At 39.4% G+C, this 70,461-nt stretch overlaps 3 protein-coding genes, 2 long non-coding RNA genes and 2 pseudogenes across 16 annotated transcripts; 4 read left to right on the top strand and 3 right to left on the bottom strand.

Moving 5' to 3' along the window:
• Positions 1–12,484: 12,484 nt before the first annotated feature.
• On the top strand, positions 12,485–13,879 carry LOC110228249 (uncharacterized protein At3g60930, chloroplastic-like). Its single transcript, XM_021025004.1, has 2 exons — positions 12,485–13,058; positions 13,140–13,879. The coding sequence occupies exons 1-2, from the start codon at positions 12,485–12,487 to the stop codon at positions 13,877–13,879; spliced, it is 1,314 nt and encodes a 437-aa protein (XP_020880663.1).
• An 8,490-nt stretch (positions 13,880–22,369) lies between these two features.
• LOC110228659 lies at positions 22,370–23,398 on the bottom strand. Its single transcript, XR_002332131.1, has 3 exons — positions 23,087–23,398; positions 22,889–22,963; positions 22,370–22,428 (listed from the first exon to the last, which is right to left on the bottom strand). It is a non-coding gene; the product is annotated as an uncharacterized LOC110228659 (long non-coding RNA).
• A 943-nt stretch (positions 23,399–24,341) lies between these two features.
• On the top strand, positions 24,342–27,628 carry LOC9311223 (inosine triphosphate pyrophosphatase). 12 transcript variants are annotated; one of them, XM_021026642.1, is made up of 12 exons: positions 24,347–24,538; positions 24,614–24,678; positions 24,904–24,967; positions 25,075–25,084; positions 25,584–25,615; positions 25,708–25,820; positions 25,954–26,030; positions 26,138–26,182; positions 26,538–26,601; positions 26,691–26,729; positions 26,825–27,052; positions 27,142–27,628. In XM_021026642.1, exons 1-12 carry the CDS (start codon positions 24,349–24,351, stop codon positions 27,286–27,288), a joined length of 1,074 nt encoding a protein of 357 aa, XP_020882301.1. In that variant the 5' UTR covers positions 24,347–24,348; the 3' UTR covers positions 27,289–27,628. The 12 variants fall into 12 exon arrangements, 9 of the variants coding, with proteins under 9 accessions (XP_020882307.1, XP_020882305.1, XP_020882309.1 ...); XM_021026644.1 differs by lacking the exon at positions 24,347–24,538 and having other exon boundaries at positions 24,647–24,678; positions 25,075–25,200; XR_002332139.1 differs by lacking the exons at positions 26,691–26,729; positions 26,825–27,052; positions 27,142–27,628 and adding an exon at positions 26,392–26,459 and having other exon boundaries at positions 24,342–24,538; positions 26,138–26,250; positions 26,538–26,590.
• Positions 27,629–28,953: 1,325 nt separating this feature from the next.
• On the top strand, positions 28,954–40,144 carry LOC9311226 (annotated as a pseudogene).
• Positions 40,145–45,793: 5,649 nt separating this feature from the next.
• LOC110228466 lies at positions 45,794–47,342 on the bottom strand. The gene is made up of 6 exons (XR_002332026.1): positions 46,903–47,342; positions 46,731–46,762; positions 46,521–46,608; positions 46,288–46,430; positions 46,125–46,167; positions 45,794–46,033 (listed from the first exon to the last, which is right to left on the bottom strand). It is a non-coding gene; the product is annotated as an uncharacterized LOC110228466 (long non-coding RNA).
• A 1,792-nt stretch (positions 47,343–49,134) lies between these two features.
• LOC110228690 lies at positions 49,135–50,325 on the bottom strand (annotated as a pseudogene).
• An 8,509-nt stretch (positions 50,326–58,834) lies between these two features.
• LOC9311228 (protein NEN4) lies at positions 58,835–60,653 on the top strand. The gene is made up of 4 exons (XM_002875114.2): positions 58,835–59,049; positions 59,156–59,221; positions 59,346–59,989; positions 60,088–60,653. The coding sequence occupies exons 3-4, from the start codon at positions 59,557–59,559 to the stop codon at positions 60,453–60,455; spliced, it is 801 nt and encodes a 266-aa protein (XP_002875160.1). The 5' UTR covers positions 58,835–59,049; positions 59,156–59,221; positions 59,346–59,556; the 3' UTR covers positions 60,456–60,653.
• The last annotated feature ends 9,808 nt before the right edge of the window (positions 60,654–70,461 follow it).

The following is a 70,461-nucleotide window of genomic DNA, read 5'->3' on the forward strand; positions in this document are numbered from 1 at the left end:
AAAATCTTTGGGAGTGCATCAACCAGTGCTTGTCCCGCATCTATATAAACGGGACTCTTCCATTGTTGAGTTTCATCCAATGTTTTTTGTTATTTCTTAGAGAGGACCATTTTCTTTTTCGTTCGTTAGAGAGTTTGAGTTTTGGTTTTTCTTTTAATAAGATTCTACAATCGCTATGGGTTCAGAGAGTGATGTGAATGAAATCAACCAAGTCGTTGAACCAGTTGGTGATGAAAATTGTGTGGTTTGCCTCGAGCCTTCCATTGTTGAGTTTCATCCAATGTTTTTTGTTATTTCTTAGAGAGGACCATTTTCTTTTTCGTTCGTTTTTGTTTTTGTTTGTGAAAGAGCACCAAATATATATTTTTAAATGGAACTTCGTTATGAGAAAAATAGATCCTTATTTGTTGATTTGAATAAATGTTAAACCACCTCCGTTTTAGATTTTTTTGCAAGTTTTTAGTTTCGAAAGTCTTGTATATATTATATTTGTTTTGGTTTGTAGTATTTTCTTGTGATATATATTTTCTACTTTATTATTTGTTGGAATCATTGTCATATGATTGTATTTTCTTTATGAATATCATAGATAATTCGCTAGTAAGTGCCAATAACAAAAGATTGATCGAATAGTTTTGGTTTTTTTTATGTGCTATGTTCTGACATATCTATGAATTTTTTGTTTCCTACAGATTGCATTGGTTCGGCTTTCAATTGTAAGAACAAGATGATGTGTCCAAGCTGTAGGAAAGTCGAAAAAGGTGAATGGAAGTATGCAGCACATCCAGACCATCCAACTTTCAATCTGGAACATGTGCTTAATGATCACTTACCTATCAGCTGGGTAAACAAATATTCTACACCTTAGTTTTGTCCAAATGTCTGATATAATATTAGGTTTGGAATTGATTTTATTCGACCATTTTTAGGAGAATGGGCCAATCCTGGCCTTACCAGCTTCATCAGCGTGGAGAGGCAGACATGTACATGTGTTGCCAGATGATGAGACTCATAATATCCAAAACATATCAAACATATTAAGTCTAGAACATAGAGACCAACGAATTTATAAAAATCTTTGCTTCGGAAAATGGAACACCATGTCTTCAAAACATATTGGAACTTTAGAAGATTTTACGGGCAATCTATTGAGAATCTCCACCGTTAAATGAAGAGGGATCTCGTCCTTGTTATGTTCTTGATCCTTGCTTTTCAAGGTAGCGAAGAAGTTGAGTATAAATTTCCACGTAAGGACCGTTTTCTTTTTGGAATAATTTGCTACTATACCTTGTATGTTTAGAGAAATTTGAAATATATACTATATCTTTCCCTTAAATCAATATTTAATTAATCTGAAAATAAATATTATTTACTTAATTAGTTCGGCGGAGTTCTCGCTTGATCGGACCTGTTGAACGCTGATCGTACCATCCTTCTGCCAATCCGAGGTTGAGAAGAATTTCGGTAGGATGTGCTTCGTCCGATCTCCTTTGATATAACCTTCCTTGAGTTGAGCGATACATGCCGCATTGTCTTCATACATCACCGTAGGCTCCTTGTCTTCGTCCATACCACAATCTGACCGGATGTGCTGAGTCATGGATCGTAGCCAAACACATTCTCTGCTGGCTTCGTGAATGGCCAAAAGTTCTGCATGGTTTGATGAAGTGGTAGTGATTGTCTGCTTCATCGATCTCCAAGAGATAGGAATGCGTAGACTTAGAGATCTACAGTGATGCTCTAATCAGAGGGAGTAATGCGTGTTGTACTCTTTTTCCTTCACCATGGTTTTTTCCACTGGGTTTTCCTGGTAAGGTTTTAATGAGGCAACATTCCCCAGCGCATTATCGAGATCCCGACTGACCATCAGGTCCGGTTACTCCGTCCAAGGGGGAGTGTTATAATACATCATATTGGACTTATAAACGGGCCCAATAAGCCCATCATGGTTATTCATTATGTATTCTAAAACCCTAGATTTATATATATTCCTATATATATGTATCATTATTCATGGAATAAGATAATAAGACTTGCAAAATTACATGGGTGGTTTTGAAATTTAATTAGTGGTGTGGGTTCTTTGTGGGATGGGGTGTGTTGTTTTAATATCTTAAACTTTGCTACGTATGATAACTACCATATGGACCTCCTACAATGTCTTACTCAGCGGAGGAGTTCTTTCGCCTATTTGTCTAACCTTATTTTTTCTCATCCTCTCTATTTGGGCTACTGTTGAACAGATTACAAGTGTCAAGTTACTTAGTGATATTGGTTTTAAGACCAAAGTTTGCCTCGATGATGCTCTGGAAATCCTGGAAGCTTGGGTACATTGTGGAGACTCTTTCAAATCAAGGTATGGTTTTGAAGCAATCTCATCTTTGCGCTTTTGTTTTTCAGCAGCACCTCTTATTTTTCTAGATGAATTTTGTGATTTTAATTACATTCCTTGAGCTTCTTTAAGTGGTGTCATTTTAACTTGTTTTCTTTCGACATCATTACGAATAACGAAGTTCTTAAACTAGTGTTCACTGTCGTGGATTGATGGATTATTTACTGCTGATATGTAATATTATGCTGTTGATTTGGTTCTTTTTTAGCACTAAAATATAAGGTCTGATGACATGATAGCTGAGTTCTAAACTTTTCTTTTAAATGCCTTCTATGTGTAAGTACGAACAGAGTCCATGGACTTCAGATAAATTGTCCATATATTTTATTTTAAAATGAGCTGTTTTTCTTTCTAGTCAAGTGTTCGTTTTTCCCTCTTTTTTCACTCCAAAAACTCTTGATGATGATACGAGACTGTCAGTTCTTTGCTGATGCATTCTAACAGCCTACAACGTTGTCTTTAATTTTGCAGCATATCTCAGATTACCAGATTTTACAAATATTTGTGGAATGAAATGGCTGATTCAAAGCAGAAAATTACTGAAAAGCTCCGTACTCTACCATCTGTATTTGTACCACACAAAATTGGAAGTAGGCAGAATGATCTGATAACTGGAATATTCTTGTCACTTGATGATGTATACTGGAATGATTCCGCTGGCGTTTTAGACGAGATAAAAGAGATCAGTTCGAAGATCAGCAGTGTTGTGGAATCATTGCATAGGAAAACATTGTGCAATATTTATCCAGGTCTCCGTGACTTTTTTGTGAATGGGTGTGGAGTACCTGAGACGCCTTCTTTTCAAGAGTACCTTAAAATTCTAGGACAGTTTGCACATTATGTGTCACCTTCATGTGCTGCCAAGGCTGTAAGTTATTTACTTAACTAAATCAGTCTCGTCCTATTTATCTTCAATCTATTTCTTCTTTGCTAAAGTGTTAAGTTTGTGTCTAGGTCTTCAAAATTTTCCTGAAGTGGAGTGATGACTTGAACTCTGGCAAATCTTCGGAAGATGTTGTTCATTTTAAAGAGAGACTTTCAGAACTTGAGTACACTGTGCTTCCTACTGAAAATGATAAGTGGGTTTCCTTACACGATGATGAGAAGTTAAAAAAGAGATTTAAAAAGAAGGATAATAGAAGAGATACGATGAAGAGATTTAAAAAGAAGAGATACGCCTTTCTAAAATTGCATTCTCAAAAACAAGAAAACACTAGAACTATGCACAATTTCCATACACTCAAAGCCAATTCAAAGAAAACTCAACAAATCAGAATACATTGCATTACTAAAAAGCACATTAACATTGATGATCCCTTACCTATTCCCCTAAAGAACAACATCCAACATATTCGTCTCATTTTCTAATTTCTAATAATCAAAACGAAGCAGCTTGACTTGGAATATGTGAATGGCGTTACCTTCCAGACAAGGGAGCGAATTCCAGCATCATCAGGTAAACCTTGGGAAGCTATTTTCCTCAATTCCTTTAAGTCAATCACCTTCTTCGATAACTGGCAATATCCAAATGTAAGTAAATCACAAGAACAATCAATCAAAATGCACAGAGCATGAGCCTTGTTTTGAGAGTCTCTTTCTTTTACTCGGAGACGGAGAGGTTAAAGTTAAACCAAATGTTCAATCTTGCCCCGGTATAGCTGGGTCACGCTCAAAGCGTCGTTTTTCATTTGCCAAATTTGCAGAAAAAATGTTTTTGGCCCAAAAAAAAAAAAAAAAGGAAAGCAAATGTTTTATCAAAATTATATAAAAAAAAGTGATAAGAGAAATTTCTAATAATTATTCTAAATTAAATTATGAAATGATATATTTTTAGAGAAGTATTTTATAATAGAAAAATAAATTTTCAATTACTTGTGGATATTAAAAATACCATAAAATGTCGCTTCGATCTGTTATCAAGAACTCAGAATAACTCTCCTTCAACAACATTTCTGTCCACTTGGTTTGATGTGAGCTCATTAAATCCTCCTATTGTTTTTTTTTGTTTCACCTGGTGAGTTTGTATCATAGTTAGGAGTTAGGACTTCCGTTTGCTTATCTTATTTGGTGATCGAAAATCTATGTAATGTTATCTATCGATTACTAGAATAATTGACACGATGTGAATATTTGAGACCAACAAACCAACGTACCTCCCGGAACACTTTGAAACTAGAGAATGACATGTCTCTAAGGATTTTTAGATGATATGACATTTTATCATTTATTTTTTTTTTGGTAAGAAAGTAAATACTATTTCTTTTTTTTTTTTTTTTTTTTTTTTTTTTTTTTTTGTAAATACTATTTCATTAAAAATGAAAACAGGATAGGTTTATAATCATGGATTACAAACTTATAAGTCATGGTTCCATGAAAAAAAAAAAACTAAAAATATGGAAGCATAATGCAAATTAATACAATAACTTAGTCCATCCGTTCAACTTTAGAAGCCTCGTACTCTCTTTATTTTTGGGTATTGCTCTTGAATTCTGATACTTCACTATCCACTTCTAACGTGCCGAACGTCCACACACGGACTCGGCTAAGTATTCGTGAGCAAATGCGACGAAACATAGACTACTATTCGTCTGTGACAGTCACATTTTCCTTGTGAGTTGTGACATATGTAAAGCACCGAAGGAACTACTTAACCCAAATTAAAGCTATTGACAGGTCACACTTGCCAAAACTATTCGTCTCTGACAAATCACACTTGCCAAAACATCTTTTATCTTATTAATACTCTAAAAATACATTTCAAATACACATTTTAGATAGTCTAGCTTGTATCCCATCCATACCCTCTCTTATACGTCCTTGTATCCAATTCATTTACCTAATTTAACTAGATGTTAACCCGCGGTACACCGCGGGCCTATATTTTTGTTAGAATAATTTTATTTGATGTGATCATTTTCAGTCAAGGTTTAGACCCGTAGATTAATACTTTTTTAAAAATATAGTATGGTTATATTGAAGGATAATGATTGTGTTAATTTATAGTAGGCTAATGATTGTGTTAATTTATTGAGGGAGATTCTGTGTAGGGGGTGCTACATAAGTTCTCTAGAAGAACATGACTTCCAGTTTATCAGACTCATTGGTTTTTACTCGGTTAGTTTGAGAGTTTGTTGTAATGCTTTCATATTAGTCTTTTTTGTAGGGTTCAATTCTCAGATCTTATATGTATGCTATATCATCTGTGTTTTTGAAATAATAATAAAAGAAAGGAATTGTCCGGAAAAAAAAACATCTCCACATAAGAGATATATCAAAAAGGGAGTGGAGCAGGTGACGGAAGGCAAGAACCCGAGGAACCAGGACATGGCGAAGGGTACAGCGGGTGGTGGCAAATCACCAAAACACAAGATTGATAAATGAAGGTTTTGAGTTGGAATTGTCAAGGACTTGGGAACAAGGCAACTATCGGTTATCTTCGGGACATATGGAAACAACACCGGCCAGATTTTTTATTTCTTTCGGAAACAAAACAATCTTCTTCGTTTATGGAAAAATTTATCGGTCATTTTGGTTACAAAAATTTAAAAATGGTTGATCCGATCGGTTGTAGTGGTGGTTTAGCTCTTTATTACAATAATGATTTTAATGTATCTATTATTTTTGAAAGTAATCGTTTAATTGATGTTGAGGCTGTGGTAAAAGGGAAAACAATACACCTTACTTTTGTTTATGGTGATCCGGTCCCGAAAAATAGAGACCAAGTTTGGGAACGGTTAACACGGATCGGTTTGACTAGGGACACACCCTGGTTTTTAATAGGTGATTTTAATGAGTTACCCGGAAACCATGAGAAAAGAGGTGGTAATTTAAGACATGCGTCGTCTTTTATCCCTTTTAATTTAATAATTCAAAATTGCGGTCTTTTGGAGTTCCCATACATCGGAGATTGGTTATCTTGGCGGGGTTGGCGGGATAAGAAACCAATACGGTGTCGTTTGGATAGAGCTTTAGCTAACGAAGATTGGCATGAATTATTCTGCAATTCTTTCGTTGAATATTTACCAATGGTAGCTTCCGACCACTCGCCGGTGGTAGCTACACTCATGGATAAGGTCCCACGTGGGAAAAGAAATTTTAGGTTTGATAAAAGATGGATTGGGAAGGAAGGATTACTCGAGGCAATTTCAAATGGGTGGAATTCGGACTCTGAATTAGGTGAGGGAAAATTTGTTGAAAAATTGACTAATTGTAGGCGGGCTATTTCGCAGTGGAGGAAAGATTTAACTCCCTATGGACGGCAAACAATTGAAGAACTAAAATCGGAATTACTCGTGGCACAAAGAGTTGATAGTAGACCACGGGAGGAGATTACAGATTTAACATTGCGGTTGAAAGAGGCTTATCGAGATGAGGAGTTGTATTGGCATCAAAAAAGTAGGAGCTTTTGGATGAAACTAGGGGATAATAATTCAAAGTATTTTCATGCACTAACAAAACAAAGACGGGCAAGGAATCGAATAACGGGGCTACATGATGAAAACGGAAATTGGTCTATAGAGGATAAGGATATTCAAAATATAGCGGTGTCTTATTTTAAGGGACTGTTTACTACAACTAAGCCCGAGGCTTTTGAGGAATCCTTGGCAGAAGTTCAAACTCTGATTACGGAACAGATTAATAATTTTTTGACGGCACCTGCAACGGAATGTGAGGTGAGAACGGCTTTGTTTATGATGCATCCGGAAAAAGCGCCAGGCCCTGATGGTATGACAACTTTGTTTTTCCAAAAGGCTTGGGTTACCATTAAAACAGACCTTCTTTTTTTGGTCAACTCTTTTTTAGAAGATGAAATTTTTGATAAACGGTTAGATACAACTAATCTTTGCTTGATTCCAAAAACGGAAAGACCGACACGGATGACGGAATTACGGCCTATCAGTCTTTGCAATGTTGGGTATAAAATTAGATCGAAAATTCTTTGTCAAAGACTTAAGACGGTACTACCAAAACTGATTTCGGAAACACAGTCGGCTTTTGTAGAAGGACGATTGATTTCGGATAATATTCTCATCGCACAAGAGATGTTCCATGGGTTGAGAACTAACCCTTCCTGTAAAGGAAAATTCATGGAAATTAAAACGGATATGAGTAAGGCTTATGATAGGGTGGAATGGATTTTCATAGAGAAGGTTTTAAGAAAATTGGGTTTCTGTGAAAAATGGATTAAATGGATAATGTGGTGTATTACAACGGTCCAATATAGAGTTCTCCTTAATGGACAACCTAGAGGACTAATAGTACCAGAGAGGGGTTTACGACAAGGAGACCCGCTCTCACCTTATTTATTCATCCTTTGCACAGAAGTGCTAATTGCGAATATTCGGAAAGCTGAACGGGGAAAATTAATTACAGGTATCAAAGTAGCAAATGCAAGCCCTTCGGTTTCACATCTGTTATTTGCGGATGATAGCTTATTTTTTTGCAAGGCCAACAAGGATCAGTGTGAGGTAATTTTGGGAATTTTAAAGAAATATGAAGCGGTCTCGAGACAGCAGATTAATTTTTTAAAATCCTCGATTCAGTTTGGACATAAGGTAGATGATGATATCAAGGATGAAATCAAATCTACCTTAGGTATCACTAATATCGGTGGTATGGGTTCTTATCTTGGATTGCCGGAGAGCTTAGGAGGATCCAAGACAAAAATCTTCTCTTTTGTTAGAGAGAGACTACAAACAAGGATTAACGGATGGTCGGCAAAATTTTTATCAAAAGGGGGAAAGGAAGTGATGATTAAATCGGTAGCTGCGGCATTACCAACTTATGTTATGTCATGCTTCAGACTACCTAAAACAATCACTTCTAAACTTACTAGCGCAGTTGCTAATTTTTGGTGGAGCTCAAATGGTGATTCCAGAGGTATGCATTGGATGGCTTGGAATAAATTGTGCAATAGCAAATCGGAAGGGGGTTTAGGATTTCGGAATGTTGACGATTTTAATTCAGCTTTACTTGCAAAACAATTATGGCGGTTGATTACGGCTCAAGATTCTCTTTTCGCAAGGTGTTTAAAGGACGATATTTTAGGAAATCCAATCCTTTGGAAAATATAAAATCATATTCTCCATCATATGGATGGCGGAGTATATGTTCAGCTAGATCTCTGGTTAATAAAGGACTTATTAAAAGAGTCGGATCTGGGACATCCATCTCGGTTTGGGAGGATCCCTGGATTCCAGCTCAATTCCCGAGACCAGCAAAAAGTAATGGTTCAGTAGCTGAACCATCTTTAAAAGTTAACGATCTTATAGATCGTCGGACGAACTTTTGGAATATTGATCTCTTAAGAGCGATCTTTGATCCAGAAGATGTCGCGCTAATAAGCGCCATACACGTGGGTGCGCCAACAAAGGAAGACTCTTTGGGTTGGCATTTTACAAAATCCGGAAAATATACAGTCAAATCGGGATATCATACCACTCAGTTAGAAAAGCTGGAGACCAATTTAACCTTTTTTGGCCCTGATATCAACTCGTTAAAAGCACATTCTTGGCAAGTGCACTGTCCACCTAAGATACGCCACTTCTTGTGGCAAATCTTAACAGGTTGTGTACCGATTACGGAAAATTTGCGGAGAAGAGGAATTGATTGTGACACGGGCTGTGCAAGATGTGGCGCACCTGAGGAAACGATCAATCATACCCTCTTTCAGTGTCATCCGGCACGACAGATTTGGGCGCTTTCACAGATTCCTACGGCTATTGGGATTTTTCCCACAGAATCTAATTTTGCGAATTTGGATCACTTATTTTGGAGAATACCTTCAGAATTTGATTCGTCAGCCTTCCCGTGGATTATCTGGTATATTTGGAAAGCAAGGAACGAAAAAATCTTTGAAAACATAGATAAAGACCCAATAGAGGTATTACGATTAGCGGAAAAAGAGGCACAATTGTGGCAATCAGCTCAAATTGAGCTCCATAATGAAAATCATGGTTATGTGGATTTGGTAAATCGAATTCGAGTGAGGGATGTTTCACTTGACTCGAATTATTCCGGATACCGTTATTTTGTGGATGGATCATGGAAAGAAAGTGACAAGTTCTCCGGTACAGGGTGGTTCTGTACATCGTCAAATGGAGAGCCGCCAACCATGGGAGCTGCGAACCTCCGTAGAAGTCTATCTCCACTACATGCCGAAGTCGAGGCCCTTCTATGGGCGATGAAGTGTATGATTGGTGCAGATAATCAAGAGGTAGCATTCTTTACAGACTGTTCAGACCTGGTGAAGATGGTGTCTTCTCCAACCGAATGGCCGGCGTTTTCAGTGTACTTGGAGGAATTTCAGAGCGACAAGCAGGAGTTTTCATCTTTTTCTTTATCTTTAATTTCTCGTAGGGCTAATGTTAAAGCGGATAATCTGGCACGAAAAGTTCGTACAGAACCGCTTCATATCACCTATGTAAATAACATTCCTCAAGAATGGCTCTTTTGAGCTTTAATTAATTTCGGATGACAAAAAAAAATAGTATGGTTATATTTAATTTAATACTGTGCATATATGAAAATACTAAATCGGTATTTACACAAATTTAGTTTTATTATCGCAAAATTGGTAACATCGTTAATAAATATTAATCATAGGATTAATTTTGATTTAGTCAATATTCGAATAACTTGTATGTAACTTCATAAATCTATATATTTAACATGACACATCATTTTTAGTCAACATAACACGTATCATATGTTGAGGTTAAATTCTTAGAAGTAAAAATACATATAGTATAATAAAACAATACAATGTTCTTTTATTTATTATCTGTCTTTTTTTCTATTCATTCTTGACTTCAGTTACTCCAATCCTATATATAAAAGAAGGTTATCTCTCTCCATCTATTTGACACGTCAGCATTTATTTGACTGCCACGTGTCATAAAGTTTTTTTTTTTGTTTTTTTTTTCTCAAATAAATCACAATGCTTAGCATTACCACGTAACCTTCGATTCACCTTCTGCCGTTTCTTTTCCGCCTCCATTACTCTCAACCTGCAGTTTGACTGATGAAGAGATCGATTTCGTTCGCGATTCGTTGCCTCGATGTGAGGTATAACAAAATCTCTCCTGCCCAAAGATTCTATTTTTGCATTGTTTTTACTCTTTTGGAATTTTCAAAATCAGGAAGCTTTCTGTGATTATCTTCGAAGACTTGATTATTCTGACATTGAAGTGTATGCCATTTCAGAAGGATCAGTTTTTTTCCCTTGAAGTTCCTTTACTCAGAATTGAAGGTCATGTTGTGAGTTTATTATATCTTTCTGACTGTCTCTAACTATCATAATTGAAATGATCAGTTTATGATTTCTCTTGTGCTTACTTAGGTGTTGCAATTGTTGGAAACTCCATTGCTTAATCTCATCAATTACGCATCTTTGATTGCTACAAATGCAGCAAGACATCGATTCGGACGGAAACGAAATTGGCTCCGAGTAATTGAGATTGTGAATTGAAATCTGCCTCTTTGGATTTCTTCAGTCTCTCTAAACCTTAATCTTCGTTCTCCCAGTTTCGAAATTCAAGTTCCAAGGTTTGCATCGGTATTTTATGTTCCCTCTGATTTTCGATGCGACTTCTTTTTGTTCGGATTAGTGATGGGATATTTGCTTGCTTTTTATGTGGGTTTTGATTCGTTTTTGGTTTCTGAGAGGAATGGTTCAAAAGTTTTTGTGAGTTGATTTGAAAGTTTGATAGTTTACTTGGGTATTGTTGTTTTTGTCGCCACTAGGTTCAACTTTGAAGAAGCTAAATGTCCTTAATTTGTGAAGGAGGAGACCCTAAGGGCACCACTCACTCACTGAAGCTGGAAATTTCAAGTGGAGCTGTGTCAAGGAAAAAAAACATAAAAGGCAAATCAATCGCCGCAGGGGAACGAACGTTCCATATGTAGAGCTTTGTCGTTACACCGTTTGTCACTTCTTCTCCTCATATATTTTTTTAATCTCTGTGGATGTCGGAATCCGCAATACAAGTTTTATGATGTATATCGGATCGTCTAGTCTAGCTAATTCGAACAACAATCGTCAAAAGAAAACAAGAGAGTCAAGTGTGTGTATCTGTTTATTGATCAAGAAAAAAAAGCCTCTCATTACAATGGTTTTTGTCTCCTATTTATAATTACATGATTTGAAACCGAAGTCGCTCGTCAAGCCGCAGATCTCGCCTCCATTATTGCTTCCGTTTCGAATCTTCCCGATCTCGCACATCCCGTACAATCCGCCTTTCATTTAACTCGCGGGATCTCGCCGTTTTACTCGAACTGGGCTTGAACTTATTGGGCCGCTCTTTTCGTCCCCTGGACCGGGCCGACGGCCCATTTCGTCTCACTGATCCACTATCTTTCCGGGCCGGATCCGAACTGCGGGATCCGACACCAACAGTTTGCCCCCCAAGTGTTCCGAAGTATTAACTTCGGGATACTTTAAATAACAAACTCTTCTCGGGCTCGGAGATTTCGTCATTAATTCCGCTTTCCCCGGGATTTGGTTCCTCGACCGAAGTGACGTTTCGAGATCTTTAGGATATAAATTTTCCCGCGGATCGAGGGATTCTTCTCGGGATGAGGGCGGCGTTTCGAGTTCCTAGGGCTTCCATATTCCCGCCAGAGATTCCTATTAATACTTGATTGGACTCTTCGGGTTTTGCACAACCGCTTCAAGCTCGCTCACCTTCGTCGTCTGCTTATTTAAGGTACTGAACCTTCTCCTCTTTTTTCTCTTAACACTCTTCCGATTACGCTTTAGTTCTTGCTACTTAGTTCCGGATTCGTGTTAGTTCACCGCTGTAGATTAGTTCCGTGCTAGATTTAGGCCAGAGATCTAAAAGATTTCTTAGATTTTCAGCCCTCTGCTCCGAAATTGTTCGTTGTTCTTCAACTCCTCCGCCGTGTTCTTGATATTCCGTTGAATCGCAACCGTTTTCCGAAGAACGTCAACCGCTTAGTCTTTCCGGTTTATGGGTTTTCACGAAGATCTTCGAAGTTTGCTCAAGCGTGTTCTTGAGCTGTTCTTGAAATATCTTCCCAAATCCCTGGCGCCAGATCTTGTTTCGTCTCTACATCTTCCCTAATTACGTTATGGCTCCGAAGCGAAGCAGGAAGATCCAGAATGAGACTCATATCATGGAAGGCGAGTTCGGGAAGTATTTTTCTTCGAATCTCGACAATAAAAAGCTGGCTCTGCTGAAAGGTGCCTGCCAGATCCCTCGTCGAGTGTCCTTGATTACTCCAGGTCCGACAGATTCTCCGGAGTCTCCACCTACCGGTCACACTTGCGCTTTTGAAATTTTCTTTTCGGAATGCGGGCTATCTTTTCCGCTTCCCGGCCTTTTAGTCGAATTGATGCACGAGTTCGGAATCGCACTTCCTCAACTATGTCCAAATGTAGTTAGGACCGGCCTGTGCCTCCAGACCCTCGCAGAGGAAAATGGATACCGTATCACGCTATCCGACGTACTCCATCTTTATACAGTAAAGAAGGGGCGAACTCCGGGGACGTTTTTCCTCAGTCCTCGGAGTAAATTCAGAGTCTTCGGGGATTTTCCCGAAAAGGACGAGCAATGGAGAAAGTCCTACTTCTTCTTCGCTGTAGACGAATTTTCTTATGGTCCAAACACGGCTTATTTCGTTCGTGAATGGACTCGTCGTCCCGGTAGATAGCTCTTTAGGTTTTTCACTGCTTTTCACTCGTCTCTTTTTTCTTTCTAATCCGTCAATGTTTTTGCTTTTGCAGCTAAACCTCCGAAGAAAACGCTTTCTCATACTTTTGCGGGACAATTCGTAAAGATTTGCAATAGCAGCGACCTGTCGTGGGAATTGTTCACTTGCGAACGCATCCGGAGTTCGTGTGCTCGAATTGTCTCGCAATCCGACCTCATTTCCTCCACTCCTCCCTCCTCCCCTACTGTCGCCACTAACATGTCTCCGCTTTCCTACCGCGAAGAGAAGAGGCTCCAAAAGGAAAGGGAAAAAGAGAGAGAAGCGAGAGAGAAAGAAGATAAGGCCAGGATGGTGAAGGCCTTGGATGAAGGGAAATCCAGATCTTCATCTGGTAAAGGGAAGAACTCGGGTACCGTAGATCCGATTTCCGAATCGAAGACATCTGATCTCCGTGATCTGAAGAAGGTGTCTTCGGGAAAAGACCTAATCCGGATCTCGGATTCTCGCTCCTCCCGATCTTCTCGGGAAAAAGAAACTTCCGAAGGAGGTCATAGTGCAACCTCCTCAAGGAAACGCAGGAACGAGGAAACTGAAGTTCCTTCCCTCCAACGCAAGAGTCGTTCTCGTCTGAACGACGAGAAAAATCCTTCCGAGGATGCTGGGACCAGTCTGGGATCAAAACCAGAAGAAAAAGAAGATCCACAACGGGCCCCGGAGTCCGACTTGCCAACTCAGCTTCTTGTCCTGCCTTCGCGGGACTCTGAGAACCGGGAATCCGTCCGTCAGGAGATTCCGATCCCCACTGGTAAGTAGAGTGACTTCGTATTTCTATCTCGCTACGAGTTCATTTTGATGTTTTATTTTATTTTAACAGCTCCTCCGAAGTCACCAGCTGATTTCATGAGGAACTTTACTCCTGTTGGGATGAGGATTCCTCCCTTTAGTGACTTGAAGGAGGTCAACAGAGCGAACTACTTTCGCTTCGCTGATAAACTCGGAGAGGTAATTCTTTGAACTCTTCTCCTCCTTTCATAGAAATAAGAACTTTTCTTCCCGTCCTCATGAATCTTCGTTTTGACAGTTAATGCTCGAGTACAACACCACCTTCTCCTGCCACGAGTCCCAGCTCTTTCCTGTTAACGAGCTGGATGGTCTCAGGGCCCGGGTCGCCGAACTCGAAGAAGAAGTTCGTCAACTCAAGGAGATGGAGGAAGAAAATGCCAGGGCGGTGGCAAAGGCAAACGAGATCCGGGAGCGAATGCTGGAGGCCGAAGGTCGCTGCAACCTTCTTGACATTGCCAAGACTGATCTTTCCGAGAAGCTGAAGATCAGGAAGAACCTGTATCTCGAGGCATGTGAAAAGATTACCTCGCTGGAAGCTGAAGTTAAGCGAAGCGAGGAATGGTGCAAGATCGCTGCTGAGAAACGGGACGAGGAGCTCGCAGCAGCAAAAAAAGATGAAAGGTTGAGGCTTCGTGAACTCTATAGCGGACTCGCCTCGAAGCATGAGACCTACTACCAGGCCATCAGTGATAATGAGATTATTGGGACGCGTCTTGCCGAAACTCGGGCGAACCGAGAGCTTCTTGAGGAGATTCTGAAGGGAGAGATTCCGGACTTAAAAGCCGAACTAGAGTCGGTAAAGAAAGACGAGGAAGAGGCTGAGAAGAAAGCTCGCGAGGTAAGCGCTCTCAGACCTCAACCAAATGAGTTCGCTCATCTCTTTGTTGCGACTCCCCCAGAGCCCGTGCAAGAGACATCTCTTCCCGAAGATGATGTCGCCATTGATGAGTTCGGAACTAATAAAGGTTTCATGACTGGCCAGGACTTCGAAGCCGCCGTTCTACCCGAGGAGATGCAGCAAGATCCCGACGTCAAGGGTCAATGATCTGGTTCCGGGGTTGTGATGGCTAGTGCCCCCCTTTGTTGTTTTTATTTTTTAAACCCAAAACCTATTTATCGTTTTTTTTGAAGACTTGAATATTTCCCCTCTATTTTTATATAAGTCCTTTTGAACTTTAAATCCGGAGTATTCGAGAAATTTGAATACCTCGTACGAAAAATTAAGAAATACTTAAGATTTCAACGAGATACGCAAGTTACATGAACTCAGAATTCTTTCTTCAAAGGATAAGGGAAAAATACTAAGAACGAGAGTTAAGTGGGTGTTCTTAATATTAAAAATGAGAATCGGGACTCGGAGTCCGCAGAAATCCCTAGTCTGTGTTGAACCAGACCCTTTTTTGCTAAGTAAAACTTAGGCTTATCTTTCAAGAATGACCAGAGGTCTGAGCTCGGTTTCGAGAAAAAGTAGTTACGAGGTTCTTCTCGGTTTCACAGATTGCGAGATTATTCTCGGCTTCTTTGAAAGATGTTTAGAAGAATATAAACATTTTATTTGATTTAGAGACTGCACTCGAAGTTCGAGCTGCCTACGTACCCAAAGGTGGGGATCAAGTCTATCGTAGTTCGATTTACAATAATGAAAATAATAAAATACTTAAATAAAGTATCTCTTCAGATGAATGGAATTCCAAGCTCTTCGGACTGCTTTTCCTTCCATGTTTTCAAGGCGATAAACTCCGTTGCGAACTACCTGAGTAATTCGATAAGGACCTTCCCAGTTAATACCTAGCTTTCCAGCTCCATCTTCGGTAGTATTTTGCTGAACTTTGCGCAATACCAAGGTTCCAACGTCGAAGTGTCGACTTCGGACAGTCGAATTATAGTATCGAGCTGCGGCATTCTTGTAATTTTGCATTCGAATCAAAGCTCGATCACGCCGCTCCTCAATGGTATCAATAACGTCAACCATCATTTCGCTATTTGCTGCCTCGTTCTGCGGGTTATTCATCCGTCTCGGACTTGGCACAAATATTTCAGCAGGGATTACAGCCTCCATTCCATAAACTAATGAAAATGGTGTTTCACCTGTTGCACGCCTAGGAGTAGTGCGAATTGCCCAGAGAACACTTTGTAGTTCATTAAACCACGCTCCTTTGTGCGACTTAAGTTTTTTCTTCAAAGTGGACAAAACAGTTTTGTTCATTGCTTCAGCTTGACCATTACCCTGCGGGTAACGAGGCGTTGATCGACTGAGTCTGATTTGCCATTCTTCGCAAAAAGATTCGAATTGCCGCGAAATGAATTGAGGTCCGTTATCAGTAACGATCTCGTATGGCAAACCGTGCCTACAAATGATGTCCTGCCAAATGAATTTGCGAACTTGAACCTGAGTTATGTTTACGTAGGCTGCCGCTTCTACCCACTTCGAGAAATAATCGGTAAGAACCAGGACAAATTTCACCCCGCGCGTAGAAACATGAAGAGGCCCAATAATATCCATAGACCATTTCATAAACGGATAAGGCGAAGAGACTGATGATAATGGCTCGGTGGGTTGGTGAATTGAAGGTGCGTGCTTCTGGCACTGCTCGCATTTCCGCGCATACTCCTCGCAATCCGCGATTAATGTGGGCCAGAAATATCCGTACTTTCTTACTTTATAGGCCAAAGAGCGACCTCCGGAGTGATTTCCGCATACTCCGTCATGAATCTCTTTCACCACAGTACGGACCTGCTGTCCGAAAATACAGATCATGTCAGGACCCGAGATGCTTCTTCTGTAGAGGATGTCGCTCGAAATGCAGAAACGAGCACTTTTAGCTTTCAGTCTCCGTGCCTCCCACTTATCCGTGGGGAGAGTACCATTAAGGATGTATTCTCTGATGGGTATCCGCCAGTCTACCCCCTAATTCGGAAGCGGTAGCGCTGGTGGTACTGGTTCCGGATTTAGCGGTGTTCCGATTAGTGATTCTACTTCGGAGTTCTGCTCAGTCTCCTCGACCCTTTGTGGTTCTTGTTCCACACTCATCCTTCTTTGCATAGACCGTGTAGTCACGAAGTTCAGCTCTCCGGTGGCTATACTGGGATGTTCAATTACTTCGACAGGGATCATTCGGCTCACTGTTACTTCGGAACTCGACGCCAACGCCGCCAACGCATCTGCCGCTGAGTTCTCACTTCGCGGAATTCTAGCGAGTTCGAAACTTAGAAACTTTTTACTCAATTCCTGAACCTTAGCGAGGTAAGCTTCCATTCTACCATCTTTTGCTTCATAATCACCGGAAAATTGATTAGCAACGAGCTGCGAGTCGCAAAATGCCCGTAATTTTGTGACACCTATCCCAACCGCTAGACGAAGTCCTGCAAGGAGAGACTCGTACTCCGCCTCGTTATTCGACGCATTAAATGCGAGACGAAATGACTGTTCAATTACCTCACCATACGGGGATTGTAATCGGATACCGATCCCGGAACCCTGTTTTGAGGACGCGCCGTCCACATGAAGTATCCAAGGTCCTTCATTTTCTTTGACTTCCACGGAGTCCAGAGGTAGTTCGATCAGAAAATCTGCGAGGACTTGAGATTTCAAGCTTGTCCTTATTCGGAACTGGACATCATACTCGCTTAGCTCAATTGCCCATTTAACCAATCTTCCTGACTGACTCGGACTATGCAAAATTGCCCTTAAAGGTTGCGTGGTTAGGATAATAACCGTATGAGATTGAAAATACGGTCTTAGTTTCCGAGCCGAAGTAATTACTGCCAGAGCTAGCTTTTCTATCATCGGATATCTTGACTCCGCTCCCGAAAAAGACTTGCTTACATAGAAAATCGGTCTTTCCTCGTTCCGATCCAATCGCACTAACACTCCACTTACTGCGCTGTCGGAAACCGATACGTACAAGAAAAGCTCTTCTCCGAACTCGGGTTTCGCTAACACAGGAGGTTTGGACAAATAATCTTTTAGATTTTTGAAAGCCTTTTCGCAATTCTCATCCCAGATGAAATTCTTGTTTGCTTTTCGGAGCAGATCATAGAATGGAAGACACCTATCGGTTGACCTCGAGATGAACCGGTTCAAGGCTGCTATCCGCCCTGTGAGTCGCTGAACTTCCCGGATGTTGCGAGGCGAAGTCATTGCCAGAAAAGCGTTCAACTGTCGCGGATTAGCTTCGAGTCCCCGCTCTGTGACAATGTAACCCAAAAACTCTCCCGAAGGAACTGCAAAAGTGCACTTGGTCGGGTTCAGCTTCATTCCGAACTTATTCAAAATTGCGAAGCACTGCTCTAGATGCTCAATATGCGAAGTGCTTGATATTGACTTTACCAGCATATCGTCAATATACACTTCCATCGTTTTACCGAGGAGATCTTTGAACATCATATTCACCAACCGTTGATAAGTGGCTCCGGCATTTTTCAACCCGAACGGCATGACTATATAACAGTAAGTTCCACGGTCCGTGATGAAAGCTGTCTTTTCCTGATCTTCCGGATTCATCAAAATCTGATTATACCCGGAAAAAGCATCCATAAAGGACATCATTTTGTGGCCCGTAGTTGACTCCACAAGTCGGTCGATGTGCGGAAGTGGGAAACTATCTTTAGGATAGGCTTTATTGAGATCGGTAAAATCTACGCAAACCCGCCATTTCCCATTTTTCTTCTTGACTACAACAGGGTTCGCCAACCAGTCCGGACATTTGACCTCGCGAATCAAACCGGCATCGAGCAGGCGCTGAACTTCGGCATTTACCGCCTCGGCTCGGTCTGGACCTAGTTTCCTGCGCTTTTGTTTTACTGGCTTGAAAGTCGGGTCAATGTTGAGCTCATGCGAAATGACCTTTGTATCGATCCCAGTCATCTCCTCAATTTTCCAGGCGAAGGTTCTTTGATTCCTTTTTAGGAAAGTTATCAGTTCGGCTCGGAGTGTTTCGCTTAATCCCGCTCCTATTTTCACAGTTTGATCTAGATACTCCTCATTAACTACCACTGGCTCCACGAGGTCACTGCTTATTTTTTTGACGGGATTTGCAGGCACCTCGAGCTGTGGTTGCTATTGAATTTTAAGCTTATGACTGGACATGTAACACATCCTCGCAGCTCGCTGACTTCCCAGGATTTGCTTCGCTCCGGACTTCGTAGGGAATTTCAAGCATTGATGATACGTTGAAGGTACTGCTTTCATCTCATAAATCCAGGATGTTCCCAAGATAACATTATAAGCAGCCGGACGATCGAACACCGTAAACTCAGTCATTTTGACTATGCCTTCTGCGCATACCGGGAGCACAATCGTTCCTAATGACATTGAAGTTTCGCTAGTAAAGGAAACCAAAGGCGATGGTGGCCCCCTTATATCTCGCTTCGATATCCCCATTCTTGTCAAAGTATCGAGGAAGATTAAATCCACCGAATTCCCAGTATCAATGAGAACCCGAGATACTTCGCAATGCGCAATATCGAGTGTTATGACCAGAGCGTCATCGTGTGGTTTGTCAAGTTGACTGGTTTCGCTTTCGGAGAATGTTACTTCGGGTAACTGTTCCTCAGTAAGCCTGGCCTTCTTGATAATCGGGGGGGTTGCCCTCCGTTCGTGTTGCTTGATTGCACTTATGGAATCCCGAAAGAGCTTAGATCCCCCCATAATCACCTGGATTTGCTTCTTCGGTCCTTTAAAAACATCAGGGGACTGGATCCTTTTGGTTTTCTTGCTGGGAGGAGACGGTTCCTCTGTTGGTACTGTACGTTCCGACGGATGAGTTGGTTCGAGCTCCGAAACGTCGATTTCGGCTATTTCCCCAGATGCGAACTTGGCAGCCAGTAACCTTCCTAGAGCCTTGCAATCTTTCGTAGCATGCCCATTGACTTTGTGGATCTCGCAGTAGGCGTTTGGGTCACGAATCCACTTGTTACTCGGGAAAGCGCCGTTTTTGCTTTTTGGCGAGAAAGACTGCTTCGCAGGCGAATTCTTCGGAGAAACCTTTGGCTCCTCCCGACCTACTGAGAATGTGCTAGCTCCAGGCTTTCGAACTTCAGGTTGAACAGGCTTCTTCTGAGGAAGAAGTTGAGCAGGTTTTGGAGCTGCCTTGAACTTTTTTGCTAGAGCGGCCCGCTCTTCTTCCGCGTTTATCCAGTTCGTTGCCCGATGGAGGGCGTCTTGAATAGTGGCTGGTCGGTTAACAACCAACTCTTCCCGGAAACGGGATTCGTGCCATAAACCATTCTTGAGTGCAGCAATTGCTGCGGAATCAGACAGGTTTGGGATCTGGACCATAATCTCTTTAAAGGAGGTGATGTAAGTCCGGAGCGGCTCTCCGGCTCCCTGTGAGAGGTTCCACAGCTGGGCATCAGTTACATCGCTCTTGATGAAGTATCCGTACTGCATGATGAAAGCAGTGGATAGTTGCTTGAAGCTATCGATCGATCCTTCTTCTAGTTGAGTAAACCAGGTCAAAGCCGGCCCGGATAGGTTCTCGGCGAAGAGCTTGCATAAGCCTGCGTCTACTTCGTTGGGCTCCAAATGTACCCGACCTGCGGTCACCTGAAAAGACGCTAAAAATTCTTTGGGATCTCCCTTACCATCGTACCCCGGAAGTTTTACCTTCCTTTGGTCTCGAATTCGCAGGGCTACAATTCGTGGAGTAAAAGGAGTCCTTCTCGTCTCCTCGATCACTCTATCGACTTCGGGAGCCGAACTGGTGGCTTGGTGAACCCTCGAACTCATTTCCCGAATCTGATTTTGTAAGCTCTGGATTTCCGGGCTGAATGGAAGGTGAGGCGGATGGGACTCGGTTTGAGGATGGCGCGGGGTGCTGCCAAGATGAATGGGGAGAGGTGTTCTGGATGGAACAAAAGGACCGCCGGCCGAATTTGGAGGTGCTTGAGCCTGACGGGATCCATCTCCAGGTTCACTCTGAGAGCCAAGAGGCAAAGAAGATGGGAGTGCGTTGTTCGGGGAAAAGAGTCTAGGATCTTGAACCTCCGAAACGTTTGGACCATGAAAGTCCAAATGGCCGCGAGGTCCGCTGGTCCGCAAAGTTCCTGCAAGAAATGTATCAACCCGATCCGCATAAGCATTATGGGCTGACCTGATTTCGGAACAACTCGCTGTGAGGACTGCGATTTGGCTGCCGCTTTGCTCTTCAAATGCTGAAAGCTTCTCAGACAACGCAGTGGTGGCGAGCTGCTGCTGGTCGGTCTTCTCGGACAGATCTTTAAGCAACTTCTTGATCTCGTCGAGGACTGAAGCCGGATCCGCTACGTCTGACATCTTTCCGATTGATATTCTAGAGTAAAAGACTAGAAATCCCCTCCTTCTAGCGCCAAATTGTGGATGTCGGAATCCGCAATACAAGTTTTATGATGTATATCGGATCGTCTAGTCTAGCTAATTCGAACAACAATCGTCAAAAGAAAACAAGAGAGTCAAGTGTGTGTATCTGTTTATTGATCAAGAAAAAAAAGCCTCTCATTACAATGGTTTTTGTCTCCTATTTATAATTACATGATTTGAAACCGAAGTCGCTCGTCAAGCCGCAGATCTCGCCTCCATTATTGCTTCCGTTTCGAATCTTCCCGATCTCGCACATCCCGTACAATCCGCCTTTCATTTAACTCGCGGGATCTCGCCGTTTTACTCGAACTGGGCTTGAACTTATTGGGCCGCTCTTTTCGTCCCCTGGACCGGGCCGACGGCCCATTTCGTCTCACTGATCCACTATCTTTCCGGGCCGGATCCGAACTGCGGGATCCGACACCAACAATCTCCATTATGCTTCCCCAAGTAGAACCTAAATAGCAAAACCTCTTTAGCTATTCACGTTCGATTAAATTTTGTATGTTATTCTTCTCTCTTCTTCGTTTTTGTTTCTTAGATTAAGTTTCACTTTTTCTATCTAAAAGTTGGTTTGATTGATCAGGTGACGTTTAAGGAAGCGGACACAGCGATGAGGGCGTGTCAGAATATGAATCCTTAAAAATGATTCAAGATTCTTTTAAACTAAATACTTAAAAATGATTGTTACTTCAAAACAGTTGTATAGAGATTGCTTTAGAGATGGCATAGCAGTGACAAGGTGTATTAAGCTGAAACACTAGAGTACTAAGGCATATGAGTAGTAAGGTTTAACACAAAATTTGTCTCAACAAATAGAAGTTTTATCAAGCTAAGGCATATGCATTTGGTCGTGTTCATCGATTCGAAACACATTTGTGCAAACGTTAGATAATATCTAAAGATAAGTTCTATTACATCCACAGTTTTTTGTGTGTGATATTTTAATTCATTATGCAACTCTCGACTCAAAATGTTATTTAACAATCTTTTTTGGTTTAATATTGTTAATAGCATTTAACAAATGACATATTTCGTATTGGCTTTTACAAAATTGTTAATTTACAAAAATTAGAAACAATCGGAAAAAAAACCCTGCGTGGGTATTCACCTAGTGTTTTTAAAAACTTGAAAGATGAGAACAAATCAAAAGAGGAAGATTCTACATTTTTTTCTTCTCCTGCAAGAAATTAAAGAAAATTTATTAAAGATCTTAGATATTATATTTGTTAAAATCAAAATCAGAAAGAAAAGCATACATAGAAAACATTAAACATGAAAAAAAAAAAAAAAACATATATGATGCAAACAATAACAAAACTTCAACCTTATAAAAATCGTAATTATTAAAATTGTTTATAAAATTTTTTTAAAATAACAAAATTCATTATTCTTAGCACCTTCCAAAAAAAAATTGGGGAAAAAATCATGTCAACGTTTAAAAATAAATAAATTGGACTTTAAAAAAAAACATATCTAATGATAAACCACAAACTTTTGATTTTATAAAATATAAATTTTTACCTTTATTCTTAGAAATCTAAATTCTTCTAAAATTATGTTCTAAAAACAACAGAAAAATTAATGACACCTTTAACAATAAAAATGAATTTTTTTCTATCAAACTTTAGAGGCTTAACTCGCTCGCTCTAACGCATCACCTCGATGTTCATGACGAAGATGATAGTCTTTTTTAGTTTAGCTCGTTAAGAAATCTGTAGCACAATTAAAAAAAGATAGAGATTAGCAAAATTTTAGTAAAATTTAGTTATTAGATTATTTACATATAATGAATCTAAAACCCAGTTTGACCATAATCAAAAACGAAAAATACATACTTTTCGATGCACTGATCCCACTCTTAGTTGCCGTGAATGGCCGGTTACAATTGAACTGCAAAAAACAATACGAAATATATATTAGTGATACATATTTTGAAGAAATCTAGAATTTTCTAGTTGTAGAGAATTGAAAAGAAGAAAAAAAAACAATAAATATTTTAGCTAGAGAAAGAAACAACAAAGAAAGAACAAAGAAAGAGAAATCATCCAAGTTTTGTGTTTGGCGATGGTAAATGGAGTTTAGGTGTTTAGTATTTATAGGAAAACTAATTAGGTTTCGCTAATTCATAGAAATCTTCGGAAAAAAAAATAATAACTGCCACAAGATATCAAGGAGTAAATCTTTTATATTGTTAATTGGAATATGCTAGGATTATGCATTTATTTGAGTATTTAATATATTTCTATAATTCGTTGGGGATTTAAATATTAACTAACCCTAATTGTGTCGTTAAAGATAATATGTTGAGATTTTGGCAAGTTTGTTAAACGTGTAATCTTTAATTCAAATATTTAATGCTAATTCGCGAATAAAAAATTGAGATATTCTCTAAATTTTATACCAACTATTATTGGAAATGATTGATGACACAATTGCGATTTGGTAATATGCTATTTATTTAGATTAGTTGGTGCAATTAGTTACCTATTAACGTTATTTTAGGGATTCGCTTTTAGAATAATATAGATTTTATAGTTTTAATGTCATAAATTCATCATATTCTGTTGCCTAAATCAGAAAATATTACCAAAAAAGATTTTTTTGTGATATTAAATATGAAAAATGAATTTATTACTAATTAATGTCGTTTTTCTTTAAATACATTTTTTCTTTATAATTTCATAATATATATATATATATATATATATATATAGTTAAAATCTGGACATTTATTATGAGCATAAATATGAAAACGATTGGCCATTTATTAGGGTCATTATTATGAAAGATTATTTACCATTAAAATAGGTAACTTATTTGTAATTAAAGAAACTTAAAGAAACATTAAATGGAATTGTTATAGCAATTATACTCAAAAGATTCGTTTGTTTTTATTACAATATTCCTAGATCCGAATAGGATTAAACCGGGTAAAACCCGGATCCAAAAGAGTTTATGCAAAAATCCCTTGTAAAAATGTATATGTAGATGGAAAAGTGGTTTACTTAAAACCAATGATCGGTTAATCGTAACTTTACTTTGGACGAACGAGTATATTTTTATTAATGGGCCTAAATAAAAGTGGACTTATGCCCATATGTTTGCAAAGAAAACAAAAGGACTTTGCTTTCGCTATCTGAGAACTGAGACACAGAAAATGGCGGCGGCGAAAGCAGCGGTGGTTTTGCCACGGCCGGTGACTTTTGTGATTGGAAACGCCAAGAAGCTCGAAGAAGTCAAAGCTATCATCGGCAATTCCATTCCTTTCAAGTCTCTCAAACTCGACCGTGAGTACCTCTTTCGATTTCGATTACTTTGTTTCTCATTTTCTTTAGGCTCATTGTGTATTTCTTGAGTTGTAGTGCCTGAGCTTCAAGGTGATCCTGAGGATATCTCCAAGGAGAAGGCTCGTTTGGCTGCTCTTCAGGTGCACAAGCTCTTACCCTTTTTCAGTTATGTTACTTGAATGATTTACAAAATTATCATACTTGTGTTTATGTGTAAGCTTATTGTGTGATCATAATGTGCTTCTTGTTTAGTGTTGTAACTTTGCTTCCTTCTGCTGAGTGCTGAATGTTGACTTGTAATAGTAAGTTAGTTGCTAAGGATAGTAAGAACTGATATAAAGTGTGTTTGATTTGTAAATGAGAAGGTGAATGGGCCAGTGCTAGTGGAGGATACATGTCTCTGTTTCAATGCTTTGAAGGGACTTCCTGGTATGAGTTCCTTTAGATTCTAAGTTTTTTTCAATTTTACTCTATATACAGCAAATGGTCACACAGTTTTGAATTTATGTTGATTTCGTTTTTGTTGGATTTTTCAGGGCCATACATGTAAGTTTTGTTTCGTCATTCCTCTCTTGATGCTGTGCTTGTATATCTTCATTTGCAGGATCGAGTTTCTCCAGTTCCAATTTGTTGTGATGAGGGGTCAACTATGATTTCATGAGGTTAAGGGATTACAGACTTAGATATGTCACTGTGATAAATTTTATGTTGACCTTTATTTCTGAAACTTTCTTGAGTAGTAACTTTATTTGGATGTCCTGGAAATGGTTTGGTTGGGTGGGATCAAGTCCTTCTTAGTTCTTCTAGGTGGCTGATAAGAGGTGTGAGTGAGTGAGTAGCCAAATGGAGTTGTGTTATTGAATGATCTGATCCTGGATGTCTTAATTTATTGCTTGACCGAATTGTAGAAGAGGTCTCTATATTTGCTGGGATCTACTACTGGTTGATATAGAATCAGCGATTCAGCATAGGACTAACTGTTTTGGAGCTACGTTGTTGTACAGTTCTTATTTAGCACTTTTGATCTTCTTTTATATTTTTGCAGCAAGTGGTTTCTTGAGAAGCTTGGTCATGAAGGTTTGTAATAGCACTTGTTTCTCTCACCTCAGCATTTGTTTCATGTATCTCTTACACTGTTAACACCCAATCTTGGTCTGACTCATGTCCAGGTCTGAACGACTTACTGATGGCCTATGAAGATAAATCAGCTTATGCATTGTCCGCATTCTCTTTCTCACTTGGTCCAGGTGCTGAACCTCTTACATTTTTGGGGAAAACTCCGGTATGTTCAACATCTTCACCGCTCTTTTATCAAACTCTCTGCTCCATCTGCTAGTCATTTTATTTTATTTTTCTTTCTCTGTTTGTTAATTGTCAAAGTTTGATTGTTCTTTTCCTTGTGATTGATATGTTAGGGTAAGATAGTTCCAGCAAGAGGACCAACTGATTTTGGGTGGGATCCAGTGTTTCAACCTGATGGATATGACCAAACGTACGCCTCTGTTATCTCCCAGAAATCATTGTATTAAACCTCGATTTTCCGGATATTGGTATAAGAGAAAACTAAGAGTGCTTGGTGATTATCTATTTTGTATGTAGTTATGCAGAAATGGCAAAGGAAGAAAAGAACAAGATATCTCATAGGTACAAGTCTTTAGCAATGGTGAAATCTCATTTTAAAGAGGCTGGCTATGTGTTCCAGACAGATGATGGTACTAGTTAAAGAGAACCCAATCATCACTGTCTCCAGCTTTTGAAGATTTGAGCACTGATCACTCACCAGATTCTTGTTCCTATTCTAAGCTCCTTTGAGGATATTAATATTGTTTCCTTTTTGTTTTCTCAAATATAAGTAGAAACCATGGATTGAAAGGCAGCGTTTTGGTAGTATCGTTCATGCTGTTCATTAAATACTCTGACGGTGAGACTTGTATGAACAGCATGATTTGGAGTCCTTAGCTTGAAAATAAGTTAAGTTCTTGCACGCTTCTGTGGCTAGGTGCAAGAAACTTGTCATAGATTGGATTTCAGCTAGTGATCTTGAGCAAGGTGTAAAAAAAGAGGTATGTTTACACTTTACACTAAGCTCTATTACACTTAGACAAAATTATGAATACCTAATAAACTGAAGCAAAATGATTCCTCTCTGCAGAATCCGGATGCATATAAGGCCGCCTGGAAGTTACTCAAGGTCTGACCATTCTTTCATTTCCATCAAATGAATCCTGATTCTTTGTATTCGAGATGAACTTTCTGTTGATGAGGTCTATGTAATTTTGTCTTCAGGGTGCTGATGGTATTCTTGTGCCGGGAGGTTTTGGCAATAGAGGTGTAGAAGGAAAGATGTTGGCAGCAAAATACGCTAGAGAAAACAGAGTTCCATACCTCGGTATCTGTCTAGGGATGCAGCTTGCTGTGATCGAGTTTGCAAGAACCGTACTCGGTTTGCCAGATGCAAATAGCACTGAACTTGATCCCAACACCAAGAACCCTTGTGTTATTTTCATGCCTGAGGTTTGTTCCCTTCCATATCTTCTGTTTGAGTTTCAGTTACTTCACTCTATATTTAATTCGGGATTTCGTGTAATATTTGTTTGAAGCAGGGGTCTAAAACGCATATGGGAGGCACTATGAGATTAGGCTCAAGAAGAACTTATTTTCAAGCTAAGGACTCCAAATCAGCAAAACTGTATGAACCTGATATACCCATCCGACCAAAAAGCCAAAATAAATGTTGGACGGCAAACTAAAGGGGAATGGGATGAGATCATGTTTCAGATGAATTGCCGTTTGTGATCACACAATGAATTTATGAGACAACAGCCAGTGAGTAAAGCTCCCATGTAATCTCTGATCATATTCCCAACACATAATGTGAAGAACAGGAACATAACCACTAAAACCCCAACCCCAAAAGAAGAAACAAAGATCGCATCAATTAATCATTAAAATCATATAATATATTTGTGGTTTGGTTGTCTCTATCACACATGAAGCTGTAAACTTTTTTCGCATCCAAACCTATAAGTGAAACTTTGAAGATCTTCATAACTTTGGTAATGATATTTCAGATACTTTGCTGTTCTTTGATAATGCTTGTGGTCTTTCTATGATAAGCCTTTCATAAGGATCGATTATATGTTTTTGTTTCCACTGTTACCTTATTCATTACACCATTAGAATCAAGTCCACGTTGAATTATATTTTTCTCACAAATAGCTAGCTATATTAATTTTTTCTTCATTTTGCTGAGGATCACCCATTGTAATCCTAGTCAAAAGCTAACCATGTTATCATGAACCCTTAAACCGTAACTCCACTATAATTCGAAACAAACAAACAATAAAATCAAACATAACTTGAAAAAAAACATATACAAAGCACGAATAAAAATATTGCATACTATTTTCTGTTTGGGCCTCGGACCGAGATAATGGTGGGATGGGTAGCACCGTCGAATGGTTGGGTCAAGCTCAATACTGATGGTGCGTGCACGGCAATCCGGGTATGGCAACGGTGGGAGGAGTGTTACGTGATGAGCGCGGTAGTTGGTGTGGAGGGTTTGCTCTCAATATAGGGATTTGCACGGCACCTTTGGCGGAGTTATGGGGTGTTTACTATGGTCTCTATATTGCCTGGGAGAGGAGAGTCACACGCCTCGAGCTTGAGGTGGATTCTCAGTTGGTTGTTGGTTTTCTTACGACAGGGATTAGTGATGTGCATCCGCTGTCTTTTCTGGTACGCTTGTGCAATGGCTTTATTTCGAGGGACTGGATAGTTCGCATCTCACATGTGTATAGAGAGGCTAACCGTCTGGCAGATGGGTTAGCAAACTATGCGTTTTCCTTGCTTTTGGCTTTCATTCGTTTTCTGTTGTTCCAGTTGTTGTTGATTCACTCTTAAGTGATGATGTTATTGGGTCTGCGCGCCTGAGACGTATACGTTTGTAATTTTTCTTAGTTTAATAAATGGGGGAGTAATCCCCCGTCTTCCACCAAAAAAAAAAAATCTTAACTATTTTCTCAAACTTAAGAACCATTTGATGTAAAAACTTTTTTTTTTGTTTGAACAAATTTTACATTCAATTTTTTTTTTTTTAATTCTATGATTTATTTTGATACATTTTATTCCAAAAAGGTTATTAATTTTGGTTCTTCAAATAAAACATTATCCAAATTCTGGTTTGAAAATTTCACAATTAAAAACTTGGGTTTTGATTTAAAAAGCCAACTTAAGTAGTAACCAGAACTCCCAAAAACATGGTGACACGTACCACTTAAAACCTCCACGACATCAAAAAGCATATTCTTCAGTACCAAAGCTTAAAGAAGCGACATGATCGTCAAAGCTCCAGAGAGAGACCATCAAAACTCGTCACGCGTGGACTTAAAATCGAAGAAAACAACTCGTGGACCATGTCTTTACTAATGATGATTGCTCTAACCTCAATGTCATTGTTACTTACCGCCGGAGAATCAATCCCAACAACTTTAGATGGTCCTTTCAAGCCGTTGACCCGTCGGTTTGACCCATCTCTACGGCGAGGCAGTGACGACTTGCCAATTGATCATCCAAGACTGAGGAAGAGAAATGTCAGCTCTGATTTTCCAGAACAGATTGTGTTGGGGTCGGATTCCATCCCTTAACACCGAGCCGGATTTTGGACACCTCAGGGAACTTCTGAAAATACCTCGGGGAAATGTATCAATCACCTCGGTGAAACAAGCCATTCACCTCGGGGTAACAAGACATTCGCCTCGGGGCAACATGCCGGTCGCCTCGGGATCCACATGTGAACTCGCAACCCGAGCCAGCTCTTCAACCGCCCGAGCCGGTTCACGCCAAGATACCCGAGCCACTTCCTTCCGTGTACCCGAGGCCTTCACTTCGGGTTACCCGAACAAGTCGTCTCAGGTACCCGAGCCGATCCTTCCTGTGCACCCGAGCTGATTGCATAAGTTCTCCAGGGTGAAGTATTCGTCATCACCCGAAGCAAAGACTTAGTAAATATTCGTCTTCAAAGTATCATTTCCAAGCAAGGTATCATTTCCGAAAAAGAAGGATCATTTCCGATAAACTCGGAAATGATAAAAAAGAATCGCGAAGGATCAACTCAAATCAGGAAGTCTTCCAAAAACTCCGAAGAATAAGGAAATTATCCTAATCCACGATATTCTGGCCGACTTCAAGATAAATGGAAATCTTCCGAGAATATCGCTGGAGAAGCGGTTTATCATCCCTATATATAGAGACTCAAGGCTCTCACAGAGGGAGAGGCAATATCGCTCTAGAATTTACATTACGCAAAGCTCTCACAGCACAAACATCTTTTTCTTTACGATCAAACTCTTGTACGATCAAAGTCATCTTTTCCTTAATAATATCAAGAACATCATCTTTGGTATCAATTGATATCGTTCTTTGAGAATTCTCGCAAATCGTATCCATAAATTAAAACCCTAGACAAATCTCGATTGTGTTAGTTTCGACTTCCACAGTTTGGCGCCGTCTGTGGGGAATACTTTAGAATTCTCTTACCCTAAGACGCAGAGCTCATCTCATTTCTCAAAGAGAACGTCAGCACCTTCGCCTGGTCGGCTGAAGATCTACCTGGGGTAAGCATCGACGTAATCTGCCACGAGCTGAATGTTGACCCATCTTTCAAACCCATCAAGCAGAAGCGAAGAAAATTGGGTCGGGATCGCGCAGATGCCGTGAACGCCGAAGTAGAAAAGCTTTTGAAGATCGGCTCGATCTCCGAAGCAAGATATCCGGACTGGTTAGCAAATCCTGTCGTGGTCAAAAAGAAGAACGGCAAGTGGAGAGTCTGCGTCGATTTCACTGATTTGAACAAAGCTTGCCCTAAAGACAGTTTTTCACTCCCACATATCGATCGCTTAGTGGAAGCAACCGCGGGAAATAAGTTGCTATCGTTCATGGATGCTTTCGCAGGATACAATCAGATTCTCATGCATTCCGACGATCGCGAGAAGACAGCTTTCATCACAGACCGAGGTATCTACTGTTACAAAGTCATGCCCTTCGGACTCAAGAATGCTGGCGCAACGTATCAACGGCTCGTCAAAAGGATGTTCTCCGAGCAGCTCGGGAAGACGATGGAAGTTTATATCGACGATATGTTAGTCAAATCCCTTGAAGAAAGCGATCATATAGCCCATCTACGCGGTTGTTTTCGCCAGCTCAACAAGCACAACATGAAGCTCAACCCGGCAAAATGTCGTTTCGCGGTAAAGTCGGGAGAATTCTTGGGATATCTCGTAACTCACCGAGGCATCGAGGCAAACCCGAAGCAGATCGATGCTCTACTGAACATGCCCTCACCACAGAACAAGCGCGAAGTCCAACGTCTCACCGGGAGAGTCGCAGCCTTGAACCGATTCATCTCGCGATCCACTGACAAATGCCTGGCTTTCTACGATACTTTGCGCGGGAACAAGAAATTCGAATGGACCGATCGCTGCGAAGAAGCTTTCCAGGAACTGAAGAAGTATTTGGCTAATCCACCGGTGTTGGCGAAACCAGTCCCAGGCGAGCCACTATTTCTGTACATCGCAGTCTCTGATACGGCGATAAGTGGAGTCATAGTCAGGGAAGACAGAGGATAGCAGAAGCCGATATTTTATGTCTCGCAAACTTTCACCGACGCGGAAACACGCTACCCGCAAACTGAAAAGCTCGCCCTCGCAGTAGTAATGTCAGCTCGGAAGCTACGGCCATATTTCCAGTCTCACTCAATTGTCGTCATGGCGCCCGTATCACTCCGAACCATCCTGCACAGTCCGAGCCAATCGGGACGCCTGGCCAAGTGGGCAGTAGAACTCAGCGAGTATGACATCGAATACAGGAACAAAACATGCGCGAAATCTCAAGTCCTCGCCGATTTTATCATCGAGCTGCCAACAGAGAACACCCGAGAAGAGTCACCCAACACTGTTTGGATCCTCCACGTCGACGGCTCATCTTCAAAACAAGGTTCTGGCGTCGGAATCCGCCTAGCATCACCAGAGGGTGAAATCCTCGAACAATCCTTTCGGCTAAATTTCGACGCGACTAACAACGTGGCTGAGTATGAAGCGCTGATAGCAGGACTTAAGCTGGCTCGGGGACTTAAGATCAACAAGCTGCGAGCCTTTTGCGACTCCCAGCTCGTGGCTAATCAATTCAATGGAGAATACGTGGCTCGCGACGAACGAATGGAAGCGTATCTTGCTCTCACACAAGACTTGGCGAAACAGTTCGAAGAGTTTGAGTTAACCAGAATCCCACGGGGCGAAAACACATCGGCCGATGCCTTAGCGGCTCTAGCTTCAACCTCCGACCCGAATCTGAAGAGAATTATACCGGTCGAATTCATCGAAAAGCCGAGCATTGAAGATAATAGCAAGGATCAAATTCTAACAGCTCGGGGGACTGAAGAACCGGAAGAAATGGACATCGAACTGCTAAACCAGCAAACTACGGACGCAACTGAGCCCGAATACGGAAGCGACGCCGAATGGATCGGAGCCATCCGAAGCTACATTGCCGATGGAGAAGTTCCTACTGAAAAATGGGCAGCTCGGAAGCTTAAGGCAAAAGCGGCTCGGTATACTCTGATCGACGGAGAACTCTTTAAATGGCGATTTTCCGGTCCCCTCCTTATCTGTGTCGAAGGAAATGAAGCTCGGAGAATCATGGAAGAAGTACACGGTGGATCTTGCGGAAACCATTCTGGCGGGAGAGCCCTAGCTATAAAGATCAAACGCCACGGATATTTTTGGCCGACAATGGTCAAAGACTGCGAGGAGTTTTCTCAACGGTGTGACAAATGCCAGAGGCACGCACCAACCATTCATCAACCCGCCGAGCTCCTCTCTTCCATCACTTCGCCTTATCCGTTCTTGCGATGGTCCATGGACATCATTGGACCTCTACACAACTCCAAGCAGAAGAAACTCGTCCTCGTACTGACAGACTACTTCTCCAAATGGATCGAGGCAGACTCCTACGCCAGCATCAAAGACGCGCAGGTCGAGAGCTTCGTCTGGAAGAACATCATATGCCGCCACGGGATACCTTACGAGATCGTTACAAACAACGGATCGCAGTTTATTTCGGCTCGGTTCGAAGGATTCTGCGAGAAATGGGGAATTCGCCTCAGCAAATCTACGCCTCGGTACCCTCAGGGAAACGGACAGGCCGAAGCAGCAAACAAGACGATTATCGACGGAATAAAAAACCGCCTCGACGCGAAGAAAGGCCGCTGGGCCGACGAATTGGAAGGAGTACTATGGTCGCACAGAACCACGTCGCGGCGGGCCACGGGAGAAACACCTTTCGCCCTTGTCTACGGCGCGGAGTGTGTGATTCCCACCGAAGCCGAGATCCCGGGACTAAGAAGACGTTTTCTCCCCGAGCAGGAAAATTCCAACACTCAGATGATGCTGGACGAGCTGGACTTAATCGACGAAAGAAGAGATTCGGCTTTGATCCGTATGCAGAACTATCAGAATGCAACGGCTCGGTACTACAATTCTCACGTTAAGCATCGCCGTTTCCACGAAGGAGATCTCGTACTACGCAAAGTTTTCCAGTATACCGCCGAGCAGAACGCAGGTAAGCTCGGCGCGAATTGGGAGGGACCTTACACGATCGCAAAGGTAATCCGTCCCGGCGTCTACGAACTCATCAACATGAACGGCAAAGTGGTACCTAGATCCTGGAACGCAATGCATCTAAGGAAATACTACCGCTAAAAACCTAAGGTACGCATGTACTTGAACTACGGGGTGGCTTGATCCCTGAAAAGGGTACGTAGGCAGCTCGTCCTCGGACGAGTTCAGCTACCCCCCCTAATTAAAAAAGGGGGGAGTGGGTCCGTATACATATACTCCCACTTAAAATTTCAAAATTCTAAGTTTACCCTTCGGGTTTTCAACTCAAATCCACCTCGACATTGGTCCCAAAACTCATCTCGGGAACTTTTACGGTCCACTTATCGACCCGTAAAGCCAACAGTTCGTTCGGACGATGGCCACGTCCACGAACAGAGAGCTCATTTCACCGCTTCGGTTACAGCGCACTATATAAGTATTTCGAGACAATTCGGTCGGAGATATCCGACCAAAAATGAAATTGTCTTCAGAAACCCCAGTTAACCCAGACACTGGTGTCCCAGTTCGCTTCTAAGCACTGGTTTCGACTATATCAGCTCGGGTCGCAACCGATAAAGATTAGTCCCACAAAACCCAGTTACCTTAACACTGGTACGCTACTCATCGTCACGGTTCGGAGATTAATTTCTATTGAACCAAAAGTCATTTCTACCGAAACCCAATAATATTGACGTTGGCGCATATTTCGTCATCTCGGCTCGGAAGTTAAAACGTTTGAATTTAACTTAACGAGCAAGTCATAAACCCAGTTAGCTTGACACTGGCGCACGATTCTTTTCGTTTTCGGTTCGGAAGTTAATACTATTGGGAAAAACTAACTTCTCAACGAGCAGGTCATAAACCCAGTTACTCAACACTGGTATCGAATTTACTTCAGAAACAATCTAGAGGCAAACAAAATAATCCAAGAAACATGCATTCAGATGGATAAAGCCGTTCAGGCATAAGTTTTACAAAAGAAATTTAAAACAGAAGAAAAAGGAGTTTAGAGACGCCTCGGGCTTATTCGTCTCGCTCCTCGGCATGTGCCGCCGCAGGATCCTGAAACGTTCCTTCTTGATCGATAACTCCAATTTCGGTCGCGTCGCCTTCCACCGACCTATTCCCGAGGCTATCATGAGCGGAGTCGGGTGACACCGGAGGAACCTTCAAAGTTCCGAGCAGTTCAACCGCAAGCTGAGAATACTCCGCTTCGGCGTCCCCAAACTCTTCTTTCCATGCCTCTACCTCTTTCTTCTTGTCCTCGATCGACTTGCCTTCTTCGAGCTCGGCAATCAGCTCGGCGTTTGCTTTGGCCTGGGAGAAGTACATGTAACGGTCGGCAACTTGGTCAAACTGTTCCAGTTTCGCCTCGATCGTCTTGATCTGCTTGGCGAACTCTTCAGTAACTGCCCTTTTTGCAGCTTTCCTGGCTCGGGCTACCTCGGCCTCCCGAAGAGACTTCTCCTCGGCGAGCAAGCGGTTGAGGTGCTCAATCTCTGCTTCGGTTTTTTGCCGAATTCGAGCATTCTCCTCGGCCTCTTTCTGCCTCGCCTCTTGCTCAGCTGCGACCAGGGCCTCCGCATTTTCTTTCGCTACAGTCGCCTCGGCTATTCTCCTCTCCGATTCCGCACGGGCTATCTCAAACTGCTCGTTGGCAGCTTCATGCTGACGGTTCGTGGATTCGTAAGAACGAACCAGCGTGTTCATTGAGGAGAAAACCTGGGGATAAAATGACATGTTATGAACGGAAAAGAACTTCGAAACAAGAGGTTCAACAAAAAAAATTATTACCTTCAGAAAGTTGGCCGAAGTCTCGGCGTATCTTTCCTCCTCGGCCAGATTCTCAGGGGCCGTCAACAACGGCCATGCACACGAAGCAACAAGGTTGGCCGAAGCCACCTTGTCCTTGTAAATCGGTCGAGAGCTGCTGTGATCGCTCTTCGACTTCTTCCTCTTATCGGTAGAGTGGTCGCCCCGAGGACGTTTTCCCTTAGACTTGGCCTGTCTACCAGTAGCCAAGCCGACCACAACTTCGGTCTGTTCGACCTCGGGAGCTTGAACTCCACTGTCCCCAGCTGGGACATCGTCGACCGCTTCGGGAGGAACCGAAGTAACAGCTAGATCAACCCCGGATCCTTCGGGGCCCTTAACCACTTCGGGTCTGCCAGACGCCTCGGGTAGAGCGGACGCCTCGGGCCTTCTAGACCCCTCGGTCAAAGGTTTGAAAACCGCCTCGAGGGCTCTTTTCTGCTTGGCCGCTTCCTTCTCAGCAGCCTTTTTCTCCCTTAGCGTCATCTTCGCCTTCTGCATCTCCATGTAGCCGCTCAATCGGTGATCCGAAGAGGATGATGATGATGAACAGGACACGCCTCGGAGTAATCTCAGCGCTTTCTCGACTCTTTTGAGCGTAAATGCTTGGTCCAGTTACACTTCCGGGTAGCCAACTCCTCGTGAGTTTCTAAAAGATCTTTGGGGATAAGCTCGAGGAACGTCGGGTTACGATCTGAAAATAAAAGCAAATGGGGTTAGAATATATCGATCAAGTCTCAACAAAAGAAAAACTCAAACACTTCGGATAAACTACCGATTGTGCCCCATTTCGCAACAATTTTATTAAGGCAGTCCTCGGGGACAGAGTCTTCGTCTATCGCGATAAAGAAGAAGTGATCAGTATACTTCTCATCTTTGCTCGGGAACCCACCGATAATCTTTTTATTTTTGCTCGGGGAGATGTAATATCTTTCTAAGGGACCCGGGTTACGACGAATTTCTAGAAAATTCCTCAAATGCCCGAGGGACAAAGCTTTATCCGCCTTGAAACTCCTCACCAAAATCCTGACAAGGTGTCGCAACCCGCGAGTCGAGATCTGAGCTAACGCAATTTTGTACGACCACAAGTATTCAACGATTAGCCTCGGGAGAGGAAACCACAGAAAGCAGAAATGGAAAAACCCCTCGTATAATGTAAAGAACCCCGCGGGAGGATTGTCAGCTCGTTCGCTCGGAGTTGGAAGCCTCATAGTGACTCCTTCACTGAAACCGAACCGAGCTCTTAAATCTTTAAGGGAGTCAGGCCTCTTCACCTTTCTGGCTCGTTTCGTTTTCTGCTGCTGAGCCTTGGCCGCTTGCACCTTGGCCCGATGAATCGCGTCGGCCTTAACTGAGAGCAAAGGCGGTTCAGATACATCCTTCCAGCGAGAACCCCCAGCTTCATCCGTAGCCGGAGGACGCATCCTCCTCTCGTTTAACGTCGCCTCGGGGTCATCAGGCAACTCTTCATCCCGAGCCACGTTCGCAAAAGAATCTTTTCCGAGCCACAAATCGGCTCGGATCTCGGCCCTTGGATGACGATTCCGCTGCGCTATCTCCGTTCGGCTCGGAGCGATCTGAAAAACTAGCCTCGGTTCCTTCCGAGGGGCTGCTCCAAACCATCTTCCTTTCATGAACAGGAATGTTTCTGCCTCGGGACGAATCACTTGAATCAGAGAGTGACATCTTCGGCTCGGGTGAATCAAAAAGAATCGGAAAAACAAGATTTGAAATCGGAAAAACCAAATCTAAGATCTGGCACAGCGGAGGAACGACGGAAAGTAAAACAAAGCAGAGGAAATTAAAGAGATCAAGATCAGAGAGAAAAGAAGCGAACCTTAGAATTTTTTCCTTGCAGATTGCGAAATGAGAAAATGAAGTAGGAGTCGGATATTTATAGAATGCTTCGGCGCGTCGGGTACGCACGAGTTTAAGAGTATTTCGCATCCGCCCAAGTCTCAGGCGCGTCGGGTGCGCGTGACCAATATTAAGATACTTCGCATCCGCACGGATCTCGGGAATCAGCAGGGGACTCTTCCACTTCTTGAGTTAGAAACTCAACCGTCATACGTCTAGAAGGAGATGAAGCGTCAAAGGGAATCTGAATCGACAGAAGAATGCCAATCACCGAAGCACACGAACCATCTTTGAAATATGGAAAACCTTGGCGGCAAACAAGGATGGGCTCGGAACAAAGTTTAAAACGGCTCGTACTAAACAGTCGTGAAGCTCATTGTTTGCTTCTCAAATCAACGAGCTGGGGGGCTAACTGTTGGGGTCGGATTCCATCCCTTAACACCGAGCCGGATTTTGGACACCTCAGGGAACTTCTGAAAATACCTCGGTGAAACAAGCCATTCACCTCGGGGTAACAAGACATTCGCCTTGGGGCAACATGCCGGTCGCCTCGGGATCCACAGGTGAACTCGCAACCCGAGCCAGCTCTTCAACCGCCCGAGCCGGTTCACGCCAAGATACCCGAGCCACTTCCTTCCGTGTACCCGAGGCCTTCACTTCGGGTTACCCGAACAAGTCGTCTCAGGTACCCGAGCCGATCCTTCCTGTGCACCCGAGCTGATTGCATAAGTTCTCCAGGGTGAAGTATTCGTCATCACCCGAAGCAAAGACTTAGTAAATATTCGTCTTCAAAGTATCATTTCCAAGCAAGGTATCATTTCCGAAAAAGAAGGATCATTTCCGATAAACTCGGAAATGATAAAGAAGAATCGCGAAGGATCAACTCAAATCAAGAAGTCTTCCAAAAACTCCGAAGAATAAGGAAATTATCCTAATCCACGATATTCTGGCCGACTTCAAGATAAATGGAAATCTTCCGAGAATATCGCTGGAGAGGCGGTTTATCATCCCTATATATAGAGACTCAAGGCTCTCACAGAGGGAGAGGCAATATCGCTCTAGAATTTACATTACGCAAAGCTCTCACAGCCCAAACATCTTTTTCTTTACGATCAAACTCTTGTACGATCAAAGTCATCTTTTCCTTAATAATATCAAGAACACCATCTTTGGTATCAATTGATTCTGTCGTTCTTTGAGAATTCTCGCAAATCGTATCCCTAAATTAAAACCCTAGACAAATCTCGATTGTGTTAGTTTCGACTTCCACAGATTGCTTTAGCTCTCTCTACTCCAACCTCTATGTGGGTTTCTTGGGTCACTGGTAAAGATTCTAACTTCAAGATTTTGTTGATTAATTTATCACAATTCTTGAATTTTTAATAGTTAAGTTCTCTAGGCTTTGAATTTGTCTCTTGACTTGAACTAGAATTGTGAGATTTGTTCATTTTCTTCTTTAGGTGACGCTATAGAAAGAAAAGATGATATTTTTGAGACGCCCTTATTGTTAATTTGCAATTTTGCATTGAGTTTATGGAACCATGGTTCAGTTTTATAAAGATAGTATTTTTTGCAGATATTGGTTGTAATGTTGACTGACTTATAATGTGTTATAGGTCTTGAACCAGCAACTAAGTACTATTATAGGTGTGGTGACAGCTCTGTTCCTGCAATGAGTGAGGAACTTTCTTGAGACTTTGCCACTGCCAAGCAAAGATGCATATCCTCGTCGAATTGCCTTTGTTGGGGATATAGGTCTTACTAGTAACACAACAACCACCGTTGACCATTTGATGGAAAATGATCCCTCACTGGTTATAATTGTTGGGGACATGACATATGCAAACCAGTACCGTACAACTGGTGGCAAAGGAGTTTCATGCTTCTCATGTTCGTTTCCAGATGCACCGATTAGAGAGACGTATCAACCTCGTTGGGATGCCTGGGGAAGGTAAAACTTATTATCTGTGGGTTAACAAGTTAGATTTGAAGAACTCTGTATTGGTCTTGCTCAGATTTTTTTTCAAGTTGTTCCACAAGATTTTACGCATAGGCGATAATCTTTTATTTGTGTGCAGGTTCATGGAGCCATTGACCTCAAAGGTCCCAACAATGGTAATTGAAGGCAACCATGAGATTGAGCCTCAAGCTTCCGGGATCACCTTTAAGTCATATTCAGAAAGGTTTGCAGTTCCTTCAAGTGAGAGTGGCTCCAACAGCAACTTCTACTATTCTTTTGATGTCGGAGGAGTGCATTTTGTTATGTTGGGCATATGTTGATTACAATCACACTGGTAAATCCATGGATACTAGCAGTCTCTTTACTTTTATTTCAATGAACAGATGTATGCTTTGTTTCATAATCTATGAATGTTTATTTTAGGAGCGCAGTATGCATGGCTAAAGGAAGACTTGTCTAAAGTTGATCGCACAGTGACACCTTGGCTGGTTGCAACGATGCATCTGCCTTGGTACAACAGCTACTCCTCGCACTACCAGGAGTTTGAATGCATGAGGCAGGAGATGGAAGAGCTTCTTTACCAACACCGTGTCGACCTTGTGTTTGCAGGACATGTAAGTTCTCAAATTTTCTTGGTGAAACAGAGATTTGATATTCTTTGTTTTGTTCCTCTTGTTATTGCATTTGGTCCATATCTTGTCAATGTGAGGTTAAATTCTAGTGATTTAGAAATGTTCTTTTTTGTTTTTCTTCTTCTATACACTGTATGATTAGAAGCGTCGTTTATTGTTACTGAAGGTACATGCATACGAGAGGATGAACCGCATATACAACTACACACTAGACCCATGTGGGCCAGTTTACATAACAATTGGAGACGGTGGAAACATTGAGAAAGTTGATGTGGACTTTGCGGATGACCCCGGGAAGTGTCCTTCTCCAAAAGAAAACATCCCGGAGATAGGAGGATCATGCCCTTTAAATTTTACTTCTGGATCTGCAAAAGGCAAGTTTTGCTGGGACAAAACAACCTGATTGGAGTGCCTTCCGAGAAAGCAGCTTCGGCCATGGAATGCTCGAGGTAAACCTTCATATGTTTTATAAGAAACATCGATTCTATTTACTCTTAAAAAACATGGATGCTCTTGTAATGCGACGAAAACTGACCACTAGAATGTGTTGATACAGGTCATGAATTCAACACACGCACTGTGGACATGGCATAGGAATCAAGATGTCTATAAGAACAACAGCTATGGTGACCAAATCTACATTGTCCGTCAACCAAATGTCTGCACTTCCCCTACAATTTCAAGGTACTAGTGCAATACCTCTGTGATCTATATATGTACAAGTTATATAAAAGTTAAACCATTTGACATTTTAACGTATTCGACTTGATGGAAAGGGAAGCAGGAGAAGGAAGAGAGAAATCAGACAGCAACAAATCTAGATTTTCTTCTCCCACATTACTAATGCTCATCAGTATATTTCTCATGATTGGCACTTGTAGGTCCATTGGTTTTGGACATGTTATATAAAACTTTCATAGTTTACTTTGTGATTAATCTGAATTTGCTTTGACCCTCTTTTCCATTTTTGGTTATGCACTGTAGTTATAAGCCCAAACAAAAAGATTTTTGTTAATCTTGGTTAATTATTGCTAAGGAAGTAAGAAATTAAGCCCAAACACTCCCATGTGTTTGTTTGAGTGTAGTTTTATGCACATAACTTTGGTATGCCGGCTCTGTGAACATTTAGTATTACAGTGATAGCGATATAGTGATTAGTATAAAGTTAAAAAATTTAGATAACTTTTAATTTGAAGCAAAGCTAAGGGAAAAAATAACAATTAATTATTAACTTTTATTTTAGTTTAAAGAGAAATCAGAACTAAAACAATGAATATGTTTTTTTTTTGAATTGAATGTAAAATTTATTCAAACCCAAAAAAACTGTTTTACATCTAGTGCAACTTTACTTTGAAATTCTTAATACAAGGAAACAATGGGAGCTTATATAGTTGTAGATACGAACCAAGTCTGCAGAAGAGGGCTGCAGCCTTGATCATCTTTAATAGAAGAGGCGCGGTTTCGAACTTGCTTATCGAGAAATCTGATCAGTTGCAGAGCAGGAGTTGGCACATCGCCATGACGTCGTGCGTTCCTTTCTCGCCATATAGTGTGTACTGTCGCTTGAAATAGATAACGGAGTAAAAACAGAGTTCTTTTATCGAGAGTTGTATCCGAGAGAAGAGGGATGATCATGTTCCAGTCCACGGTGTACCGGTTATGAAGCAATCCATGAGCCAACTTTCTCCAGATTTCTTTCGAGTATGAACAGACAAAGAAGAGGTGGGGTATGGACTCCACTGTATGTCCACAGAAAACAATGAATATGTTTAACAAACGAATAAAGAAAAATGGGTCTTTGAACCAAAAAAAGAAAAGAAAAATGGATCTAAAAATAAAAAAAATCATGAAATTTTGAACTAAAATCTATGAATTTGTTTTGTTGCTTATGTCATGGGCCAATACTATATGCATACATTGCTTCTGCTTGTGCCACCACCGTTTGTCGTTGCTGCTGTTGACATCCCTCTTGCACTACTTCCTCCACCTATACCATGTCCTCTATCACGGCTGTAGCTTCCACCGTCTCCGCCGCTGCTTCTGATATTACAACCATACATTGTGCGGTTAGCAGCAAGTGTATGTGATATGTTTCTTGCTATCTGTTGTTGTACCGTCAAATCATCACGCCTCGATACGTTAAACATTGCAGAATAAGTTGAATTCGGTAATGTTGCACCACGTTGTCGCTCAGCAGATAGCAACGCGGGTTCACGCCAGACCAATGACGGTAAATCTTCCATGAGTGGACCAGTGTTGATCTAGTTGAATTCGGTAACATTGTACCATGTTGTCTTCTGATAGATTCTTGTAATCGATTGTATTAGAATAGAGAGAAAAGATACAGAGATGATTGTAACTCAACAATGTATACAAATCGTAATCGAGAAAGAGATTCACAAGATCAACATTGATCCCTAGCACATCGCTAGCCTAGCACATCGCTAGCCTAGCATCACAAGATCTCAATTACAAAATGCATGAGAAACAACAATGAACTCTACAATGAACTCTGCTTCCTCCTTTTATTCAAAATCTGAAGCTCAACGGCAAAGCTTCTCTCACAATTGACTTGAAGACTCAGCCACGTCATCAACTAAGCCTTGAATCGTATCAATACTTTCCCCCCAGAAAACAAGCTTGTCCTCAAGCTTGAAAGCAGGATACAAGCTAGCAAAGTCTTGACAGCAAGAACCGCCTCTGGTACCAACAATTCTTCTTCCACAAATGCAGGAGGAACAGAGGCTTGCGTCTCCAGCGGTGCCATATAGAAGAGGAATTTTGCTGAAATCTGAGACATCTTAATGCACCCATGGACATATCATGGAGGCTTTGTAAAATAAGATCCCTTGAGTATTGATCAAGCTCTTGAACGGAACCAGCAAGTAGCTGAATACGTGTACTCCTGTCCAATACGTTTTCTACTGCACCCTTGACAAGTAGAAACTTATTTCCTGAGCTGGAATCCACCATAACTCCCATTGATTTCCTGTCACGGTCAAATTCAAGGGTGGCAATTCGTTGCTCTAGTTCACTCCATAGCCGACAACAACGTAAGGCATCGCCATTAGACGAAGCTTTATTCAATCCTTCGGAAAATCCCATGTTCTCAACCAAAACCTTCAAAGCTGCCTCAATAGGCATGCCCCTAGACACAAATTGCTGATCAGATTGCTCGACACTAGCATCGTTGCAAATGGCAGCAACTTTTGCAATCATCTGAAGATTTGCATCCATCCGACCCGCTGGCCAATCTTCAATCTTTCCATCTCGAGGATCAAACGAGGTCCCCTCAACATTGAAAGATCGAAGGGTTCCAATCCTAGAACCCATAGCAACAAGCTTTGAGACAGCCATCTGATTGGTAGTCAGAGTTCCCGTTTTGTCAGAGCATATCACGGTGGTTCCTGCAAACACCATGCATTTGTTTCCTTGAATATCAGCATTCTCATCCACAGGCTTGGTGGTTTTGCTCACTGCCTCACTCTCTCCTGTTAAAGACCCTTGCTCGACTCTCAGGGTTGAACTGATCAAAGCAAGCACGCGCATATCAGCAGGCACCTTATCACCAACCCTCAGCTCGACAATGTCACCAGGAACAAGCTCCTTTGCAGGCAAACTGGATACCGTAGTCCCATCACGCATGACAGTTGCTTGCTGAGACTGAATCTCCTTCAAAGCTTCCAATGCCTTTTCGGCATTAGTTTGATAGAGACACAGCAACCTTGACATATGCGTCTGTCTCATCCTTCTCCAATACCTAGAGTTGTATTCTTTCCACTTATAGCCAAATTTAGCTCTAGAAGAAGAACTTATGTATTTGATGATGTTGGAGTCCATAGCCTGATGTGGATCCGTTTGTGATCTACTCCATAGCAGAATCTTGTGTTTGAACTTAAACATCCAGGTCTTCAGAGACAAACTTAGTTTCTTCTTATTCTTTGGTTGCAGTCTTTTAAGCTGACACATTTTATTGAGCACCTGGTGTGCAGAGACATTTTTCGAGATACTCATCACACGTTGAATTCTCTCAACATTACCATTAACCACATCCATCCTAATGTTCTTCTGAATCTTAGCCTCCTTCACCACAGTTTCGAAGTTGTCCAACACTGAATTTTCTATCCTAGTTTCGATGTTCCTCAAATTTTCAGAATCAGAAACGTGTACCTTTGTGTTTGGCAATTTCAATTGCGATGCGATCGTCCCCAGACTCAAATCCACTTCCTTCTTCGATTCTTTCTTCTCACCTGAGATTTCATCGACTTGTTGATTAGAGAATTTGTCAACTGGAATAGTTTCCTGTATCGTGGCTGGTGAAGAAATTGATTCGTGTGGAGTGATCGCTGTTCTCGACATCCTCCGGAGCTTTGCGTCATCTATCTGTTTCTGTAAAAGTCTATCGTTCTTGTCAAACAACAGGAAGAGCTCTGGATCGCTGAAGTCACCAAACCTCCATATCATAAGATCCATCAGATGTTCCCACGATTGGAAAATAAATCTCTTCCGGCTGCTATAAAACCATGCTTCAGCTTCGCCTTCGAGAAGACTCTGCGCAAGATTCAGCTTCTCGAGCGCCGTGAAATTCTCCCGAACAAAGAAATCCTCCAGCCATGAAATCCATGGTCGCAAGTCACCAGAAACACCATCGAAGATCGGAAACTCAATAAAACTCACCATTGTTGTCGCGTTGAAGCTCCGAAACCAGTTTCACCGCACCAATGATAGATTCTTGTAATCGATTGTATTAGAATAGAGAGAAAAGATACAGAGATGATTGTAACTCAACAATGTATACAAATCGTAATCGAGAAAGAGATTCACAAGATCAACATTGATCCCTAGCACATCGCTAGCCTAGCACATCGCTAGCCTAGCACATTGCTAGTCGCAAGATCACAAGATCTCAATTACAAAATGCATGAGAAACAACAATGAACTCTGCTTCCTCCTTTTATTCAAAATCTGAAGCTCAACGGCAAAGCTTCTCTCACAATTGGAGTCTTTCCTTTGACTTGAAGACTCAGCCACGTCATCAACTAAGCCTTGAATCGTATCATCTTCCAACAGATGGTAACACGGGTTCACGCCTGACCGGTTGCGGGTAAACCGTCCATGAGTGGCTGAACCACTGTTGATCTAGCTGAATTCGGTAATATTACATCAAATTGTCGTCCAACAGATGGTAACACAGATTCACGCCGAACCGGTGCGGGTAAACCATCCATGAGTGGTTGAACCACTGTTGATCTAGAAGAATTCGGTAATATTGTACCAAATTTTCGTTCAACAGATGGCAACACGGATTCACGCCGGACCGGTGCGGGAAAATCGTCCATGAGTGGCTGACTCATTGTTGATGGTCTAGTTGAATTCGGTAATATTGCACCAAGTTGTCGTCCAATAAGTGGCAATATAGATTCACGCCGGACCGGTGTGGGTAAACCACCCATGAGTGGATGAACCAATGGTACGTACATTGAAATCTTGACTTGGAGAGCTGCGTGCAAACAACCATTGACCTTGTTCTAATCGCTTACAATGAATCTGAACCGATACAATCTATAGTATCATGACAACAAAAAGTGTTAGATATCACAACATATCGCATAAGAAAAACCAAATTTAATTTAGCTTTTTGTACTGGCACTCATGAGTTTATGATCTATGATTATAAAGAAGATCAGAAGAAAAAAAAAATACAATTTTTTCAGCAAGCTATGCCACTAAATAACCTCATAATAATTTTATAGGACGAAAATTTCATAATTAATTTCCTTAATCATACAATGAATCTCATAACAAATTTTATTTGCAAACCCAAAAGTTACCGAGATGATATTGGTGGCCACATAGAAGCTTAACAGGAGTTCGATCATCAGCCAACGATTTAAGACAAATCCGACAATCATCATCAAGGTTAATGGTAAAAACAACTTGTTTGCTTTTGCTAACATTACTCCCTTCACCCATATTCATAGTATAATCTTTTTTAAAGCAGATTATAAATTCCAAAATCTAAAATGTTAAGCAACAACACTCAAACCAAAACTCAAACCCTCCAAACAAAGAAAATGAAATTTCTGAACTCTTTGAGAGAAGAAAAGGACAGGACACTGTGTGACACTCCACAATGGAACTCACATTTAAATAGACCAATTTTGTTTACTTATAACCATACTAGTATTACCACCCGTTCTACGAACGGGTACTGTTTGCTTTTACTAAAGTTATTTTTTAAATCAAAGTTAAATTTCTTTTTTAAAATAAAAATGTAATTTTGATAGAATTTATTTAAGTCGACTATAAATTTATCAAAAATTGTAAAAATATTAAGATAAATGTAAAAAAATGCAAACTCAAATCCTTTGGTTTTACTAATACCTTTTAAGACAACCTTTTTTGTTAACTAATGATAAAACACAAATAGTTGAATCGTACTAAGCATGAAACTGTAGACTAAATAAATACAAAATACATGATATTATATTTACAATCCATAAAAGTTTGGCAAGAAAACCATAGATTAGCTTTAGTAAAAATCATCAAGATAGATGGAACATCTTTGAGCTGGAAATACCTACATAGAAAAATAAATAATAATATAGAGTTTGAGTAAGATAAGTAATGATATATTGTATAACCTTATAAAAATTGTGTAGATGTGTTACCTTGAGTTTTACACATAAATATGTATCATATTCTCAGATGTACCTGGAGATTATCATAATTTAATGAAATTAGTACTACATACATAAATTATGCTAAAATATATTGTATAAGAAGATAAAAGACATTTAGTCTACGTCCTTTGTTAAGCATTATCAATCTTACCTCCCACAGAATTGAATTCAAAAATCCAGTTATAAGTTCTAATATCCTCTTTGAAATGAATACTTCTTCTGTCACTTGTGAACATAAGTTCAACCATGACTGGAGGCAACTTTTGAGTCGTGGACAAAAAAAGACTGCAAGACCTAATTACACATAAAACCATAAGCATAATCAATTACAACAATTTGGCTTATGATTTAAACTGATCTTAACGTACGTTAGATGGAACTAACCTAAAGTCATTGAGTTGTAGTTTCAAGATCTGACATGGATGTCTGGAAATGCTGAATTCTTTTCTATTGTTCATTGTCGTTATCTCACCTATCAAAAATAAAAAATTAGCAATCACACAAAAAAAAGAAGAATTTCATATAAATTTGTAGCATAGACACCACATAGGCACATGCCAATTTATTATAGAGGTTTTTAGCATATATATATACCTCATGAAATCAAGTTTCAAACACAATAATACCTGCAGTTGACAAAACGATTTTGAAATTAAAAATTTAAAGTAACAACTAAATCTTAAAAAAAATTCCAGAAACTATGGAACTTAGAAGAAGTTTGTGTCAAAAGAAGACAATGGAAGCAGTCAATGGGAACAGAAATCACCTTTTGAGTATCAAAAGAAGAAAATGGAAGCAGTCAAAGGATGGATTGAATTAACAAACAATGAAATGGGAATTATTGACGGATCGGGTTGGACGGTGGAACATGAAGGTTGGTTCTGAGATCTGATCGAACACTGTTCTATTCGTAAAACTAATTGCAACTTTTTACAGATTTGATGGTGGCTTTTCGTAGGTGAGTTGATTATGATAATTGGTTGTGATATATATAGTTTGTGAAGATCAGTTGATGAAAGTGGGAAGTTCTTTTAAGGATCGTGAAAAACAAAGAATTGAGATCGTGGGATATTTTGATTTGAATCTGATCATGAATAAAGGTAAAGGAAGAGGAAATCGTGGTATGTGAGAGTGGATTTAGGGATTTATACATTCTTAATTTTTTTTTTTCAAATGGCCTGATTTTTTTTCCCCACGATCCCATTTATTTTTGAATTGTTTTTATGTAAAATAAATTATGGAAAAGAATCCTATGTGTCAAAATTTTAGTGGTCAGGTGACTTGTGATTTATAAGATAAAGGATATTTACATAAACTAGCTAAATAACATGACATTTTTTTAGCTGTCGATCTTAAATACCGAACATATAACAATAAATAACGGATATTTAAGATCTTTTGCGCCAGTTGTGTGTATATAACGACTATTGCATGTTAACGGTTTTTTAAAGTATCTTTATAAAACTTTTTACAGTAATTCTTTTTTTCTAATGTTTCTCACATGATTTTACAGCTATTACTGTCCATTTTGTAACCTTATTTAATTATGATTCATGGTTATTATTTATATTAAATACTCTTTGAAAGATAAAATATAAAAATCATGTGAAAACATCAATGAGGGTTTCACCATACACAGCAGTAGACTTGATCAACTAAGGATCAAACTACGTTTGAGAAGAGACCATATTACATAATTTGGTCTCTGATCTAATGAGATGCATATGTATAAACCGAAAACTTATTAGTTAACCAATAATATGATGGTTTTTAAAATATTTATGGAAAATAACATAAAGATGATATGAAGAGGACCAATATATCATAATTTTCAATTAGGGGCCGCTCCAAATTAAAACACTAAAACTTTTCACTTAATTTAAAGTTATTATATTTAATGCTTTTATAGCTGTCAAATGAAAAATAAATAGAAATAAATTTGTCCTATATAGGCCTGGGCAAAATACCCGGAACCGAATACCCGAACCGAAAAACCCGAACAATACCCGAACCGAACCCGAACCCGATTTTAAAAAATACCTGAATGGGTCCTAACCTCCTACCCGAAAAAAACTCGAACCGAACCCGAACCGAATCCAATACCCGAATGTACCCGAATGTACCCGAATACAAATATACACCTAAAAATATTAGTTATTTTTATATTTATAATACCCGAAATACCTAAAATTACAATCATAAATCCGAATATATTAGGTATTTTAGATATTTTTGGTTATATTTGGGTAAAGAGTAACCAATGTATTTCGAGAATCGGATATTTTGGTTAGATTTGGGTATATATGAGTTAAAAACCCTAACCCGACCCGAACCCGAAAATATTCCGGGTATTTTTGGTTATTTTCGGGTATTTTGTTTTTTTATTAAAATACCCGAACCGACCCGAACCCGAACCGAATTTTTAGAATACCCGAATGGGTCTTGACCCCTACCCGAATAGACCCGATACCCGAAAAAAAAGAACCGAACCCGAACGGGTACCCGAATGCCCAGGCCTAGTCCTATATATAAATAAACAATTCTTGGGTTCACCCCTAGTGGTGAACCCATGTATTCACCTCCTTTACTCTAATCCAATCATTATGCCATGTCATCTAATACTTTAATTAAAATTAAAAATTATATAAACAAATAAAACTAATTAAGAAAATAAATTATTAACATTAAGATTCATTAATTAACGGAGTCGTGGACTTCTAAAACAAACTAACGGAGTCGTCGTCGTCTTCTTCTTCTAGGTTTTCGATTTCAACTTTCTGGAATTTGTCAATCTGCAATATCAAAACCACACTGAGGCGTCATATAATTGATAGTCTTTTAGACTCTGGGAAAAATGTATATTTTACATCTAGAGAATATTGCTCTTGTATCTTGTTAATCACTTTTGACTGTTATCATTTAAAATATCTTGTTAATCACTTTTGAGAACCATGCATCTAAAACCATGTCAACGTTGCAGACATGCAAATATAAAAAATAAATCAACCACATTTGGTTTTTCTATGTTCAAGGCATTTGCTATATGGCTATATACTTATACCTATGGCTAAAATTGACGATAAACGATCACATACAAACTCCAATATATGTATTCTTGTTTTCACCAAAACACAATCCAACAAAGAAAACATTGAACATTGAAGGAGGAATATCAAGAAGAAGAGACGGTCTTGAAGGAGTCGCGAAGATGGGTTAATGTATTGTGGTCCCGGTTCCAATCGGCGCAAGTGCGTTAACGAAATGGGGCTAGAGCTTATTCTTTGCGCAAGTGACTGTGATTAAGCTGTGCTTTCTAACTCCGTCTTCTTCTTCGGGTTGTAGAATTCGTAATCTGTTCCGTTTGTCCCCTTATTCACCTTCGACACAAGCCTCTCCTTCCACCCTTCATACACATCGTACACGTACTCCGCTGAAGCTCTTGACATGATAAACTTTGAGAAACTTGACTATGCTTTACCTTGCTCTTTTTTCATGACACATCAATCACATGAATCTATTAGTCGGGAAATCATCCTTTTATAAATTGTACATACATGGCAAAAAAAGAACTTTAGAGCTAAAATATATGCAGAGACACAATAAGCCATGAACTTAATTGACGTAGATTTTATACTTATAATGCATATGATCCTTGTATTTAACTAATTGACATTAATAGACAACTCCATCAAAAACAAAAAAAAAAAATTGATAACTTCATCTTCTTCGTAGGAAGATTGATTTCATGAGTTTTACCAAAAAAAAAAGAAACCGAATGATTTCATTTGACTAGACACATGACGAGAGACAGCGATTTCATAATTACAAACCCAAAACAAGAAGCATACATAATTGATAATCCTATATTTTCAAATTAAAATTTTTTTTTTTTAGAGATACAAGAGCAATGTTTTCTAGATGTAAAATATACCTTCTTCCCAGAGTCTACAAGAATATCAATTAGACAAATTCCAGAAAGTTGAAATCGAAAACCTAGAAGAAGAAGACGACAACGACTCCGTTAGTTTGTTTTGGAAGTCCACGACTCCGTTAATTAATGAATCTTAATGTTAATAATTTATTTTCTTAATTAGTTTTATTTGTTTATTTAATTTTTAATTTTTATTGAAGTATTAGATGACATGGCATAATGATTGGATTAGAGTAAATGAGGTGAATACATGGGTTCACCCCTAGGGGTGAACCCAAGAATTGTTCGCTATAAACAATTGGAAAACTTTTCTCAATATGCCTCATTATATAATAAATACATCAAAATATTTTTCTTAATATAAAATGATTTATTAGCTTTTACAGTTGTTATATAATTAAATTTATTAAATACTATTTTTATTTTTAAAGGTTTATATATAGAAAATATCTATAATTGAAGATTGAAATAAAGAAAAATATTAAATGTATTTATCAAAAATATGTATTTACAGTAATGTTTGGAAAGCTTTACATTTTTGAAGTGGAAAATAATAGTATAAAAATGACTTATGATAATGAAATTACAAGCGAAAATTTGGTTCCTGTTTATTCTAATCACTCTTTATTTAATGTGAAATTATTCCCTAAATAGTAAAAGCGAATAAGTCCAACCTGTTGAATAAAAATACTAAAATGAGAAAATATTAAAATAATAGAAAAGAGGAAGGAGACGTGATCACTCTTTATTATCTTGTTTTCTCTCTACGTCTGTTACTACAACTTCTCAAAATGAGACTATATATAGGGGGTTAAAAGATAAAACTTGGTCCCCAAGTTGCGTGGAGGAAAAGTGTTCAAGAGATAGCAATAATCGTAATTATCTTATCTTAACACTCCCCCTTAATTACTTATTATTGCGTATTGTGTACTGTCTCGTTAAAAACCTTATCATGGAAAAACCCAGTGGGATAAAAACCATGATAAAGGAAAAGAGTACAGTGACGTAATCTCCCCTGGAACAGACGAATCTTGTTCTCTGTATAGCTTTTGTAGATGATGCATCTCGATTATGCTCTACGCTTCTTCTGATCTCATCAATGAATGACAAAGATTTTTGAAGAGAGATAGACCTTCACTTTGATGTCTATCTTTTGCGTGTTATTTGCTGCCTCGTTAAAAACCTTGTCATGGAAAAACCTAGTGGGATAAAAACCATGATAAGAGAAAAAGAGTGCAGCCACGCTCACCATCATATGTCTCCCCCTGGAAGCATCATCTTCAAAGGATGCATTTCGATCTGTGAAGATGTTTTCTTAATGTTGCAGCGCCTTTGAACTGAAACTGCTACATTGTTTCTTGGCCGGATGTACTGAACATCAACTTCTTGCTTCTTCTCAAATTCTTGAGTGCATAAGAAGAATATTGGAGAAATATGTCTTGTCATCTCGCTTTTGACATAACTTCCTTTGTGTTGGAAAACATATGTAACAACGTCTTGTTGTTGGCTCTTCACTGGTACATATATTTCTTGCTACTTGTATATGTTGAGGGCATCAATCTGAGCCATACAGATTCTCGACAAGCTCATGGAGCGCAATAATTTGGCATGGCTTGAACAAGCGACGACCAAAATTTCTTGTTGTAAACACCACGAAGTTGTTGTTTTGCGATATATATTTAAAGAGATCTGATATAGATTCCCCATCTGCAAAACCAACTAAACCAAACTCGGGGTTTCTAGAATAAAATAAGCCCAAGTTAATCGTACCTTGCAGATATGGTAGATACATTTGAACTCATTCAAGGTCTAGTCGGAGGAGATCAATTATACCTGCAAGTAGATCAATAGCAAATACTAGGTACAATATATTCACTAGATATATAAATGCTCGTCAACATTTATATATGCTAGCTACAATTCACAAAATATATAAATACTCGTCAGCATTTATATATAGTGCTTCATGATCAAACTATATAAAGTCGACTTCCTTTAGAAGTGACTAATATAACATCTCTTTCTTTAGATGTTTAGTTGGAATATCTGGAAACACTTTTGTCTTTCCAAGATCTTTTATTCCAAATAACTCTTTAAGAGTTTCGATGATGTACAAAATCATCATACTTATAACTTCCCGTGATTATAACTATGATATCATATATCTTTCAAGGATTAGTCCTACAGACATCCCATGAGGCGCAATTCAAGTCATTTATTCATCAACTCAATATCGAGTGATTTTGACAAACCTGGCGCGACATACCGTTTTGTCTTAGGTATCATAATACTCTTTTGATGCTTGGACCATGTGTCCAGGATTTACTCGTTTTTTATACGAGATTAATATAGACTTGGCTGCGTCTTTGTTTATTGGCCAATATATATCTCTTTACGCTCACAGAGCGGAGATTCATGATCCTCATTAATTACATTTGCGCGCTAAATCATTTTTCTTGTCGACATTATGTTGTCTTTGGTTCCATATTTTCCGTAATGACATGGTTAATCGAGATCTCTTAATCATTATAAATGATTTTATTCAGGTACCTGATTTCGCTGTTAACCATGACAATCGGTATTTTTACCCCTCTTTAGGAGTCTCTTTGCTCCTCTTGAGGAGTCTCTATACTCCTCTTTAGAAGTCTATATGCTCCTCTTTTAAGAGTTAAATCCTCTTTTTAATAATAATATGCTCCTTTTTTTATTTTCGAGGATTTTCGTTATATGTGGAACCAAAGTTGTCTATCACGTTCTTTAACGTGTTATAGACAATAGTATGTCATCCAAAAGAGACATATTTTTGTAGAGCATTTTTAGCTAGAACGAGAGATTTCTTATGAACTTTAAGTTCATATGCATTTATACGAGGATCAATAATTTATGAAATCTCATCCATCAGCTTTTTGCATTTGATTTGCAATATATTCTGAATAGTGATCCTTTTGAACTTTTGAACTCTAAAGTTCATATTTATTATATTTATTTGTTCAAAGATCTAAACTATTCAATGATTCTCCCATAATGATGGGAAATTTTTTATCATCAACATGATGATTTGCAAATCTTGCAATAGGCACATCTCTCATAAGATGGCTCAATATTTGTAGAGCAGAGACTCATCTCCTACATCTATATATTTCATCCTTTTTTTTGGATGATATTTTTATGAGGTGCAGAGGAGCATTTATAACATATATCTCACACCCATAAAATTCAAAATGAGAAATATTTGATCTCCAATCATGTATATATAACATGGGAGAATATTTCTTATAAATTGTTGGCCTTATATATAATTATTAATACATGCAAAACTGCATGCTCCATGTAAAAACATGGAGATTAAATCACCATGAATCGTTTTGCAATCTCTTAGATTTGCGCTATGAACGATTCGCTTAAAGCTCATTTTGAGAGTGAACATCATTTTTAGATGTTCCACTTTATCAAAAAACGATAAATTTTAGGATATGACTTCACCAGAGTTATCTCACTCTGGGGTGTCAAACTCACCAAAATTTATCAACTTATTGTCGATGTGGGATTATCGACTTATTGTCGATGTGGGATTCCTTTAATTCTCCCCCTCGAGATGATAACTCTTCGAGTTCATTCATCTCGAATTGAATCCCACTTTAGGATCAATAACATATCCAATATGGATCATGTATTTATTCTTAGATCCTTATAAAAATGTGGGACTTGTAATACCCCTTCTCAAGATGATGGCTTTTTAAGCCTATTTATCTTGGACCGAATCTTATTTTTATATCGATTATATTCGGGGATTAATTTGGAGATTATTGAGGAAATCAACCAGCATATACAATGAGCTTATTAAAAAAATGGTGATTTGGCCAAAAATCATATGTTTCTGGAGGCTTAGCCTACTACAGAATTAAAGAGGAGGAGATATATAACCTTCAACTCCGTATATAATATTAAATTTAAATTTAAATGAATTTAAATAAATTCAACATAAATTAAATGTTACCTCTGAAATGTGGACGGAAGCATGCAGTGCTTGAATAGCATTCTCTTTGTTTATATAAAATTTTAGTGATATTTAATCACTCTTTTTTGAGTTCCAATTTAGGTCATCAACATATATAGCAATGATCACAAATCTCGATGGAGATTTCTTAATAAAGACGCAAGAGCATATTTCATTATTAACATACTCTTTGTTTAAGAAATAATCGCTTAAGCAATATATCATATGCGTCCGGATTATTTTAATCCGTAAAGTGATCGCTGTAATTTGACCGTACATATTTCATTAGAGTTTGAGTCTAATGGCTCAGGAACTTTAAATCCTTCTAGGATTTTTATGTATATATTAAATCCAACGATCCATATAAACATGTTGTCACTACATCCATAAGGTATAATTCTAAATGATAAGAGACCGTTAGGCTCGTTGTGTACCTGAATGTAATTGCATCTATGACTGGAGAATATGTTTCTTCATAATCAACTCCAAGTCTTTGAGAAAAACCTTGTGTAACAAGTCGGACTTTATATCGTGTGATTTCAACTTTTTGACACGAAGACCCACTTGCACGCAACAAGTTTTAATCTTTAGATGTAGTGACAAGATATCCAACGACATCTCTTTTATTAAGGGAGAGCAATTCAATACATTGCATTTTTTTTTCCCAATCAGGTCTTTGTTGGCACTAATAAAGACCCTGGATCTGGATCATCATTATATATTGCATTTTTCTACCGGGATGGCTTGCCCGGTTATGCTATGCAATAGCAATTAGCAAACTTCTGTTTACTAGCATAAATATTTTTACCATCTTTATTTTGCATGATATAATCATACATTTGCGTGTCTCCATTGTGGTCGGACATTCGATACCACATTAATTTATAATCTCAATATAATAATTATAAGATAAATATCTTTGAAACAATACGAGTTTCTTTGAGACTTTGGAGAACACAAAGCATCAATTATTATGAATCTGATGCATTTGGAAGTCGAGAGACTATCTCATCTAGACCTTCCAATTATTTGCACTGTCTAAAAATATATTGACACGTGCTTCATATATTCTCAGAAGAGAAATATATTTTTGATTTTAAAGACATATTTCAAAGTTTTTAAATCTCATACAATACATATATTTATACTTTACGAATAAAATAAATAAAAATAATTAAACATATAAATTCACAAAAATAATAATTTATGGACTATAGCCTTTTCATACAAGAATTCAGGAGGCATTGCCTTCCATTAAGAATTCAATAGGCATAGCTTTCGTATGATCGTAGAGAAGGACGCAGAGCCTACCATATATATCGATCAATCCGGAAAAAATATAAATTTTTATTTGATCGTTAGGAAGGTAAAACCTACCATATATGACGATCGATCCGGAAAAAGCATAGCCATTTATTTGATCGTAAAGGAGGCATAGCCTACCATATATAACGATCTATCCGGAAAAGACATAGCTTTTTATTTGATCGTAAAGAAGGCAGAGCCTACCATTATAACGATCAAACCGGAAAAAATGCATAATTATGTCTAAAAAATACCATAAATACCATAAATATTGAAAAAATACCATATGTCTAAAATAATTATGTTCTATAAACATAAATAAATTTAAATAATAGAAATTATAATTTACCTCGTAAACGCTTTAGCGGTAAAGACATCGTGCTGATAACGTGTTGAATAAAAATACTAAAATGAGAAAATATTAAAATAATAGAAAAGAGGAAGGAGACGTGATCGCTCTTTTATCTTTTCTCTCGATCAATAATTTATGAAATCTCATCCATCAGCTTTTTGCATTTGATTTGCAATATATTCTGAATAGAGTGTTCAAGAGATAGCAATAATCGTAATTATCTTTATTATATTTATTTGTTCAAAGATCTAAACTATTCAATGATTCTCCCATAATGATGGGAAATTTTTTATCATCAACATGATGATTTGCAAATCTTGCAATAGGCACATCTCTCATAAGATGGCTCAATATTTGTAGAGCAGAGACTCATCTCCTACATCTATATATTTCATCCTTTTTTTTGGATGATATTTTTATGAGGTGCAGAGGAGCATTTATAACATATATCTCACACCCATAAAATTCAAAATGAGAAATATTTGATCTCCAATCATGTATATATAACATGGGAGAATATTTCTTATAAATTGTTGGCCTTATATATAATTATTAATACATGCAAAACTGCATGCTCCATGTAAAAACATGGAGATTAAATCACCATGAATCGTTTTGCAATCTCTTAGATTTGCGCTATGAACGATTCGCTTAAAGCTCATTTTGAGAGTGAACATCATTTTTAGATGTTCCACTTTATCAAAAAACGATAAATTTTAGGATATGACTTCACCAGAGTTATCTCACTCTGGGGTGTCAAACTCACCAAAATTTATCAACTTATTGTCGATGTGGGATTATCGACTTATTGTCGATGTGGGATTCCTTTAATTCTCCCCCTCGAGATGATAACTCTTCGAGTTCATTCATCTCGAATTGAATCCCACTTTAGGATCAATAACATATCCAATATGGATCATGTATTTATTCTTAGATCCTTATAAAAATGTGGGACTTGTAATACCCCTTCTCAAGATGATGGCTTTTTAAGCCTATTTATCTTGGACCGAATCTTATTTTTATATCGATTATATTCGGGGATTAATTTGGAGATTATTGAGGAAATCAACCAGCATATACAATGAGCTTATTAAAAAAATGGTGATTTGGCCAAAAATCATATGTTTCTGGAGGCTTAGCCTACTACAGAATTAAAGAGGAGGAGATATATAACCTTCAACTCCGTATATAATATTAAATTTAAATTTAAATGAATTTAAATAAATTCAACATAAATTAAATGTTACCTCTGAAATGTGGACGGAAGCATGCAGTGCTTGAATAGCATTCTCTTTGTTTATATAAAATTTTAGTGATATTTAATCACTCTTTTTTGAGTTCCAATTTAGGTCATCAACATATATAGCAATGATCACAAATCTCGATGGAGATTTCTTAATAAAGACGCAAGAGCATATTTCATTATTAACATACTCTTTGTTTAAGAAATAATCGCTTAAGCAATATATCATATGCGTCCGGATTATTTTAATCCGTAAAGTGATCGCTGTAATTTGACCGTACATATTTCATTAGAGTTTGAGTCTAATGGCTCAGGAACTTTAAATCCTTCTAGGATTTTTATGTATATATTAAATCCAACGATCCATATAAACATGTTGTCACTACATCCATAAGGTATAATTCTAAATGATAAGAGACCGTTAGGCTCGTTGTGTACCTGAATGTAATTGCATCTATGACTGGAGAATATGTTTCTTCATAATCAACTCCAAGTCTTTGAGAAAAACCTTGTGTAACAAGTCGGACTTTATATCGTGTGATTTCAACTTTTTGACACGAAGACCCACTTGCACGCAACAAGTTTTAATCTTTAGATGTAGTGACAAGATATCCAACGACATCTCTTTTATTAAGGGAGAGCAATTCAATACATTGCATTTTTTTTTCCCAATCAGGTCTTTGTTGGCACTAATAAAGACCCTGGATCTGGATCATCATTATATATTGCATTTTTCTACCGGGATGGCTTGCCCGGTTATGCTATGCAATAGCAATTAGCAAACTTCTGTTTACTAGCATAAATATTTTTACCATCTTTATTTTGCATGATATAATCATACATTTGCGTGTCTCCATTGTGGTCGGACATTCGATACCACATTAATTTATAATCTCAATATAATAATTATAAGATAAATATCTTTGAAACAATACGAGTTTCTTTGAGACTTTGGAGAACACAAAGCATCAATTATTATGAATCTGATGCATTTGGAAGTCGAGAGACTATCTCATCTAGACCTTCCAATTATTTGCACTGTCTAAAAATATATTGACACGTGCTTCATATATTCTCAGAAGAGAAATATATTTTTGATTTTAAAGACATATTTCAAAGTTTTTAAATCTCATACAATACATATATTTATACTTTACGAATAAAATAAATAAAAATAATTAAACATATAAATTCACAAAAATAATAATTTATGGACTATAGCCTTTTCATACAAGAATTCAGGAGGCATTGCCTTCCATTAAGAATTCAATAGGCATAGCTTTCGTATGATCGTAGAGAAGGACGCAGAGCCTACCATATATATCGATCAATCCGGAAAAAATATAAATTTTTATTTGATCGTTAGGAAGGTAAAACCTACCATATATGACGATCGATCCGGAAAAAGCATAGCCATTTATTTGATCGTAAAGGAGGCATAGCCTACCATATATAACGATCTATCCGGAAAAGACATAGCTTTTTATTTGATCGTAAAGAAGGCAGAGCCTACCATTATAACGATCAAACCGGAAAAAATGCATAATTATGTCTAAAAAATACCATAAATACCATAAATATTGAAAAAATACCATATGTCTAAAATAATTATGTTCTATAAACATAAATAAATTTAAATAATAGAAATTATAATTTACCTCGTAAACGCTTTAGCGGTAAAGACATCGTGCTGATAACGTGTTGAATAAAAATACTAAAATGAGAAAATATTAAAATAATAGAAAAGAGGAAGGAGACGTGATCGCTCTTTTATCTTTTCTCTCTACGTCTGTTACTACAACTTCTCATACTACAACTTCTCAAAATGAGACTATATATAGGGGAGGAAAAGTGTTCAAGAGATAGCAATAATCGTAATTATCTTATCTTAACACAACCAACCAAAGATATTGAAAGAAAGAAAGAAGTCACTGGGAATTCCTCTCTTAAAACCAAATCGATTTTGCAACTCATCGATTTTTACTTCTTCTGTCGGAATTCCTCTCGTCAAAGAATCTGTGATAAAACTTCTTTGGTCTCAGATTGTCAAAGTCGACAACTTGAAGATCTCAGCTAGATATTCTGGTTCGTTTCATCAAACTTCTTCTTCTTCTTCTTTACTTTCTTGGTCACAAATCCAGCTTTTATCAATCCGGCCGTCACCAATCCTTGTTTCATCTTTTCGTTTCAGTTCCCAAAGACTCCACAAGTCTCCAATTTTGTGCCAAGAGGTCTCTACAATCGCTTCATTACCTCGGTATGTCTTCAATTGAATTGATTTATTTTCTCCTTGTGTTCATCTTCCTACCAATCTCAAAGTTTTGTTCTTGCCCATGTGTTTGTTTCCAACGGAACTTTCTCTCTCTCTTCACTGTAAATAGGTTGTTTGATATGAAATTTGGGAACTTGCTACTGCTTTGAAAGTTGGGAACTTTCTGTTGCTGTTGGTGTTGTATACTTGCAACTTGGGTATTGAAAGTTGGGAACTTACTACTGCTTTGAAAGTTGGGAACTTGCTGTTGTTGTTGGTGTTGTATACTTGCAACTTGGGTATTGAAAGTTGGGAACTTGCTGTTGGTGTTGCATAAAAATATGGAAATGTTAGAGGGTCGACCGGTTAATACTTTGACAGTTGTTGAATTGCGAAAACATCTTTCTGATCGCAATTACTCAACAACAGGCAAAAAAGCTTTATTGATTGACCGTTTGAATGAGGCACTTAAAACGATAAGCAGTGAGCAACCAGAAGGCGAGCAACAAGAAGAAGAAGAAGGACCAAAGCCAAACGCAGATCGTCTTCTTTTTCTTGATTTGGAATTTGAAAAGGAGGATGTTATAGAGTTTGCTGTGCTTATCGTTGACTCTAAGACACTCGAGGCGGTTTATAACTACGAAACATTTATCAAACCAAGTGATGGTGTTGTTTCCAAGTTCCGTGATAGGCCAAACGGAATCACCAAAGCCAAGCTCCAAAGAGCACCAACATTCTTAGACGTCCACGAAGACATTTTCAAAGTTCTTCATGGTTAGTTCTCTTTACATTTTTGTCTTTTTCATTGCATTGCACTAGATGTTTTGTATAATGTATCGTTATAAAAATTGTGTGGTCTGATTTTTGTATAGGTGGAATCTGGATTGGACATAACATAATTCGCACCGACATTCCACTCTTACTGAAGATGTATAGGAGGCACAATTTGCCAGAGAAGCGCATTCCATCATTCAGATACAAGATCGATACACTCAAGTGGTTGGAGGGAAATTTTCTGGGAAAAACACAGGGTCTAAAGCTTAATGAACTTGGTAAATTCTTCAAATTAGAAGAACAAACGCACCGGAGTTTAGAGGATTGTGACTTGAACTTGCAAGTTTTCAAGTTATGTTTATGCGTCATAGGAATGGAAAAAATGTTTGACAGCGAGGAATCAAAAGTGGTGGGGACTTCTAGGAAAAGTAAGAGATTAAGGGAACAACAATTAGAGCGGTGGTAAGTCAAATATTAATAGCGAGTTCAATATTCCTTCACCTGGACATATTCTCATATATGGGCCTCCTGTGAGTTCTCTATCCATTTTGGTTGTTCCATTTGGTATTCCTCGAATATGAATTTAGTGCATTTTGGTCCTTGGATTTACAAGTGTGTAAAAATAAACTAGCATGCTCACACTCTCCTCTCATCTATTGAATTTATTTAAGGAAATATTGAATTTTCTCTTTCCTCTAATTTTGTTAACAAAGTTATTTTCCTTTAATTTAGAAATATTTCAAAAATTTTATTAAAAATTTATCTCTCATCTTTTTATGATCATATTTTTTTAAAAAATTGAATCAATACATAGTCTATATAATAAATAAAATCTAGATTTTATTTTTCATATATGTTGTGATTTGAATTTTTAAAAACGGACATAATTTACTTAATTAGTAAAAAAAAAGAGTGAATTTTAATATTTTAATATTTGATTTAACACACATCCAAAAAATATTTAATATTTTGAATAAAAAGTAAAGAAACTTTGACAAAAATAAAAATAAAGAACAAAACTATTCAATCAAAAACAATAAATAATCACTTAAAAATGTGAAAAAATTGCATTGTATCATAAAGATCAGCGGGTTACTGAAATTTGAAATCAGAATATATAAACAAGCTTTTGTATCATAAAGATCAACGGGTCACTATGTCTTTGATTCGTTTAATATCTTTTATAGATCAATTAGAGTTTATATTTACGTTACAAGAAAACTTTCAAATCATGAATTTTAAAATTTATAAATTTAACGTTTGTACTGCGGTGTACCGCGGGTTAAGACCTAGTATGTCATTAGTACACAGAAGACCCTTTTAGACAACATACTCCCTCTAGTTTCTAATACCCTTTTAGACAACATAGGAGTAGTTTCTATGTAAATTATTTTTTATTTTTAAGACACTTATATGTAAGGATCAATGGAGGAGAAAAAGATAATTGAAATTTAGTGGTTTTTAGATTAAACTAAGTATAAAATTAAATATTAATTTATAGTTAAGACATCCTTTAGGGGATGACCAATGTAGATGCTCTAATGTGTCATTTTAATTTTCTTATATACGCAAGATTAATTCGTTGAGCATAAAAAATATATTACACTCAAACTCTCTAAATAGCTATTTTATGACATACCTTTTGGCTATTTATAATTATGACATTTTTTTATCTTATTTTTCAAAGTATTTTTCAGATAAAATTCTAATATATTTATTTTTTTCTTTTAAAAATGGGTTTGTTTAGAATTTGCTGTGTATTGTGTAGTTCTGGACCTTCTGGTTCATATAGTACCTGGGTTCGTTTAGACCACTCAATGAACGATGAAATTATATAAAGATTTGTGTAAACTACAATTAGATATGGACAAAAATGAGTGCGACTTCATGAAACCAATAAAGCAAATAAGACGTTAGGGACGAAGGGTAGGTGAATGATTTTTTCAATTCTAAGACGTGAAGTTTCGTAAGTACAGTAAAACCTCTATAAATTAATAATATTGGGACCGTGGAATTTTATTAATTTATAAAGTGTTAATTTATCCATAAATTAATAGAGAGATTTGCCTTATTTAATAATTTTATTAAAAAAATATTTAAAATATAAGGTTTTTTTTCGTTATAATCAATACTCTTCGAGAATCAATTACAACTAAAAAAACAATTACCATGTCTAGCAGATAACACCAGAAATTTTCGATGGAGTAAAAATACTTGTATCAATGAATTATAATAAAATTAATGCAAATTCAAAAAAAACAAACAACTCAAGAGTAATATTTCATTAAATATATATAAATATATTTTGATATATTTGTAAAATTATTAATTTATGGTATTAATGGGACCATATATTTACATAGAGTTTTTTAAAAAAATATTATCTTATTATTTTATCGAATGATGTCAAAATTAACACTGGTCCCAGCTCGGGACTAGAGAAATTTATTAATTTATAGAGGTCATTAATTTATCGAATATTAATTTATAGATGTTTTACTGTAGGTATAAGGGAGTAACCATTTGATAATAAAATCTGATATCGGTTTAGTTCGGTTTTAGTATTTGGTTTGGTTTGGTTAACAAAGAAAAAAAAGAAAGTCTAAAACTATATATTTAGAGCGTTGTGCTGTTTAATGTTTTTTTTTTTTTTGCTAAATTGTAAATATTTCATAAATGAAAACATTTTAGGTTACAATCAAGAGATTAGAAACCTAATCACATGGTTCCATGACAAAAAAAGATAAAAACATGGAAGCATAAAAACGGTAATTAAACCAAACTTTCGGTCCATCTACTCAACCAAGCAATGAAGCTACAGGAACAAGATGAAGCGATGACGTTTCTATTGTCCTTCCCAGATTGTGGATGTCGGATTCACACACTCAAGTATTTTGTTAAGTGGGAAAGGTTATTCTTGAGGGACAAAAATGAATATGTAAAAAACTTATAAATTGATACGAAAATTGCTATAGTATTTCTCTCTTGAGAGGAAACTCCTCTTTACATGGCCATTGGCCTCTATATTTATACTCCGATAAACGACATTAAAATGAGTAATTAAGCACAATTATTTCTTCTTAAATGTGTCCGTTTTGATTCTTCGACTTTAATGCTCAACGTTTGAATTTGAGTTGACTCTGATCTTCATGGGCCTCACCCCCTTTGGCCCAAGTGTCCTTGAACCGACTTACCCGTGTCTTCTACACCGAACTCGTGTCACAGTGCAGTCACTTCGGATTCTCGAAATGGTGACAACCACTTCGACCATCCCTTCGGCTCATGGGTCCAATGGGCTTCATCCTTTATGGGCCATTATCCTGATTACGTGGCAATCTTTGGTTGGTCTCGTACTTCTGGTGCGGGATCCGACACCAACAATTAGCCCCCCAAGTTCTTCGAAGTGCTATTCCAGTTCGGAGGACTTTAAATGCTCAAGTGGCCAAAGATTGCGCTCGAGAATCTTTCTGATTTCCCGCCGAAAATCTCATCACTCCTTTAATTTTGGCACTATCCATTTTTAACCGAGTAACATCTGTCATCATTATGACCGTATATTGATTAATTACTATTAAAACGGGAAAAACCTTCCCACTTCCCACACGACTTCCGAGGCGGTTTCATCATTAGCTTGAGGTAACTTCTTTTCACCATTACTCTCTTCTTTTTACTTTTGTACTTTAATCAAAAAACCTCTCTCTTCGTTCTTTCACCAAAACCCTTCTTCGCCGGATCTTGAATTTTTCTATCTTCCCAATGGCTTCCGATTCCGATAGACCCGAGTCTCCGTCTTTCGATGAGAGGCGTTCTAGCAATGACGAGTGCACCCGCTCTGATGATATTGCCGGTCCGCACTATAGGTCCACTTGTACTCTTCAATCCCTCGAGCGGTTGAAAGAGCTTTGCCGGATTCCGCCGGAAATTATAGCGGAAGCACAAATAGCTTCCCCCACAGAATCCCCAGAGAACCATCGCGATGGTTACTTCTGTGTGTACGAGATTTATTTCAAGGGTTGCGGGCTGTCCTTTCCTCTTCCCGAAGCCCTAGTTCTATACCTAGCGGCTCTTGAAATCGCTCTTCCTCAATTAACCCCCAATCTTCTCCATACTATTCTTGGAATTATAACAATCGCGGCGGAGGCCGTTTATGTTATCGGAGTTGCTGAACTAAATGAGCTTCTGAGCGTGAGAAGTTCATCGAAGAAAACGGGATATTTCTCAGCATATCCTAATGCCAACATGAAAATTGGCATCATCCTTGGTTTCTAATTAAGAAAACCCCCGCTTCGATTGGAAATCTCGCTGACCCCCGCTTCGATTGGAAATCTCGCTGATTGCCGGGGGGTATTTGACCGCGGCGGGATAGAAGACTTCTTGCCCGTATCTTTCCCGGTTGTTTCTTTATCTTTATTGACTAACACCGTTGTTTCATTTCGCAGCTTTCATCGCTTCCAACCTCCCATCTGAAGAGTTCATCGAATTCTTCAAAATAATTCTTGAAGGGGAAACCCTTTGGAATTCCTTCACTCTTGAACGATTCCTGGAAGCTAACCACAGACTCAGGATGAGTCCGCCTGGTCATCTTCACCAAATTCCTCCCCCTCCTTCAACTCAAGGAATGTCATCTCGGGCCCTTGCGGCCAAGCGTAAGTTGCTTTCCAAGCCGATGGCTGAGGCTTGCGAGGAGAAGAAAAAGTTCCTCGCGACTTCTATAGACAAGAAGGACTACAGTAGAACCTTGCTGGTTGATGATGGCAGCACCGAGGGAGCTCGATCTGTCGCTTCCTTCAGATTAACTCCTCGTCGCGATCGTCGCGACTCACGTTCTCCTCGGAGGGTTCAATCTCCTCGCCGTGATTCACCTCGTCCTCCCCGAGATGATTTTAGTAACGAGCCAATTAAGAACTTGGTTCGCCGGAAGAGAGACAAGTCCTCTCGCAGCGATTCTTCTCCGCAGAGGGAAAAGTCGAGGGCCCGGACTGACCGCTCACCTCGATCATCTCCTCCTCCTGAACCAATGGGTCCTCCACGTCCGGTTGATATGTCTTCCTCCTCCCAGCCTGATAGTGGAAAGACTGCCAGGAGTGCGTCTCCGAGAAAGGGAGATTCTGAATCTCGAGATGCTTCCTCGAGGTTAAAACCTGCTCTTGTCCCTCAAGTCAAATCGCTTTCAGGTTTGGTGATTTACATACTTCAACTTTTTGTCTTTATTAAAATTCCAATTTTTACAACTCTTCCTTCTTCGCAGCTATGGAGAAAGAGGGCAGCGTCTTCCGATGCTTCAAGACCCGATCGGGCTCGATCCTGCCAGACTTCGACAAATGGCGCCCTGCGATTCGTGAACGCTATTTGCTTCACGCGCATCACTCATCTCGGGTTAGTTCCGTTTTTTTTTTTTTTTTTTTTTTTTTTTTTTTTTTTTTTTGCATTGCCATTCTGCGAACTGACTCACCATCCCTGGTTCATGTATAATGCCAGGCTCAGAGCGAATTTAACGACATGATCGAACATTACGAAGGGTTGGTCATTGGACGGGAGAAGGAGATTGACATGTGGAAGAAGAAATTCTCAGCTCTTGAGGCTGACCTCAACTCTTCTGCTGGCTCTAAGCACAATCTGGAGGATAAGGTCGATAGGTTGACGTCAGAGTTGGCGCAGGTAAAGGGGGAACTGCAAGACTACTATGACCGGAATTACAAACTCCAGGACGAACTGTCTGGTGTTCAGGGTAGACTTCACGAATCCGAATCAACCGCCGACACCCTGAACAACCAACTTATCGAGCTTGACGCGAAGTACAAGGCGCTAGCCAAGTTGCGTGATTCTGAGTTGGCAAGGTCGGCATCGAAGGCCAGAAAGGAGGTTAAGGGACGTGGGATGGAATTGATCCAAGGGGCCATTCGCTTCATGCAAACCGAGAAAGCTAGGTCGGACTTGGAGTCAGACATCAAGGAGCACGAAAGCAACTTGATTCTGCTGGACCAAATCCATGAAGCAGATTTCTCCGAGGAGCAAGAAAGGACCGAGCTGTCGACTAACCTTTCTGAGAAACGGAGTCGCTTAGCAGCTCTTCCCACTTCGATCTTCAACCCGCTTGACTTCGAGGCATTCTTTACTGAATCACCTCCTATCAGTGAATCGGGTTTAGACTGGGCAGGTAACGCTTGGCTCCTGTGGCTTACCTTTTTCTTACCTTGTACCTTTGATTGACTGGAATCATTATTTCTAGGTTCAAGTAAGACGGAAGACGTTGTCCCGCCCACAGCTCCAATGGTACCAGAGGTTACTCCGGAGGTTGGTTGTACCGCGGAGGGTGGTCAAGGAGCTTCATCTGATCAAGCAGCTGCCAAGGACGCGAATGAAGCTTCGACTGTTGAGCCGGATTCCGAGGTGGCTGCTGCTCCGTAGTGGCTGTGTCCACTTTAAATTGGGGATTGTCCCTTTATTTTTAAGACTTAATTTCAAACTTATCTTTGCCTAAGGAGGCTTTATTATTTTCTTTTGAACAAGATATTTGCCTGAGGAGGCTTTTAAACCTTTCTAGGTTGTGGCCCAAGGGGGTTTGGTTAAAATTATATGCGGGTTTGCAAAGTCCGCTTTTAACCTTTTGTGGCCTTGTGGCAATGCTTTCGAGATTTTTAGGCTGATCAGACCTTTCTCTTTAGAATGCGAGAACTGAGCTCGGCTTAAAGCGAGTTCCCCACTTCGGGTTTAGTCAACTCGGTAAACTTGTTGGGCTTGAGCCTTAGAAACTTTTGTAGTTAATGCGACGGTTGCTCTTTCCCTTCTTAAAGAGAACGGCTCGTCTTTTAATGTAATAATTGCCTTTTCTCGATTTTCCAAAAATGATAACCCACTCGGAAACGCTACCATTAATGGATTTATGGTTCCAAGACAAACCCTAAATCATTATAAATAAAGGCTTACCTACCTCTAGGCTTTATTAAACATGACTATAGAATCTCACTTGAGAAATATTTTAAGAATGGAAAACGAAGAAGTAGCCCCCATCGCTCCCGGCAGCCCACTTTTCTTGTCCGGCGACGGATTTGAACCGGCTGGCGTTCTCTTTCCTCACGCCGTCTTTCACTTCCCTTCAAAGGAGAAGAAAGAGGCTTGCGACTTCATCGACAAGGTAAATATTTAAAGTTTTTTGACTTAAAAACTTTTTGTTTTGCCTTATTCACTCATTTTTATGCTAGGTCGCCGACAAGCACCGTCGCTTGTGTGAAGAGAGGCAGCGGCTGGGACTCAAAAGGCAGACGCTCGAGGCTCGCATCGCCCGGGTAGAAAGGAAGATACGGGCCCTGGAGAGCGATCCCTTTCAATGGGAGTGGCGGAACTTCGACTCCGTTGCTGAGATCCCGAAGATGCTTCGGATGTATCTCCGCGCTAGAGGAGTCCCGGGTCCCGTGAACGCCCCTGTCTGCGCCGTTCCGTCCGACAGTGAAGAGGAAGAGGACTTGGAGGAGGAGGCCAGCAACTGCCGGAAACGCGTTCGGGATCGTTCCGAAGTGGATGCCACGAACAAGGCGTCCACTTCGGAAACTAAACCGGCGATGAAGGAGCCTGTTCCTGAGCCTCTCCCATAAATGTTCTTTAACTTCCTCACTTCTCTTTTTTTTTTAAAAACTCGTAATGGGCTTCGGCCCTTTATGGAAATATTTGCAACTTTTCCTCTCTTTTAAAATATTCTCGGAGATGCGCCTTTTAATGCAGGATCTGTTTGAGGGCATGAATCTCTCCGCGAATCACTCCATTCCTTGGATAGAATCCGCAGCTTGCTAAGGATATGGGGCTCCTATAAATTATAGGTTCAATTTCCCTTTACTTCTCACCCTTCTTTTCATTTTAGCAGGTATGGAGTTCAATCTTCGCTGTTCGGAGTCTATGCCCGACTTCTCCAGAATCGGAATGATGAATGAAGATGTTCCAAATGAGCCAGACAGGCAGCCTCCACCACTTCGCGGCTTCTTGAGATCTCAGATCCGAGCCCCCTGTGCATTGATCAGAGATCTCCCAATCAGAGATCAAGGAACGGCGACGGCGTTCATAGAGGCGCTCGAGCTTCAACACCGGAAGCTTATGTCGGAAAAAAGGAGACTTCGGAAGAGGATTAACCGGATGCAACGCAGGCTTACTACAGTGTCAAGAAGTCTTCACATCCTTGAATCTCACCCCGGAGAGTGGATTGAGCTTGGGATTTCTGACTTTGCTCGAATTCCGGACTGCATGATGCCGATCCTCGATCTTGCTGGTAAAGGAGTTGAAGTGTTCTGCTCATCAACAAGATTTCCATAATCCGAAGTGTACGATGAAGGACATTCCGTCTTTTAGATAACGCTCTATTTCCAATCTTTTGTATGTTCGCATAGCCGAACCTTTATTTGCTTCACTTGTTCGCACAATCGAACCTTTTTCCTTTAATAAAGAAATAAAACAAATTTTTATTAATAGCTGAACTCATTTCCGAGCTGCCTACGTACCCATCTCGGGATCAAGCCACACCGTAGTTCATGTACAAAAATAATGCATATAGCTTTAAACATAAAACTTCTTTAAGTTGATCACATTCCAAGGTCGCTTCACTGGATTGTCTTCTAGGTCTTTCAACCTATAAACACCGTTTCGAACTACTTCGGTAATAATGTAAGGTCCTTCCCAATTAATACCGAGTTTTCCGGCACCTTCTTCTTTTTTGTTGTCAAAGACGCGCCTTAACACATAATCTCCCACGAAGAACGGCCTACTTTTAACCTTAGAATTGTAATACCGGGCTGCTGCTTGTTGGTAATTCTGGATCCGAATTAGAGCTTGATCACGCCTTTCATTTATGGTATCCAGTGAATCATCAAGCATTGCTGAATTTTCTTCCTCATTTAACGGTGCTTCTGTTCGACGAAGTCCGGGCACATTGAGTTCAGCTGGTACTACCGCCTCCATACCATAAACCAAAGAGAATGGAGTTTCTCCTGTAGGTCGCCTAGGGGTTGTACGATAGGCCCACAGGACGGGTTGGAGTTCTTCATACCATCCTCCCTTTAGATGATTTAGGCGCTTCTTGAGGTTGCTTAATATTGTCTTGTTCGCGGCTTCAGCTTGACCGTTTCCTTGCGGATATCGTGGAGTAGAATAACTAACTTTAATTCCCCAGTCCGCACAAAAGGCATCAAACTCGTGTGAAATGAATTGTGGTCCATTATCAGTGACTATTTCGTACGGAACTCCATGTCGACATATAATGTTTTTCCAAATAAAAGTCTTCACCGCCGAATCCTTGATACCAACATACGCCTCAGCTTCAATCCATTTCGAAAAGTAGTCCGTAAGGACTAAAAGGTACTGTACACCTCGAGTTGATTTGTGCAATGGTCCAATGATGTCCATTGACCACCTCATAAACGGGTATGGGGTGGAAATGGAGGAGAATAATTCCGACGGTTGGTGGATCAACGGTGCATGGAGTTGACATCGCTTGCATCTTTGGGCGAACTTAACACAATCTGTGATCATAGTGGGCCAAAAATACCCCATTCTTTTAACTTTAAAAGCCATAGCTCTTCCTGATGAATGACTTCCACATAATCCTTCATGCACTTCGCTCATGACGATTTCGACTTCGGGCCCAAAAATGCATAATAGGTAAGGGTCACTAACACCTCGTCTATATAACGTATTTTTTGATAGACAAAATTTCGCGCTAACGACTTTCATTTTCCTGGCCTGCCATTTATTCTTTGGGAGCTCGCCTGTCGTGATGTAGTGCTTTATTGGCTCCCTCCAGTCAGCCCCCCAGTCTTTAGCCGGAATTTGGTCAACTTTGTGAAATATCCGTGGCTCTGGTTCGGGATGTTCGTTTGGTTCAAGAATATTCTCCTCGAGTAATGGCTCGGTTTCTAACATCGTTTCTGGAATCATTTCTTCAGCTAAGACAACGGGTTCCTTGTTAGATGTATTTGATCCCTTTGACTTTTTTCGTTTGTTGGGTGGCGGTTCGATCTCTGGTTCGCCACGGTCGCGTGCCGCTGCTCGAGACCTTGTAACGACGAGGGTTTCCTTGCTGTCTTGAATGCTTCGCTCCGAGATGCATTCTACTGGAATAACTCTCTTTAACTCAGGATCTGATGTCGACGCCAATGCGGCAAGTGCATCTGCAGTTGTATTCTCTCCCCGAGGTATACGGATTAATTCAAATTTCGAGAAATTTTTAGATAGATCCTTCACCACTTCGAGGTATGCTTCCATTCTTGAGTCTTTGGCTTCATAGTCTCCATTAAATTGGTTAACTACTAATTGCGAATCGCAATAAGCCAATATTTCCTTAGCTCCAACTCCTTGTGCTAGTCGAAGTTCGGCAATAAGGGCTTCGTATTCTGCCTCGTTGTTGGAGGCACTGAATAACAATCGGAATGATTGTTCTAGAATTTCTGATGTTGGAGACTCCAACTTGATTCCCACTCCTGATCCTTGTT

The sequence above is a fragment of the Arabidopsis lyrata genome (assembly GCF_000004255.2).
Source record: "Arabidopsis lyrata subsp. lyrata unplaced genomic scaffold ARALYscaffold_5, whole genome shotgun sequence".
In the NCBI taxonomy this organism is placed as follows: Eukaryota; Viridiplantae; Streptophyta; class Magnoliopsida; order Brassicales; family Brassicaceae; genus Arabidopsis; species Arabidopsis lyrata.

Coding starts and splice junctions, on each gene's coding strand:
- LOC110228249 (XM_021025004.1), top strand. CDS start 12,485: ATGGCTCCGAAGCGAAGCAGGAAGATCCAGAATGAGACTCATATCATG. Junction 13,059..13,139: donor TGAATGGACTCGTCGTCCCG/GTAGATAGCTCT, acceptor TTGCTTTTGCAG/CTAAACCTCCGAAGAAAACG.
- LOC9311223 (XM_021026642.1), top strand. CDS start 24,349: ATGTTTGCAAAGAAAACAAAAGGACTTTGCTTTCGCTATCTGAGAACT. Junction 25,616..25,707: donor TGAGAAGCTTGGTCATGAAG/GTTTGTAATAGC, acceptor ACTCATGTCCAG/GTCTGAACGACTTACTGATG. Junction 26,602..26,690: donor AGCAAGGTGTAAAAAAAGAG/GTATGTTTACAC, acceptor TCCTCTCTGCAG/AATCCGGATGCATATAAGGC.
- LOC9311228 (XM_002875114.2), top strand. CDS start 59,557: ATGGAAATGTTAGAGGGTCGACCGGTTAATACTTTGACAGTTGTTGAA. Junction 59,990..60,087: donor CATTTTCAAAGTTCTTCATG/GTTAGTTCTCTT, acceptor ATTTTTGTATAG/GTGGAATCTGGATTGGACAT.